Here is a 72,089-nt window from a genome sequence, read left to right on the forward strand (position 1 = left end):
GACAAAGCCCACTTATGGTGGGGGGGTAGACGGAGCCCACAAACACTTTCAACCATCAGACCGGTGTTCGACATTACGTGTCCCAACAATCGTGACGTTTTTCCTAAAGTGGTTTTGTTGCCTAAACCTTACTTTTGTTTTGTAATGTAATGTCATTCTGAAAAATAAGTTGTTTTCGTGGAATACGGAAAAAATGTGTGTGTCCGTACACAAAACCAATAGATTGCATTTCATAAACATTTGACAAACTGTCATGAGACTGTGTTGTATAATTTACTGAATAAAGGCATTGGTGTGAATGCATAATGTCAATTAGTGTGTGCACCTCGTGGAGTAATATTCAGGGGTGTTCCCTTAAATGATTTACAGCTGCTTGACTGGAACATTTCCTGCACTTTTTATTTCCTCGGTAATGAGGAAGCAATGATTTAATTCAGGGTCAACATAACATTTTTTAAGTCACTCTAGATAATCGTGCCTAATAAACTGTGTATGTGTGTGTATATTTTACATCACAGGTGTGTGGCTGAATGGAACTTCCCTTGTGTCACCCTTCAAATGATGTTCTTGACACTGTTTGTAAGCGAGGCTTGAAGTTGGTCGGACTTCTCTCTTTTTATTTTCATCTTTTGCAATCACTGCCATGAGCTGTGAATGTGATCATCTTCATTTCTGTTGTATCACAAAGTTACATGGTTATGGGACCAAAGGATAAACATTGAAGAAAACCAACCACAGTCGATACCGCCCAACAGTCCTCTTGTTTTTGTTTTGAGCTCTATGAGGACGACCGCTGCTATCTAATCACAGCTATTTTGTGACATGATAACTGCCTGACATCCACATAGCCATAATGCCAGTGCTGATAACACCACCTCACCCTCTACTTTATACCTGCCTACTCACCATGAGATAACCGAGGAACCGAGGAAGAACAAAAGAGGGGGAGGTGAAGAAGGAAGGGGAGGCTGATTCCGGTACACAGAAGTTGGTGGTGCCTAAAAATGTGTGCGTGCCAATAATATCTGACTACAACTACTGGCGTGGTAAGGGTTGAGACATTAATCACAACAATAACACCATAATTATGGCTCGAAGTCTGATAATTGTCACTGAAAATGCATACTAGCTTGACGGTGTCACAGTGATAACTGGATTTCTCCCTGATGTCATTTGCATTTTCTCAAAATCATTCTGTTTGTCTCTGCAGATAGAAAGAAAGAAAGAAAGAAAGACTGTGATATAACTAATAAATACAAATAAAAAATACATATGCATATTAATTTAAAAGAATCCCGTTTAATAATCTACTGCCATGCTAGAGTCTCTGTGAGGCTGCATTGGTCTTTGTAAAGAAAAAACAAATACGAAGTTGTGGTGAAATCGGCCCCAGCCCCCACGACCCTGAACAGGATATAAGGAGTTAATGATAATTGATGGATGGTGCAAGCAGCGCAAGCATTTGTGAGATTTTATGATAGCATCACCACCATGAATGTCAATAAAATGATAGTTTGTTCTCATAATTGTTGAAACAGCTCAGAGGATCTTCATCAGAATACATAATCTGGGAACCACGAATACCACAAAAATGTCATGGCAATATATCAAATAGTTGTTGACATATTTCCGTCTTATACGTATACAGAAACCGCTTTACGGGTTAAACAGGAGAGCCAGAGAGTTACTGTAATCTAGACTGAACAGAACATCCCTAGGACACACTAACACTAACAGTAAGAAACACACACACACACACACACACACAAACAATGCTCAGTAACTCCCACACACACTCAGGTAAACAGGTAGGGAACTAGAAGCATCTACTCTCTCAGGTGCAGGTGCACAGATACAAAATACAAGCATTGAGCATGTACTTTATTCCCCTTCTGTGGCAGACAGATGGCAAAAACATCAGATGATGACAGATAGTTTTTACAGCGGAGGGGGTGGGGGGGTCCTTATCTACAACGAGTATTCAAATGTTGTTTCTCTTCTAGTATGTCGTCAAACAAACCACTTACTGCACTCGACACTGGTTCAAAACACAAATGCAGTAACTGGAGATCTCAGATACAACTTGTATCTCAGATTTAGCCTCCAGAAAAAAAGGTCTATCTGAGGGCTCTCAGAACAAATCCCTGTATATATTTATCCCTGAGTGTGTTCGACAGGTAGGCAGATTAGAGGAGCACCCACCTCCTCCTGAGCCCTACAACAACAGTTCATTATGGATAAGCCCAGGCTTAGGCTGTCTACTGATAAATCTGAGCCAAATCCAACTCAGGTGTAGACTGATCCTGGGTAATAAAGGCAGCTCCCTGGGGGTTGGTGACATTGTACTAGAGCTACCAGTCACAGAAAAGACCTTGTTCATGAGAGCTGGTAATGACGATGACAGGACAGTATTTCAAATGCAGGCTATAGATGAATCTGAGGGCTCATTTACAGTTCAGTGCATTATAGGAGGTTGGACTCCTCTGATGGAGGTTCATGTACAAACACAATTTATTGCACTTTTGGCCATCCTGGGAGAGGGATCCCTCCTCCGTTGCTCTCCCTTAGGTTCCTTTTTTCCCAGTTGAAGGCTGGGAATGCTGGGAAGGTATGTTGTAAATATATTGGGCTATACAAATACAATTGAACTGTATTCAATTTAAATAAAGGTATATGAGTAATATGAATCAAGATGATACTGAAAAGATAATAAATGATGATGCTTGACCATTTTTTACTACAATATGTACATATACATATACACATGAAGCAAAATTAATACCATGAACAAGCGGTCAGCAACCTTTTTTATTTTCTTGTTACTCAGTATGCCATATCAACATTAAAGTTAAATTACATAAAAATGATACCTTCAACAAATCTGTAATTTTATTCCATCCATGTAAGCAAACGCGCTGCAACATTTAAGAAAATACATGTTGCACCCATAATGAGAATATTGCGATTATATATTTGAGCACTATACAAGAAAGCTGACATCCTTTTAAAATCATTTACATCTGGGTGGACAATATTAACCCTACCAAACATCCACCAATATTGTTGATCAGCAATAAACTTCAAAGTATCGGCGAAGGATGCAACAAGTACTAGCCAATCAAAGGCCGACTTTGGTGGGTCTCCGTGGAACAAACTACAGTATAACAAGCAGAGCAACTGGCACAAGCTGTAAGGGGTCATTTAATTGGCAATGTTATCATGCTAACTACTCACAACAACAACGCTGATGTTTAGCAGGTGTAACGTTCACCATCTGAAATGTCTTTGTTCGCTTGTTAATTCGCACTAAACACAAAGTGCAACTGAGGCTGACGGGAACGACGGGAATATGCTTTTAAACCAAATTACTGGATGAATTGAAAGTTGTGTGTGACGATGGCAAAAAAAGTCATGGAGTTATGAAAGTGATCACAATTCATCGTGATGAAAACAAATGTCATGACATCTATAGCGAGTAGAGACATCAATCATTTTACAGAAATAAATAGAATGATGAAAACCGATCACAGCAAGGCGTGTGAGTTATTTGAAGTTATTCAAATTATTTGGGTTATTGTATTGAGTTAAGATAAGATTGCACTTAAAACCCAAACTATCTGTGTAGTTGTAGACCACTCGAGGAAAGTGAGACATAGTTATAATTTGGGTGACTTTAAGGCTGCCAGTGTCAGAGACTGGTGGCCATAAGGGGCACAGGACGAGCAGGAAGGGGACATAAAACAATACAGTGGTTACGGTTATGCGGTTAATAATCCTTCACATCTCCTCTGGGAGAGCCAAACTGATCAGGGGATGTGAGGCGTTATGCCGGGTGTTTGCCTTGAGTCGCTGCTTTGCAACACCAACCTTTGCGCTTGCTGCAAGATCTCAGAGTAGCTGAATTTACTGGAGCATGTTAATAATCTGTGGGAAACATGGGGAGGCAGTGGCAGCAAAGCAGTGGGATGTTTCAGTACCGCGATGCTGAACATCGGTGTTTATGGAGCAGCGGTAACCACCACGTGTGCTGTGCACGCCGCCCTTCGAAGCCAAATAGCAGCAACTGTTTTGTAGTGACAGTGGAAACAGGAATAGATCAAAGTTCATCCTCGGCTCTGTCGGCGTGCAGGAGGATACCCTATACCGTTAAGCAACTTTAATCATGCCCTCTGACCTTTTCGAACACAAGAACTCCTTTTCTTGACCGTAGTTCTCCCGATGTTGCTCATGTGCACTACATGGCCGTGTGTGGTCTCAGCGACACAGCAGGCGCTCAGAGGGAAATCTAAATGAGAAGAGAGTCAAGAGGCTTTGAAGGATTATAGAGTTGTATTGTCTTCAAACTAAATGTAACGTGTATATTTGATCAGCAGACCTTAAAGAGAAGAACTGAGGGACAGTAGAGGTGACATGGTGGCTCCTATTACACAGACCTGCACCGTGGAACAAGTACACAGGAGGGAAACACACACAGTGTATAGATGCACACACTTGATCGAGATACATTTGGGTTTTGGTTGGAAGATATGAGATAATGATAGCATTTATGGAAAGATGACGTCAACTACATGTAGCTACTGTTGTGTTCTTGAACTGTCAAGATTTGTCTACATTTTTAACATTAATTCATGTTTTTCACATTCATATTCATGTGATCAAACGTTTGTCCCTAGCTGTCCCCAATTAACTGATCTGAACTAGTCTGGAATTTTACCCCGAGGAACGAATGAACACACACACACAAACACACGCACACACGCACACACGCGCACACACACACACACACACACACACCGCTCTACCCAGATGTATACAGTATATATTTAGAACGGGAATCAAAGGATATGTGTGTCGAGTAACTGATTCGTTGATTAATATAAAATGAGTCAACAACAATTTCGATAACCAATTTATGGTTTATGTTATTTATTAAGCTTCTCAATTTGCTTTTACATTCTTCTGTTTCATATTCATTTTCTTTGGTTTAAGACTGTTGGTCAAAAACAAACAAAACAAACAATTTGAAAATCATACAATTACCTTAATTTTGAACACACAGTTAACAAAAACAGATTCACACCTTGTGTGTGTTTGTGCAGGCATACATACGCTTTTATGTGTGTGTGTTTGTGAGAGTGTGGGTCAGACTCACTACCCCCTCTCCACTCTCCCTTTATGGTGGGGAGATTAGGTAGTTAATCCTGTAGATCTCAGAGAAAAGCCACTCCTGATGCCACAATGGATTTAACTCAGTCCACCAGAGAGAGGACAGACCTGCTGCCGATACGCATCTCAACCTCTGACGGAATCAGGGCCCACACACACACACACACACACGCACACGCTCACACACAAGGCGGAGCACTTCACCAAGGACAGGATATTATATTACATATGTATTAGATGCATGCTATAAATAATATCACAACCTTATTAAACTTAAGATAATGCCTACTGTATACTGTATACTGTATCTATTCCATGAAATACCTACTATATTGTATGAATAATATATCTATCCAGTAAAAACAGTTATTCACCTAAATAAAAGTCTCTCAGGCTGTTTAACAAAGGCCATTATTGCTCCGCTGGACATTCTTCACCCTCCATGACAGCACATGTAATCCTGGACACTGATTTGCTTATTTATTGATTAAGTCATTAAACAGGGGTGAACAGCCTTTTCCCCTTGTATTATCCTTCAAGCAACTGATCACATCCAATGGACCAACTGTCACCATGCATGACTGCAAATACTAGTGAAAACAGTCCCTTTTGCTTGCTACTAGCAGTGCTGTTCTGCTGAGCCTGATCTTTAACCTTTCCAGATGTGACAGGCAGTTTAGAGTTGTCTTAGTGGTCAATAAAGTATCATGTTGCTAATAGTTAGAAAAGTCTTGATTATGACTTTTCTACAGCCACAAAAAAAGACACTTGTGTTTGGATCAGCGTATAAACATTACCAACAGTCTGTCATGACTTTCTTATTTTCTCAGAAATGAATTGATTATCCCACCCTTTCACTTCTCTGAGCCTCTTTTTTACAAGAACAAAACACCCTCTCCGTGCTAGTTTTTGAGGGGTTTGTGTGCGTGTGTGTGCAGTCTTTCTTCCACCTAAGCTGCCCTCTCTCCCACTCATGCTCCCACTATTTACAGCACTCTCTTTCCTGTTCAACCACCCATCTGGGGACTGCCGCCATGTTCTTAAAGGGGCTGCATCAACCAGCACGTTGAGAAACACTAAACCCGGATATAAAGTAATTCTGACTTCAAAATAAAACGCCGTAACATCTAAATACACCTACAACACGGTGACATATATCAACATTGTTTTGTGAATTTTGCAATAAATAAAATGTTCATTTATAAATGTATTATGTCTCTATGTTATGGGTAGTTGTTAAGTCAACCTTGACCACCTATAACATTAAATACAGCTTACATTTTAATTCATCAATGATAATGATTAAATAATACGATAATGTAACACTGACAGGGCATCTATTCACGCTTAAACTTTTCATACTTTATTTCTGTACTTTTACTTATGTAATTACAATTTTAGATTAGGGCTTTTACTTGTAATGTTGTCACAACCTGGGCGCTTGAGCCATGACATACATGGGAGACCCGCATGTCAATGGTTTATCAAAAGTAATTTAGTATTTTGCACTTTGCTCGCTTTGTTGACAAAGAAAATGCTGATTTAAGATGATTTGATCATCTGAAGAATCTAACAGCTGATACATATTTTACTTTTGAGGATGCAGAGTTGGATGAATGAAACCCCATTTGACCCAACCTTACACCTCTTCTATGTATGTGTCCCTGCTTTTAGAACAGTGCTATGGAGTAAGAGTATCAATGATACAAAAACCTAGCTAGAGTCCCTACTTTTCTGGTATTTTTAACCATTATTGGAAGCATGCCAATTTCATCATATTTAGGCTGATATATTTCCATGTAAATACACATAAATGCAGGAAGTAACATTCTTTATATATATATATATATATATATATATATATATATATATATATATATATATATATATATTTGGATGAACACTGTATTGTATCATACCTCCAGCTATTTATTCTGTATATTGCTATTGCCATAACTTGTACCACAATATATTGTTGCCTACTGCAACAGCTGCACTTATTCACATTGTCCACACTATAAAGGTAATCTATTATGGCATATTCTATCTCACTGTTCATACTGTCCACACTGTACTTCTTAAGGTATTCATATCTCCCTGTTAATTTGTATTCCATATAAGCCCATTCTATTTATTCTTTGCTCTTTCTGGCTTTTTGCACTTGTAGTCAGTGGGCATACTTGTACTCTGTGCAGTTTGTGTAATGATCCTTGTAATAAAGTAACATAATCACCGACAAGTTAAAAAAAAGGGCATAAACTGCACATGAAGAATGGAAGCAGTTTTATTTTATAAATGAACATCCGGAAGTCACATGTCTGTTTCCATTGCTGCATTGACGGTAGTTTTGAAAGGCAGGCTGACAGCTGAACGGGTCGTAAAGGGACGCAGTCTGTAACATTTGGTCCACAACAATCACAACAAACTCAAGAGAAGCACCGACAGCTTTCGCCGCGTCTTCCGGACCAACCCGCGGAAGTGTTTAAGTTCACCAGAGGACGGTCACCGGTAACCTTGCGGATATTTCTTGCTCTTTTCCACCAAGAGAGAACAAGATCCGTGTCCGGATGTGCCAGCAGTGTTGGGTTTTTTCGCATGGCGTAGGCACCTTTTTCTAAAGCAGGATACTCTTGGTGTGCGGAGGGTCGGAGGAGGCCCCTCGGGTCGACGCTGTGTGTCCCGCTAACATTAACCTCACCTGCAAATGTCCCAATTAGTGTGGGGAATGATCAACGGAATGGTTGTGCAATAGAGAGGAAGAAGCGTCGCAGAACATCCCGGCTCCCTCACTTGTGCGCCTGTGGAGAGAGAGAGAGGGAGAGAGAGAGAGAGATAGAGAGAGCTAGAGAGAGAGAGAGCTAGAGAGAGTCACCAGGATTACGTTGCGTTTGTGTTTCCTGCTCGGAAGCACCGACAACGACGTTTGTTTGAGCTCTTTGCTCCTTGGTTCCTTGTCCTGTGTGTGTTTGTGAGTGTGAGAGTGTGTGTGTGTGTGTGTGTGTGTGAGAGAGAGAGAGAGGACACCTCCGAGGATCGGGAGAACCTTCACGATGACGGGAAGCACCCCGGCGGACATGGTGAGTGCATTTCCCCCTTCACCATTTACATCCATGCTTTTCCTCCAGGGGGTTGAGAGTGTTCTTCACGCGCTACTTCTGGGTTTATTTATCTGATTGGAGAACATCGCTGTCTCGACCCAGTGTGACTTATTGATTATGAAATATGACATCGTAGTGGGTTTTAAAGTGGGGTTTGTGGAGCTACAGTGCAACTTTATTATTATCAGAGTTTGCAAGTTCCTTAATTTCCTTAACTTAAACTTGTCCATCCCTTTATTCTTTGCTGCATGTTTGAACTGTATGTATGTGTATTGTATGAAGGATGTTCCTATAGTTCCAGGTAGCCATTGGCTCCCATTGATTTCCCTCCAGTATGAAACTCTAAGCACACTACCGCCACATCTTTATGTTCTGTAATCTATCGGTGAACACCAAGTCTGCATTAATATCTGAGTGTCGCGTCACTTTGATGCCAGACATTTAATTCCTGGTGACATTCCTGGAACGTTTTCTACCAGGAAGTTAGTTAATTAATGGAAGTCTGACTAAATAAATGCAGACTTGGTGTTCATTAGAGGTAAAACGGTGATATTATAAAATAATAAGTTAAATGGGTAGATGTACGGCTAGTTTTGATCACTGAGTGACATTAGCTGGTTCCAGCTTTTGAAATGTGAGGATTTGCTGATATCTCTGTTTTTATATGAACTATATATTTAACACATTTGTTTTCAGACACTTTAAGATGTCAACATGAGCTTTGGGAAATAGTCATGGGCTTCTGCCAGTATTTTCAAATAATTGATGGACTGAGCAATTGGAAAAGTAATGGACAATAATATCAGCAATAAGAAATAAAGTTAGTGCCCTGATGCTCACTGCGATGGATTACTAAACTCCCGTGAACCTCCAGCATCTCAGAAAGCCAGACAGGAAAGCCGTTGAGCAGAAGGCGAGCTGCTCTTCTGCTGGTCTGAAGTGCACGTACACAGTAATTGCATTGCTTACTACAACCCCATTATGTCACACCCACTGATGTAGTGGTGCTTTTAAAGGAGGCTCAACTATGACTGTCTGTGGTCACCGTCAGGTGACTTTATCAGCTTAATCCCACCCTGCCCTCTCAGGACACTATCCTTTTATAATGTATTTTAGCTCACTGACTGTGGTGCGTGTTGTGAACTCTCATCATAAAGATTTATGTCAGCAGCTCGTGGGCAAGCTATTCCACAAATTAAAAGGCGTCTAAAATGAATTTAATTTGGCTCAGCCAGTCTTAGGCGTGATATTTCCCCTCTGTCCGTCATCGTTGCTGCTAGTGCGCTCCAAGAATAATTCCAGGTCTATGTATAGAAAGGATAAACCACGTAATGTGCCCCTCCACGCAGAGATCAGCTAACCCAGCTGTGCCTGTACTCCTGCGTCCAAGTCTCTGATCCCCTGGACAGCAGGTCCATTATGTTGTTGGGATAATACTGTGTGGAAGGTAGAGGTGAGCCGGCCTCTACTTATACAATATGTGATCCAGTTCAGCACATCACAAAGAATTTCCGTGGACAAATTCATGAGTTGAATCTTTCATCCCCTGACCTCTCATGACTGGTAGCTAAATCTAAAAAAAAAAGGTTTACAGAAGGTCTCTTGTAACGTCAATATCTGTGAGGCTTTGTATTATGACCTTTAGTCACAGTGTTATGGGTCAGTTTATAGACCGTATGGTGTTTTTCTTGCATATTATAAAATGATAATTCAGATAACTTTGATAGACGCCTCCAGTCAGGCTGCTGAAGTGTCTTTAAGCAACACACGGATTCCCTGCCAGCTGCTTTATAGCTCAGCCTTTTGCTGTGAGAATTTCCCTGTGGGGGGAAGTATCACATTATTATCGCATCATTTATCGTCAGTGTCAGGCATAAAGTTCAATGAGAAAGTAATAATATTTCCAACTGCCAACTCCCAAGCATTGTTTTATATGGTTTAAAAAAAGATTCCTGCCAGATATGCTGTCTTCAGGCTCATGTTATTAACATGCATGCAGAAGAAACATAGAGGTCAAACTCTGCACACAAGGAAGACATTTCAGGATTACTGCCAGTGAAAATCTTCAGAGCATCGCTTCCTTTTGTGGTTTTGCTCAATCTATACATCGAACTAGCTCCTTCCCCAAGGAAATATGCATTTAACTCGTACTACGTTGTTGAAATCGGCAGCAGATGCACTCTTCGTTTTCCCCATCAACTCTCACTCAGTCTGGGGAATGAGCAAGTGTTCACACACACAGGCACACTTATAAAGGCTGTGTAGAGTGGCAGCGAGAGTAGGAGGAGAGGCGATTGCCAAACATTGTGGGTGAATGAATTTGAGAGAAAGGAGAAGGAACAGTCATGCCTCTTGAGAATGGAGGATGGGATTCTTTTTCTTCTCCTGTCCTGAAAAAGAGGAACGGTGGAGGGATAGAAAGAGTGAAGGATGGGGAGGGGGCTAATTGCCTCGCTCCGGGTGGACCTCAGGAGTGCTGACAGGGCTGAAACGGTTCCCATGGCAACAGTGGGACGCTTTGATCTGAAGTCTGGATGCCCGTGTGAGCGTGTGGAAGGGTTGGGCCACGGTGTACTGCAGCTATGTGTGCAACAACAAGCTGACAAGCTAGTAGTCCAGGAGCAGGAGAAGAATAACGCACCTCAGATAAGACCCGCTGAATGAATACACTCCAGAAAAAGACTTGAGAGAGTGAATTTCAAACATTACCGCTTTCGATATGTCCCGGCGCAGCAGACGAGACGGGGAGAGCTAGATGTAGACGCGCACACATAGAGAGGGAAGTACATGAGAGTTTATCCGGTGTACCTATCTCCTTTATTAATGTTTAATAAGTTGGTTACTAATACTTGTTATATGACATTAATAAGAAGAACGTTTGGGTGAGGCTGGTTTCAGATCTTGAAATCAAAGCCCAAATGTCCGATTTCAGAAAAATTGCTAATTTATGGCTGTTTCCCTTGGTGGAGAATCAATTGAAACTATTCAATTCTATTCAATTAATTTCAATTTATTTTGTACAGCCCAAAATCACAAATGACAAATTTGCCTCCATAGGGCTTTACAATCATTTGACATCCTCTGTCGTATGATTGACCTCACATCCAGCAAGTAATTTGAAAATCTCTCCTTGGACTTTGTTATATTTATTTTTTCTAGCTTCAGATATAAGAACTTGTCCGGACTTGTTCTAATAACTGACGTATAAAACATTAGGTAATAACTGAGCCATTAATGAAGCCAAAGCCCGAAGTGGTAACAACATGACGTTCCCTGTTCGGACGTGTTTACTTAAGTTGTACCGGCTCACATCTGATACTGATATGATATGAAGAAATAAACACTGTTTCCACACGTACACACTCATGCACACTCTGTGGGTAGTATTCAAACTCCCTTTCATGTGTGCAGTGGTGAGTATGTGTTAATCTGTGTTGGAGGGTAATACTCACCCAGACCATGAGGTTTGACATAATTAACCCTTCAGATGTCAGGTGAAATTATATATAATAATCCATTTAATTTATACAGTGCTTTTTAAGAGGCTCAAAGACACTTTACATGTTACATTATACACCGTAGACACAGCTACGGGGAGCAAAACAGGGTTAAGTGTCTTGCTCAAGGACACATCGACTAGGGCGGGGATTGAACTGCCAACCCCCTGATTGAAAGAATGTTCTTCCACACCATCGGGTCTTATTGACAAGTGTGTCGGATCATAAAATCTTTACTGAGAAGGAACCAAAGCATCCCAAACGATTGATCACTTGTACCCGCCTCATCATTTATTCATTTAGTCCAGCAGCACCACACGAGGTCTTCTTAAATAATGTTAGTATGACAAAAATAACCTGACTTTGTAGGTTGTTATTTAGGGCTGTGACTAATGATAAAAAAAAGAATGAAATCAAGATAATCATTTAGTCTATAACATGTCAGAAAATGGTAAAAACTAATTGTCTCTTGCAAATGTAAAGTAACGCTCAAGGCGATGTCTTTTTAAACGTCTTGTTTTGGGCGACAAATAGTGCAAAGCCCAAGATATTCAGTTTAGTAGGCGAAAAGAAACCAGCAATAATTCACATTAGAGAAGCTATAACCAACGATGCTACTATAAATGTATCAACATTTCTATTTATAAATGAAACATCTATACAGAAAGGTGTATTATCGTGTTATTTTACCAGTAGCTGGCTAAAAGCTAGTTACCTCTGCTACTCTGTGTGTGGCTAATTATAATGATGGTGCTTTGAAAGCAGTATATAGTTCATTCCCACATTGTCAGAGAGTCTCCTTGGGGACTCGCCCACAAACACACACACACACAAAGGAGTCAAAGGTTGGGGTTGGAGGTCAGCGGTGTGTTGGTTGCGTATGAAAGGACAATGGGGGGATCCTTGCTGCTGAAGACAGCGCTCCCTGTCCCTCTTCCCAACTCGAGCTTAGCTCAGCACTTATGACATCGGGTAGCCAGAGACGGAGAGAGGTCGGCAGGCGGGTCTTCAGCCTCGAGCAGGAGCTGCTGACGGGGCTTTGATTGACACAGTCAGTGGGAGAAAGATCACTATTAATTCCTGACTGTTGGATGAAGCATGTCAGGGAATATGTGCACAGTTGCAGACGCCATGTGTCGCAAGTCTGAGTCACAGATCAGGATTACATCACTCTGCCCGGTTGCAGGACGTGATGGATCGACTCTGACATTGTCACATGTAGGCCTCGGAGCGCAATGGAAAGTTCTGACAGCAGTTCTGAAGATGTGTGTGAATGTGCTGGATTTTGCATTAATTTCAAGCATATCCAGAAAATGATGACTCAGAGTTGAAATGCTGACGGATTGTGTAATGCTGCAGCTAAAATATCTATTCTGTTTAAAACCAATGACGTACATGCTCAGTTGTTAATGGTTTTACTTTCCACTGAGTCGGTGAATAATAATTCACATCTAATATTTGTATTGACAGTTGCTGGTATTATCAAGCATTAGCATTTCGTTGATGTGTATGTCCGGCAGCCTTCTGTGATTTTGTACCATCCATTCAATTGTATTGATGCATGTCTGCAACACCAACAGGAAGTCCTATTGAGAACCTCTCACCCATTGGTTGCTTACGTAACTTTTTATTTGCATTATGTTTGTCTGTGTATTCTTCAGCGTGGCATGTGTCGGTGCATGTGCATCCATGTGATGTCCTCTATGAATAATGACGACTACTGTACATACCTGTCAGCGCTCCTGCTGTGGGTTTTTCCATCTTTCATCCAGCAGATCACTTATTCATGATAATATGCTCTGTAGATGCATCTTCCCCCTATGGGGCTCCTATTACTTATGCTGGTACAGAATGTTATGTCAGAAATATAAAATGTACAGGAGGCAATAAATATACATTTCTGGAAACTTGACAGCTATGAATCTTTGATTTTCAGAACCTGCACAACGCATCAACATGCCGTGTATTTTCCTGTATTAGAGTTTTCATCATAGTAGAGCTAAGAGGCTACTGTGTGTGTGTGTGTGTGTGTGTGTGTCAAGCTTAACATGGTCTCTTTTACTGTTCTGCCCATAAACATGCAAAGTACTAATCGTGCTAGATTCTCATTAGTAAATAGATCACTACTCATCATCATTGCTGTGTTTCCTTCTGTCGCAGTAACGTTAATGCACATAGCTCACTACGTATTTTATTTGGTGGGTCTAAATGATAATAATAATAATAATAATAATGCATTTAATTTATATAGCGCTTTTCATACGAGATGCAAGAAGAACAGGCAGCCGGTGTTAGAGCTAGAATATATTCTAGATATATTACTATATTGCAAGGCCGTGATATAATATGCCTCATTTGCTCCACTTCAGGTTTTATTATTGTGAAGCATTTACTAATGGGAATCTTGCACGATTCGCACTTTTTGACATTCTCTTCACTTCGTGGCTTAGTGGTAGTTTAGAAGGCACCAAGGGTCAGATGTATTACTTTTTACGTCGCGAGACGACACATTTTATTTTTGTAATGAAGATGGATAATATTTTGTGGTAATTCTGTCGAGACCTAAAGGAATGCTCCAGCATTAATTAGCAGCTCCATCATAATTAACGATATAAGAAACACACACAAGACAGATAACAAGTTTTGTGTTTGGAACAGGCATCGACACCTACCACCAACTTGGTCATTCCCTCTTGTCCTCACTAAGTGTCCTCTGCATCTCAACCACGGCCTCCTGAATGTGGAGTGAATTTTCCATTCATATTCTTTCAAAAGATACTATTAAAGGAATGTGATAGAGAGGTTGAGCGACTGAAATGTTTATTTCCTGGTTAGTCGACATGGGTCCCGAATGGCCACGCCTAAGACCCATCTGCCGCCGCACGCACGCAACTATCACCAACTAATTAAAAACCAGTTAATCTCACACACCCTGGCGTAAAAGCCAAAGTATGGAGGCTTTTTGCTCCGAGAGGGCGAAGCAACTCACCATGCAGATTGCCAAGGAACTGCGTCATTGATATTTAGAGCTTTTGCCCAATGTTGCACACTTTGCAACTGAGATACAATATTCATCTCTATGTTTTTACGGACTCAACTCTACTTTTTTTACCTGTTCCAGAAAGCGTTGTTTTTGTATGAGACTTGAATGCTTATTGCCTACAACAGGAGGATTTGTTTGAAGAGAAGTATATATTATTAATTTGTGACTAAGGGCAGCTTGTTATATACCAAATGACTCAGAACCCGTGTTTACTTTGAGGATGCTGCTACAGGCCCAATTTAATTTCTTTACTTGTTGGTGTTCTTCTTTCTTTTAATAAAACATTTTGATGCATGAAGATGAGTCGATAATCGCATCACAACCCTCTGATCGTGCCATCGTGAGCTGCCCAGAGATTCCCACCCCGACTGGAGCAACATTTCACAAAGCAAACTATAATAACCACCAAGATTAAATCTTTAGGAGAAAGCTCGCTATTAGATTTCCCTCACAAGGTCTGTTAGTGCGACCCCATCTCCTTTTGATGTTGGTTTCTATTTCTGATCCGCCCAGCTAGAAGACTGAATAGTTCCGTGAGTAACTCTGAGGGTTTCCAAGAAAAAAAGTCAGTGTGTGTTGGGATAAGGGCTTATTCTGCTGGAAAACCCCCCCTCTTTTCAACAGTCAGTGTTGGCAGGTATGGCTTTGCTCAGGCTGAGGAATGTGTTGAACTACTTCACTGGTTTTGGGGCACCCGAGGTCCTGGTTCAAGAGAAGACTTCTGGTCTACACTATTGATTCTGGTCCTGATCTCTCTTGACGGTGAATAAGCACTTTTTGTACGCTACATGTCCTCATGCCCTTGAACATTAATATTCCAGAAGCAAAGGTGGCGATGTACTGAGCACCAAATTCACAGCGCTAATAACTAATTCCTGATCATTGGGTTCTTCTCCACTGTACATGCTGGACACCTCAGGACAGAAGTAAAGTGAGGACGCTCTCCAGATTGTATGCACGCTGTTACAGAGTCAGAGAGTGGGTGTGAGTGCGAGCACCAACATGACAAAGTCCTGACTAGATTCTCTACGCCACTTCTGAAGTGTATGTGTGTGCATACAGTATTTTGTTTATGCATGTGCACATTTGCATGCAGCAGAAACCAGCAGATTCACAACCGCTTGTTCCTGTTCAGTGTGACGTGTTTGCTGTTGGCTTTTCCAGTGGAGTAACACCCACGACACAAACTAGAGCGGCGCTTTTAAAGGTCATCGTTTTACACATGATGGCGTCGTGGCACCGTCCCACTTGGTCCCTTATATCTGTTATCTCTGTTAGTCTTACTAGTCACTAAAAAGGGAGGGAAATTCTCTGACGTTTTGTATATTTGTTTCAAGTTCTATTCATTGATCATATTTTCAAAAATGTATCTCCAATATGATGCTGCCAAAAGCCTTCTCCGGAATTGCAGGGATATCATTCTGGTAGACAAATGCAGTTGTATTTTTTTAAACAAAGTGTAGATGTAGAAAGTGAACTCTTCTGCCTCTTCTCCGCCTTTTTAAAACAAAACTAATAGTCAGAAACCGGACCAAAGACATGACCCACTGTCCTCTGTGTTAGCCATGTTTCCTATCTAAGTTAAACCAATTGAGCCAAGAACCTTTTTTGTCAAAGGAAAAAGAAGAAGATGAGTTACTGCTTCCTCATACTGAAGAAATGATAGTCGTCAGATGCTGTGTGTCGGCTGACTTGAGAAACAAAAATGAGGAAGAGAACAGACTGAGCAGCCAAACACAAGCTCATTTTACGGAAAGTTCATTTTATAGAGTTCTCAGACAGTGTGTTTAAAAACCTTTTGCTCATTTGCATTTCTCATAACAACTGAGGCAACTTCATTGTGTGAAGCGGCATGTTTGCCAATATTCTACTCACAGACATAGTTTGCCAATCAGTAATGGAAACTAGTGTGACTAATCAATGGAGACAGGGAGTTCCTAGGTTATGCGTTCTTATTTTGGAAACTACGTTTGGAATGGAACATCTGTGTTCTCAGTGCACACACACACTGTCATGATTTCAGTTGTTCACCAGCCAAACTCTTGTTTTCATGTCATTCAAGTGATGTTTCAGTATGGGGTCTTTCCACACGCTGCCATTTTCCTACATATCATTTAAATAGATGTAAAACAAAAGCTCTTAAGTGAAAACGCCACGTTTCCCTGTGAGTCTAAATGTTGAGTAGAAATAGAGTGCAAGTGTGTGAAGGAGAAATAATGGATGGGGGGGGGGGGGGGCTGGTGTTTGACTAGCTCAATAAAAGGAGCCTTTCAGCAGCACTGGAAACAATTTCCAGCTGTGTGTGTGTGTGTGTGTGTGTGTGTGTGTGTGTGTGTGTGTGTGTGTGTGTGTGTGTGTGTGTGTGTGTGTGTGTGTGTGTGTGTGTGTGTGTGTGTGTGTGTGTGTGTGTGTGTGTGTGTGTGTGTGTGTGTGTGTGTGTGTGTGTGTGTGTGTGTGTGTGTGTGTGTGTGTGTGTGTGTGTGGCTAACAAGAATAGACTGTTCCTCTTTCTGATACATTTAGGGACAGGCTGCCATTTCTAAATCAGCCCTCAAATCTTTCCCAATATTCTAATGTCCTGTGCCAGTGCAGTCAGACAGACAATGCATACTGGGGGAATTAGAGGGGGCAGTGTGGAGACTCTTTGGGTCCCAGACAGGGCGGACATTAGCCACGGAGCAGTCATCCAAAGGTCAGCCTCATGGACTGTTCCAACAGGATCAGCTGGCCTCTAGACCTCACATGTATGCTTTTAACCCAGACTTTTACTCTGTTGTGGGTGTTAGAGAATTACCTTTGTATGCGTTCATAATGTAAAAGGTTTGACAAGCTTTTGTAGTTGAACCCCAATCAGCAATGCGGAATATTTGACCGGCCTCATGTTATTATAGCTATAGGAGCAGCAACTTATCATTGTGTTCATAGTCAATTATTCTGGTTATTGTTGTGGTTAATTGAATAATAGTTTATTCTTTCAAATGTTAGTAAATGATCACAAATACCCACGATTTCCAGAGCTCAGGTCAACCTTCTCATGTCCAATCAACAGTTCAAATCATGACATTTGAGAAGCTGGAGCCAGAACATGTTTTGCATTTTGCTGGCGAAAAGGAATCTATTGTTAAATTTGATGGTGATTGTAGTGTTTTAAAGCCATCCACATGGCAACATATTGGATAAAACCTGATTCCACAGTAACACGGTTTGAATGATAAAACGTAAGACTATAACATAAACTTAGAGGATTGTTGCATCATCCAGGAGAGTCGTGTCGTGTCGTGTCATGTGTCGCGAGGACAAGATTTCCAAATCTGAATGTGGAAAAAACGCTTCATGAACGTCCTCGGGCCTCCCAACCCTCTAAACTAACTAGAGTTCATCCTCCAACTAAACTAGAGCCTTAATCGTCAGCTGATAATGTGAACCAGCTTTAGTATTTAAGCTTTCAGGGGTTTGAGAACAGACGGCAATAATCCTGCCAATTTTACATATGGTTATTATATTTAAAGTTATTGTTTGTGTCAACCACTTAAATCTTTTTCAGCAACTTCAGTAGAAATATACTACTTTTGGTGTCCTTGGATTAAGAAAAACTCCTGTTTATTTTCTGTACACTGTGATGTGTTTCTGATCCTAATGCTGAAAGATTGTCAAGTTTATGTTGGGCAAAATGTGACAGGCATTACATGTGTACCGTGACCATATTTTAACTAACTAAGCCGTAATAGCAAGTGAAACACAATTGGCAGGAAATGTTTTGGCTTGTTGCTGAAATGTCGTTATGTCGGAGGTAACAATAGAGAGACGTAAGATGTTTCTTTTTTGCATCTTTTTTAGATTTTATGATATAGTCACAGAAGAGTCAAAGATAGAGAAGACAGCCATATACAGGAGTGTGTGTTTGTGTGTGTGTGTGTGTGTGTGTGTGAATATGATAGAGAGAAAAGGCGAGCATAGAGAGAGGGTATATTTGGCTTTCATGCTGTCGTGCACAAATTTGTCATTGCATGTTGGATGCTATGGAGCACTCTGACTGAATATCTCTAATGATCCCAGCAGGGGTTTTGTTTGTTTTGTGTGTGTGTGATCTGAATGAACTAGCATTAATGACGCATTGGACCTTGGTCTAGAATGATTGAAGACGTTCTTAGTTACTTGTAATGAGGAAGCATTGATTTATCTTTAGGGAACCAGCAGAACTGTGATTCACAAAAGAGGACATCAGATATTGACCCTATTGTTTAGCTTAATTACACATTTCCGTGAAGCGGCTTCTCTGTGCCAGAGATCATTTGGCTAAACATACGGTTACCAACGCAACGGCAACGTTCACCGTCTCAAGCTTTTGTGTAGACTCGTGGGTTTGAACGCTCAGATGTTTGTTCACGAGTAAGTCTGTCACATTTTAGCTAAATTGGGCTGACTTCCATTTAGCGTGGCACAGAATAGCTCAGTCAGCTGATCTTGGTACAGTTACAGTTCGTAGTGCGGTGTTGTTTAAGGCTCACTAGTAGTCCCGTTTCATTTTTAATCTAAATGTCACAGTGTTGAATAAACAGGGCTTTATCTGTGAAGCCAAAGTGTGCTTCATTCTCAAAGTGGTCTTGACCTCTGCAAGCACTCTTTTGTGAACTCGGGTGGATATATGAGGAGTAATAATACAATCTAGCATGGCTGTAAACATCTTAATTATTGCTACTTTTACAGGCACCACAACATCTCTTAAACACCACCCCATGGCTGTTTATGTCATCTGTATTCATATTTGTTCTGCCTTAGAGTGGAACAATGTTAGTCAAAGATCTTGATTGGGTCCCCAGCCTCGTCCTCGCTGCCCCGCGCCTTCCTGTTGTTGCTTGTGTAAGCGGTTGCCTGCACTGCCTCCCCACTGAGGCTGCCTCTTCCTGTTGTGCACAAGGCAAACATAACAAGGGGCTCAGATCTCTAACAAGACAACAATGAAAACGGAAACGCAAAGGAAACCCCTACAGATGCATGTCTTACATTCTGCAAACAGTCACTGTGATCATTTATTAAATGAATTTCACATATTATTTATTGTGGGAGTGTTGCATTAGATCACACTATATGATGCAAGGCAGGAGTGCATTGTGCCCCCCCCCCTCCCTATATTATCATTAATATTATGATTTAATATTTATGATTATTATTTAGTGCTATCTACAATACATCTAATACATTTGATGCTTTAATGTTACTTACAACACTGCAAGATTGTATAAGAGGCTTTCATTGCATGTAAACCTGCATCTATTCCTGTCACTGCCTGCTTCTTCATTCCTGAATAGGCTTTGAACATGGTGCGTGCGCGTGTGCGTGTGCGTGTGGTAGTAATACCCCTGGTTGTTTCTGTCCAGTGCCATCTGGTGAATTCCAGCACAGAGGGCATTTTAGCTTGCCAGCAGTCTCTCTCTGTGTGCCTCTCTCTCACACAGACACACACACACAATCACATGTAGACACACATTTCCCCTGCTACACACACATGGCATCCCGTGAGTTGTGACTGTAGGGCAGTACTGTTTTCTCGGGGAGAAAAAAGAAAATGCAGCGTTGTGGATGTAACTGCTGTCTCCCGTTTCTCCTTTCTACTCTGATGTCAATGCTCTCTTTCCCTTTCTTTGCTTTATTGTATCTGAGGACAGGGACAACGATAGTAATAGAAAGGGAATGAGTTATGGAGCCGCAATGTACTTCGTCAATGGGGTGAAAATCATCTAGAAGAAAACAACAAGTTTTCAGGATTTGAGATTCAGAATTGCATTTACCGGCCAACCGTTCACTTTGAATAATGGATGTTGTCTGAAGATGTCTTCTCAACCCACAATCCTTCATGTCAGGCTGAAAACACACAAAGGTCACCTGGCACGAGCAGCATTACACACAGGATCATGGCGGTGGATGGAAATTATTTTACTGGACTGAGTTACATTTGTCCTTCTCCAGCAAAACCATTACCAGTAAATACTGGACGAACAGGAAAGCCAGCACATGTCTGTGGATTTTAGAGCTGCAACTAAAGATCTTTCTCTTAATTGATAACTCTGTTTATTTTTAATATATTCAATATTATATAATACAGAGTAAAGCAACACATTCTCACATTTTAGATGCTGGACCATGTGAGTGAGCTCAGTTTAGAAAATAGCTGAACTAATTAATCAACTATCAAAATTGTTCTCTGGAAAAACGATTTTGAGCATTTCAGCATTACAGCACTTTTTCACAAGATGTATTTCTAAATTGTATGGGGGGTAGCTGCGAATGTAAGATTGCATAACGTCAATTATTGTGTACAAATATATTTCAATAATATAAGCCCTAGTGCTTAATGTTGGATGCACCCTTGAACAACATGGAGAAGTGCCAAGAAAGCACAACCTGAAAGGTTACAAATGAAGTTAATCCTAACTGCAGGGCATCATACACACACTGGGGAGACCACCTAGGAAAGAGTATTGGGCAGGGAGGGGGATGTAGAAACAGAATAGGGGGAGGGGGGACAGAGGTCACCACATAGTATGTTGTTCTCTTGGGAGGGAGAGAACAGCATTGGGATGCTTTACTTGACTCTAGGGCTTTCGCATACTGGGGGGTCGGGGGAGGAAGCGACATTGGTGAGGCACACTGACGGAAGTGAGTGAGTGAGGGAGAGTGAGGGGGGGGGAGCAGACAGGGCTGCTGCAGAGCAAATGGAAGGAGGTAGAGGACAGGAGGTCCTTTCATCACAGCCATCATCAGGGATCATCAACCCTCTGTGTGGTCCCTTCACACCAGCAGCATGGCGACACGTGGCTCGATGGCCTTTGGGTTGGTGTCTCTGCTGGAAGCGGGTTTCTTCCCCAGGAACAGACATCATTTAGAAGAGCAGGCTGGACAATTAATGTTTAATTTGTAAAACAGAACTGCACGGAAATTATGACAAAACATAATAACGTTTAATACAGCTTTCCTGCTCAACAGTATTTTATTGTACTTTTTAATATTTTACTTGAAACAAAGAACAAGAATTAAGGTGGCATGCAAAGCTGAATACCCCAATGCTGAAGAAAGACAAAATGAAAGTCAGATTTACTCCTAAAAGCTTTGTTAAATTAAGCCCTTGTAATTTTTATGATAATGTTCTTCCCCTTGGAAATTAATTATCTTATCAACCTTTTTGTAGTTCAGTCTTTCTCTCTGCTTCCCAGCCAGCAATCAGCTCCATTTGCCACACAGAATGTAACTATGAATTGTGCTCATAGATTAGAGTAAGGCACATTTTGGAGACCGAGGACATCATGTAACTCTGCATTGTGCTGTTTAAAGAGAGTGTTGCAGTCAGTTTTATATGCACAGAAGTGACCAAAATAATTGTGTCAAGAATATGGACCCAACTGTCTCAAGAAAAGTTTGAAAATAGCTGTTTCTTAACTTTACTTTGACACAGTTTGTATATGGAGAAGCAGGGTGTCAGTCATTATCGGCTGATATAGATTTGAGTTGAGATTTACCAATTGTGTTAACCATGAAAAATTGTATTATATATATTATCCTTTTATCTATAGTAATTTTCAGTGGTTATTTGCATAAAACACACAATTCAATCCATCCATCCATTTTCAATACCGCTTATCCTCATTAGGGTCGCGGGGGCGCTGGAGCCTATCCCAGCTGACATAGGGCGAAGGCAGGGGATACCCTGGACAGGCCGCCAGACCATCGAGGGCACATGTAGGGACATACAACCATTCACTCTCACATTCACACCTATGGGACATTTAGAGATCAATTAACAATTCAAATGGTTCGGGGTTAAAAGATTGTATTTTTTCAAATAAAAAATAAATAATCATGTTTCATGTGATACATAATTATATATTAGAGAGCTTGATTGAGGAAGTTAGCCAGGTCATAATTCTCTCTCTAACATCTATTTTATATTGCTGTGAAAATATTTCCTTCAAATACCTGCATCTATTTGATAAACCTCATGCCTAAAACAGAATTTTACGAGATTACATTTGTACACATCACGATGGCGTTAAAATGCATTGTCCCAACGACAATAACCGGATGGTATATTTGAACAATCTGCAGTAAAGCATTATTTCACACTATGATGGTTAAATTACGGCTCACATGAGTGTCAAACCGTGAGGGATCGCGGATCGACTCCAGTCCGTTATACCTGTGCTTCTTTACATCACTTCTATACCATTCTCTATCTTTTGTCTTGCCTTGTGTTTGGGAGAAGGGGACAAACAGTCTAGACGCTGACCGAGGGATCAGAGGAGAATCGATTGAAGCATACAAGAGCAATTTTGCGTCTCATCCTGCAGCTTCCAAAGCAGAGCCTCAGCAGGCTTTTTGAGTGTGCATGTGTGTTTGTGTTTATTGCTCATGTATAAGCAAAAAAGCAAAATGCAAAACGCAAAATAGTTAGTGGATGACCAAAGGAACAAAGTAGATTCACATTCACGCTTCCTCTTCTCGCCGCGTCCCTCTGACCTTCGTTGTTCCCTCTTTGAATCCTCGTTGAGTTCCCTCTCTCATTTCCTCCATCAGTCCCACGGGCACGCCTCCAAAAGATGTCAGCGTTTCCTCTGCCCTCCTAAAGCCTCAGACCTCGTCATCACTATACTGTCTGTACAGCATCAGCACTTTGGAGGTGATGCTCGGGACTCTGTGGATCTATGTTGTCTTTCTCTCTCTTCTGTTACATCTCCCGCTGTTTGTCTTTTTCATTTGTTCCTTTCATTTGTTTCACGTCACTCTGTGTTTTGTATTTTCTTTCTCTAAAACTATTTGAGAGTTTTGTTCTCCCTGATGAGATGAAGACAGCGGAGCGGGAGCCTAGTTAAGGTCTGCTGTGGGGATGGGGCTGTCAGTGGAATTTAGTCACGTATAACCTTTTTTTTTTATTATCTTCTGCTAAGTGACATTCTGTCTCACTTCACTACATTTCCATCCTCTTCGCGTTATGTTGTCTTTACTCTCCGTGTTGGCTCTGTAAAGATGAGGAAAAGCTCAATACGTTCACCTTACAGACAAGAGTCAAGATTGTGTGTGTGTTTGTGTGTGTGTTTGTGTTTGTGTGTGTCTTGAAGAATGGTGGCTAGTGGTGTGCGGCTTCATACCTGTGGATATGTTTTAGACCCCCCCATTCTGTACAATCTACCTGCAGTAACAAAGGTGATATGTTTTCAAATCTCACACTCAATGCTGTCGCTGTAAAGAAGAGCAGCAGGCAAGTGTCTGTGGTGGAGGTGGGCTGTACCTTTGTCTCACAACTTATTAGGCTGTGGGTTCTTCTATTAGTCTCAGTAATTTTCATCGATGAGGTTTGCAGATGTTAAGGATGTCAAAGAGAAACATCTTGAACCTGCGATCGGAGCTACGGGGATTCTTGGCCAGCTGAAACAAGTTGTGAACACAACATTTACATTTTTGAGATGATATGACAGAAAACATCAACAGCTTTATTGTCAACTGCACAGAAGAACAAGTTGCACGGTACAATGAAATCCCAAGTTTGCTGTCCTTTCTGATTGACATTCATAAATATCTGATTAAAGAATGCTTAAGAGTGCCAAACGGAAACAATTTGAACAAGTTTAAATACATATATAATACTGTACTGTAAAGTGGGATCACTAATGGCTTGTTAAGGGCTTAATAGTAAAAATACTCAAGTGGAAGAGATTGTATCATAAACTATTTGTGTTGTTTATTTCTTCAGATGCCAATATGAAAGCATTACAATGTGTGTTTAGCAGAACAGCAATATGAGGAACTTGCGGCGTAGATGACTGGTGTGACCTCAGATGATCACCTCTTCCAACAGTCTGGCCTAAAACAGGATTACCTTTTTTAATGATTCATTAATGAATTTCAGATGCTAAAACCACATGCGTTTTATGTTCAAGGAATCATTTGTCATTTTGGAAACACATTTTCTGTTTATTCACTTTCTTGCCGTGTGTGTGTGTGTGTGTCACTGTACAGTCATTAACTTCAGTTTCGGCTCACATTTGGCATGTTAATTCTTTTGTCCCTGAGGTGTTGAATAGCCATTTTGAAAAGTGTAGAATCAAGACAAAGAGTAGAGGGAGAGGCAAGAGGCAGCCATGTGAGGTAAACTTGCGTCAACCTCTTTGTGAACGCTCTGATCACAGAGAGGAAGCGATAGGAAGAACGTGTGATCAAAGGCGCCTCCCTGGCGTCTGTCAGGAGGGAGGAATGCAGTCCTGGGTGTGTGCGTGAGTTAAGCCAGTTTTCAGAGGAGAAACCAGGAGGGGAGATGACAGCATGAAAGGGAGCTCTACCTGTCTCGTGAACGAGGAGAAGCAGCTGATGGATTAAAGGGTTATCGGTTTGTAAACGGGGAGAAGGGAATGATGAAGAGAGAGGACAGAGAGCAGGAAGCTGTCAGGTACAGTACCGGCTGGAGTGCAGGAAACTGCCTATCAGGCTGGTGACAGGAAGGAGAGGGAGGGAAACGAGGAGCAGAGTGGTTTCATAGTTGTGATGAGGACGTCAGCTTTTCAAAGAATGGGTCTTTTTGAATGACAGTACAAAAGGAAGAGGGCTCGGAGAGAGAGATGAGGTATGATGGGGCAACTGTGTAATGAGACGTATGACTGATAGTTGTGAGAGCAACTCAAGGGGGTTTTGGTAAACCTAATTTTATTCCTGGATCCAAAACTCAGAGCTTTAACTGCAGCGGTAGGATAATGATGTTCACGGCTGCACGCCCAACACTTTGAGGGTCAGAGTTCAAGTCTGACAAAAAAAAAAAGACCCGAAGACACAAAAATCCTCAATGTCCAATAAGTTTTTCCCAAATAATTACAGCATAGATATGTGTTTATGGTTTTTGCAGCGGAGCCGAAAGTGGAGAGTTTCTTTGCATTGGGCAATTAAACGGCCACAGGATGTTTGATGATGTACTGAAGGAAAAAAAGCTGTAATTTAACAAGATTAATAAAGCTGTAATGTAGCTATTAGCCTCCTCTGCCACAGGAAGTTAGCATGATGCACCAGAAAGTGCATCGGATATAGGTATGTGGTGTCGGCCTTTATGATCCCTTTACAGTATATCCTCTCTTTAATGTTTAATGGCCTGAGCAGAGTCCAACAGGAGGAAGGTCTGTGTGTTATGTCCAGTGAACAGGCTTCTCACTCCATACATAAAAGAAAAGGAAACGCTACTGGGAACGGATCCTAGAAAATGTGTGTTACCACCTAAATTAAGTTCATTATTATGTTTCTGCTGGACAGGCATTAAACTTGTTATGGTAGATATTCTTGGGCCACTAAAACAAGTTGTGAACACACCATTGACACCATAGGCATAGCAGGCATAGGCCTGATTTGGAGTTGTGTGTATTCCACCTTATGAAATTAAGTCCAGTCCACTTTATCTCTGTTGTTGGTCTCCAACAACTCATGAGACTATATATCTGTTAAATGCTCCACAATACTTCAATATGATCTCAGAGATGAGGCCACTGTATGGTCCTGTAGTATTCCTTCAGACATGGCTAATATGCCTGAAGGAATGCAGCAGAAACATCAGCCGAAGGTTATTTACATTTTGCAACAGACACTGCATCATATTTCTTTGAAGAAAAGCCCAGTTGTTTGCTTGTTAGACACATGATGAATCTTAATATCTCAAATTACAGCTAACATTTCATGCTTCAGCCATGTAGAGGCAAAAGCAGAAGCTACCGCTTGATGATTTGTATGAATGCTCTACGATCAAGACATCGATAATATGTGAAATCTTAATGGGCCTTTTTTGTCCATTTCATGCTGATTCGTCTTATCTGTTGCAAAATCTGGACCGTGAATGCTTTGCTGAATGTATTGTAGTGTGAACCCTGCTTGCCTTTCAGCAAACACTGTTCATTTTGTGCAACAATCAGAGCAATGATAGATTAAAAATGCACACATGGTTTGAGCGAGAGTGAGCAAATCTCTGAAAATCACAAACTTTTCCTGAAATTGCATCATATGATGTCAAGCTGTCCAAGTACTTTTAAAAAAACATTTTTTTTGGTGATTTTTGCCTTTGATATCCATCAAATCTGTTCCATTCACTGCCACGGAGCAAGATAAGAAGGCCAATTGGCTTTGGCTGATAGAAGAGCAGAAAGCTCCCCGAGCCCTCTGCGAGGACTTTAGAGTAACGTGCATTTTTCTTCCTGTCAAATGGTTTTTGAGGAAACTATTGACCGCTGATCGTGTTTTCCTGATATATTATTGACCCTGGGCTGTAGGTATAATCAGCATTGCTGGAATAAATCGTGACCGTGATCGTATCAGATTCCCTAACTAGAGCTTTCTTTTTTATCATCTTACAGCAAAAACAAATTCTCTCAAGAAAAGGAGCTTTTCTTACACTCTGTATTTGGTTTCTTTAGGTAAACATTACATACATACAGGACTACCTCACTTATTGTCTTACTTTATTTCATAGTGTATTTGTTTAATGTTCTTTGTTTAACCTTTTTTTCCCCATGGAAACAACAGATACCTAATGTTTTGCATATGCTGCATGTTGTGTAATACAAGCGGTTCGTTAAGCAGGTAAAAACAAACTATGACACACGAGCCATCGTAGATAAGTGCCCTATAAAGATGGTAAAGTTAATAATAAACAAACTTCAGCTGGGTCAAGGTCCTACTGTTTATTTCTAGATCATTACTTCAGTGAAACGGTCTGTTGCATCCCTTCGCTGACTTCAGTGACGCAGATGTTTGTGCCAGGCACATATAGTCATGTGCCTCGATATTGAAGCTATATTTGGATAGCCGAAATGCATGAAAAGTGTTTAGTATGACATGATGGCACATAAATAAATTACAATTGGCAAAAAGCATGGCTATATCCTCGCTCCCATGTTTCTAAAGTGAAGATTTAAAGTATCGGTATCTTTTGAAGTAAGGCAAATATCTGTTGTGGGCTCTCTGAAGGTCTCTCAGTTGTTTGATAACAATATTCACACCGTCACTGCTTTTTAAGCAGAACTACGTCCCATTTAATCCAAACTACAGCACCCTCTGCAGATAATGTGACATATTTCTGCTCCTTCTCCTCAGGATGAAAATAGCCAGTTGGTTGTCTCAACTGTGTTTGTTTATCTCCAGTTAGTAATAGATTTTTAAGAAAACCCATTTTGAGGAAGAAAAAAAAAAAAGACCACCAATTTAAGTTTGAGTGAGAAAACACTGATTGCAGTACTGCACTACCCTCAGCACGGTGAGACTCACAACCACACCGAGATTAGGAGCCCTCGCCTTTGGCTTTTTTTCTCGTATCACACTCATCAGTCAGCCGCAGTTACGGAACTTGTGTGTCTGTGTGTGTGTGCAAAGGCAGGAACTCACACAAAGAAAAATACTATTTATAATACTGTATTAAATATGTCAACCTCAAAATGAGGCTATTTGACAAATCCAAAGAGTTTATTTTCCTGTGAGCTCCTTCAGCGTACTGTGACATCTGAAGAAGTGGAGCTGCATTCAGCAACGCTGTTCCATCACTGCACTGATTTCTTTTCAGGGTATTTTTTAATTAAAAGATAGAATGTGTGTGTGCTAATGTGGGTTAATATTGCAATAACTCTTCATGCGTTTGCCAAATTACTAAGAGCTTGCGAAGCGGTTTTGTTTACTCAGTTTTGTGCTAATTAATAAAATCAGAGGAGAGTCTCTCTGGCTGCTCATCTTGCTCTATTCTTCTTTTGTTTCAGGTTTGTTCAACAAGCGCGCAACATAGCAATGTCTCCTATTTTATAGCTGTTAATATTCATTCAGATATATAGACAGACGTGCCAGAAAGAAAAGCACCTACGAGTAATAATCAATAAAATCATTCACGTGGGATTTGTATTCTCAAAGCTCCATTCTTGAGTTTACAGTTGACTTTTCACCCGATTTAATTAGCGAGTTAAAGCAGGCTGGCTGCTGGATCCAGCTCGCTTGTTTTAAACAGACCCCAGTCGGGCTAATCTTAAACTCATTCATACAGTTAGGCATCCACACTGACAGCAGTAGCTAACCTTACGCAGACTACACATAAAGCTGGTCTAATATATTCCCACAGGAAGGCTTCCCGCTCTGTAATTTGTTGACTGCTGCAGAGGGTCTAAAGGGCAGTAATACTCTTTACCACACTTATAAACACAGCACATATAAAAACACACACACACATACACACTCTATTGCCTTGAGTAAGAGTTGAGAGTGGTACTCGGAGAGGAATAATTATAGATAGCGTTGCATTTCCTGCTCTCCACCGTGTGCAAACAGTGTTTAGCCAAGAGGGTTTGGATCACATGTTTACACCATGGCACGACTTGGTAGCAGGGTCCCATTATTGTAGCCTCATAACATGAGGCTACATCCCCACTAAAGCGAGTGTGTTCAGAGATTGTTTTTGTTTTAAAACAAAAATAAGGGTTTTGTCAACGTATTTAGAAATAATATGTCCAATATGACACGCCCGGAAACACATAACCTATGATAGCTTATGTCCAAGAGGCATGTGTGAGCCACCATAAACAGGAAAGCAGATTATTTTCTGTTTGTTGCTTAGTTACAGAAAATGTTGAGTATGAAATGTACTAAATCAAAGTTTTACTACATTATGGGTCAATACATTTGTTTTTTTCGCTGTTGTCTTACTGGAAAGCAGCATTTACACTTTTTTTGGTTAATAATTGTGCAGAACAAAATAAGAATAGATAACAAGAGACAAATCTGTTTTATGTCCATCACACTACTCAAACGTCCACATTGTGCCTTCATACTTCCGCTCTGTAGGGCTGATAACGCCACTGCACACGCCGCTCGTAAAACGCTCAAATAAAAGCTGGCCTCCTGTAATAGCGTTATAACATACACACTGTATGAAAACATATTGTGTGGATGCAGCCGGAAGTGGACAGAAATGAGAAGCTGCTGCTGCACCAGGAAGTTTCCGCATTACAAATACTTTCACATGCTCACATTGGGGAAGTGATACCCACACTATCTTCTAGTTCTCCACAAGCTTTACAAACTAGAAAAGCCTTCATAGAGCAGATTTCTGACATGAGTTGAGAGAGGGACGAGTCGGACATGAACTTTGTATGCATGAGTGTTTGCCTGCAGATATGGATACTGTATATTAATGTTTATGCGTGAACGCATGATATGCTGCTCTGCCCAATGCCGGGAGCTATTGCATTCGTTCCAGAGGATAGATCATATTTCAATAATCTCACCTGAGCTGGCTGTGAAACCTCAATATCAGCCTCTGCAGAAGAGAGTCCAGGGAGGAGGGAGGAGGGAGGAGGGAGGAGGAAGGAGGGAGGAGGGAGAGACCTTGATTAAGTTAAAATCGGAATAAAAGTATGAGTGTGATGCGAGGAAAAAGATGGATGTCAATGGAAAGAAAAAGCAACCTAAAGTGTCCTCGTAAGGTGTTGCTCAAGGATATTAAACCTTTGTTTCTTTATAATGTATGTAATACAGGGCTTGTACAAAGGCAATAAAGTAGTCAATGAGTATGAGATACGAGTTTACAGATTATTATAATCCCTCCTCGGCATTGTTGAGGTTGTATTTTTGCTCTTTTTTTTTTTACACTTACCGTCTATGGGCATATGTTTGCGTTGCAATCGTTTTCTTTTTGAATCTTCACAGTTCATTTTGTTTGTACACCCGTTTCTGAGAATATTTCATCGCTCTTCCCATTTAGTATAAAACGCCTCCGTTCGTGCTCGGAGCTCTCGTGCCATCTGCGGAGGCCGGCGCTACGGCGCCAAGCACGAGTATAAACAATGCTTTACTTGGCATTGATCCTGCATGTCCCTGAACTCTACTAGAGCTTCTGGTGCTGGTAGAGAGCAATAGCAAGCACTTTAATTCAAAATCACCTGTAGGTGGTAAATCTGTTGGCATCACCGTATTGTTTGAATACTCAATGACCTTTGTACCATGTATGGAAGCATCTGCATCGGTTATGTAGCTTCCTATTTAGGTTAATCTTCTATTCTGTCACCTGTCTGGGAAGAAAATAGAAAGTCACGAGCTAGAATGCAGAAAGGAGGGGAGAGAGGCAAAAGTTGTGTGGGTTGATGATATGAGGAGAATGTTTTAACGTTGTTCAAGTGACGCTAGTGAATGCCTTGTACATTCCTCCACTGTACGCCGGGCACAGCGAGAGATGGACGGAGAGAGAGAGAGAGAGAAAGAGAGGGCGAGAGAGCGAGGGAGGGAGGGCGGATGCAGAGATTGCTGCATGGAGAGGAAGACAATATGATGTGACACTGTAGGAAATGCTTCAGGAGGGGGAAGGGAGGAGGGGTAGAGCTATCTTGTAGGTGTTATCAGGTTAAGCCACCCACCAGTGACTGTCGCCATGGTGACACCATGGTAACGACCAGGTGATCAACCAGGATGGAGTAAGACCTCGCTCACTTAAAGGGGCTTCCTCTCTGAATGAGACATGAAGACAGGAATGATGAGGAAGACAGTCTATTTGTGAAGAACTGTCAGCAGCAGATGGAATACATTTCATTTCCCAATCACTCACCAGCATTCTGCACATTCCTGCTTTATGATCTGTATCTCATCAGTATAGTTGCAACTGTCCATTGTGAACCACAGCAGGAAACTGCTGTCAATTACCATTCATTTCAATTTCTTTATGCAGTCAAAGAAAGTACACAGACACACACATGTGTAGGATCGTTTGTGTGTCTCTGCCCTGCCGCGAGCGTTTGCATGAAGTGTGCTTTTTATGGCTCAGAATATTCTGCATATACATAAAAAGCTCAAAGCTATCAAGTTCATCTGATCTCTTTGAAGCGGCTTTTCTCGTGTAAATGAACGTTTGTGGCATCTTTTCCTTCGCTGTATGTGTTGATATGAGCTTCTCTGTATTGCTCCTCCATTTTTAACCCTATAAGCTGATTCGCTAACATGCTTACAGAGATGTCAGTTTCAATCCATTGGTGTTAGCTCTGTTACATCACTGCAGCCGCCTCTGTATTGCGAGTATGCACACGTGTGTGTATACGTATACACGTGTGTGTGTGTGTGTGTGTGTGTGTGTGTGTGTGTGTGTTTGGTGGGGCAGCGGCTGGGTATAGAGGGCTAACAGATGGATGAAAACATGCTAGAAACAATGACACATGCAGGCTAGACACACAAACATAGAAAGCAAAGTCAGACTCACACCACAGACCTCTGCTCTGGCTCTTCACAGTAAAATCACATGTCAAATGTAAACAAGGAATCCGTTTTTTTCTGTCTACATCAGGCTATTGGTTGACATGTTTAAGATGACAAAAAAACAGCGAGGAATCTGTAAAATAGTGCAGTGCACTCTGAGAGTAATCCAGTTTTCTGTGTCCATTTTTGTTTTGGTACAGAAATTTGGGGTACCCAAAAGTTGTCCTCAATATTTTCTCAGTCATTCAATACGGGCTGTTTTCTGACTGTTATATGTCTCAGATAATAATGATCATAAAGTCCTTCCACACCTAAATCATGTGGTAGACCCTATAATGACAATCCCCTACCTTTTCTATTGATTCTGTTCAGTGGCTCACAGTCGAGAGGACTTGCACTGTGAACAAGAGTCTCACTCTCATTAGTCGTTTATTGTTTTACTTGGCGGTCTCCACTGACTACTGGGATACGCAATCTGAGGCAGGTTGCACATTTTAACAGCCGGTTGTGGTCCAGCTAATTGTTTGGGTTTGTTGGCGGATTTACACAGTAAAAGGTTTGGTTGTGTTGAAATTACAAAGATACCCACAATTTCTTTCATAAATGATAGTGATCAAAGTTATCTGTATGCCCACAAACCAGAAGGTTTTAATAGTGTACTAATTTTCCTAAATACTCAAATTGACCTTTAAAATGCAATACAAAATAAAACATTCTCCATTTTCCAAATACATTTTCATTGTCAATCTATGCATGGTGCCTCTAAATTGGACTCAAATAGATGTGTGATAGAAGATACCTCAACTTCTTTCTAAAATATAGTATATGTTCAAACTATTTTACCTGGGGTTTCAACAGGGCAAAACAAATCATCCGGACCCTGAGTGGGGAAGGTGAGAAGGTGACAACTGTGACAGAAGTGTGAACCAAAGACAAAGAAACAGAGAGCAAGAGGGATGAGAGAAAAGTCAGGAGGAAGTTGGCGAGACAGATGGGAGTTAATCCTGCGGAAGGACTCCTCAGGGTCCTCATATCCTTCTCCTGTTTCCTATTAAATTACTTCACTTGAACCTGTGTGCTTCCTGAGTATTACTGTGTTTAATGTGACACACGACGGTTGCTTGTGTTGCGTTTCATTTGACGTTTCTCATATAAAGCTCTGACAGACATATCTTGTTTTTTGTTGCAGATAAACTTGCGGCTTATTTTAGTCAGCGGGAAGACGAAAGAATTCCTCTTCTCTCCCAACGACTCGGCAGCGGACATTGCCAAACACGTCTATGACAACTGGCCAATGGGTGAGTAGCTCCATTTACCTCAACGATTGTTACTGGCAATGGCAGATGATGAATGATGGAGCAAAAGTTACATATTGAAGCCAATTAAATCATCCTGAGGTGATCCAGACATTGTTTTTACTTTGATATGTTTGTAACTCTTCACTATGAATTACTTTTGGGCACCATTGATCTAAATACCATAACACATCTACAAACTCATGTTCACATCATTTGGATTGTCCAATGCTGATTCAACTGACTTCTGATCAGATGTTGGTATGTGGGGTTTAGTCAAACATATTGAGACATTTGCTAGTTTTACCACATTCTGCACATAAATAAAATATACCCATGTTGTGTTATCTGTTATAGATCTAATTATTGCATAGGCACAGCTGCAGTGTGTTTGCATAAGCTATAATTGCAAACAATTTAGAAGCTAATGCACTTATCGTGGCTGTTTCTTTAACTGAAGATGAAGGGAGCTGAGGGGCTCCAGAGAGCTGACATCCCATTTAAACCGGCTGCTAATTACTTACGTGTAGGTCTATATAGCAGTGTGGGAACGTGCCCATTCTTTGGTATAGGGCAATTAGAGTGTGCTCCTCCTTTTAGCCTGATTATCATTGCATACAGGAATGTGGGATCGCAGTAGAGCCACCTCCTTTTTGTAATACACCCACTTCCTAACTGCTGCTACACCAGTGCTATAATTGACCTTCCAACACCTTCAAATCTGCTTTTCCCACGGGGCTGGGAATCTAATCCAATTTTGGAGGAGCCCACAGCCATGAAAAACTATAAACTATACTGATGGACTCATGAGTGAAAAAAAAACTCAAGGAGAATTGTTTGGTTTTGGAAGCGTGCAGTGTTCCCCTGCGACAACAGATCTGAACCCTGTGAGACCCGGAGCAGGCGCACTCCGTCAGCACCAACACCCTCCGCTTAGCTGGAGACCAAAAACATCTGGTGGCCAGACGCTGCTGCTGCTGCTGCTGCTGTGCAACTCCCCCCACTGTTTCCTCTCTCATTTAATGCCTTCACTTTTGTCTAGCTCTTCCCAAGCCACACCTCATGTTCTTCTTTCTCACATTCATCCCACAGAGCCCACATGTCATACGTTCTGTATACAATGATCATAAATACAGGCCCTAAATGTCCTAAAATAGCTTGAGTGCGGTTGTTGATGGTCTCTCTTTCCATCGCCATGCAATGACTGTGTTCAATGATTTGGTTTCACTACACTGTTTATGGTATTTTATATTGACGAGCACAGTAGTTCAGAATTCTTAAGCTTTTCTTCAGCATAATTTAGTCTCTTAACAATGAAATTGTATAATTTCTAAATTACTGGGAAAGCTTCTTTATCAATGCTCAAAAATAAACTGATCTTGTGTTTTGTGTTTTTTGAAGAATACTCAACACAGTGTATAGATAAAAGATTAGATAACGGTAATATACTTTATGGGGAAGGAGGTTAAATAAGAAGAGATAAGCAGGAAGGAGAAAATAAAGGAGGCTTGTCTTCCAGATTTCTTCATGCCGATGTTTCTATTTAACTCTTGTTTCTTTCAGACTGGGAGGAAGAGCAGGTCAGCAGTCCTAACATCCTGAGGCTGATCTACCAGGGCCGGTTTCTACATGGCAACGTAACACTAGGAGGTGAGAAAACACAGACAGTACACCTCCCAAAAAGAAAAAAACCCTCATGTGCTCATAGACATGCACACAAAATCCCACAAGTGTGTTGCTGGAAAGTTCTTTGCCGTTCTCATCTTTTTCCCGAGACAGAACAGAGGTACCTCAGTGCTCCGGACAAGTCTGCTTTGACGGAGAGGGAGGAGAGAGGAAATACAAAAAAAGGGGAGAGAGATTGGTCAGGATGAGGGCAGAACGGGCCTCAGTTTAGACCTGAAGCAGCACAAAGAAGAGACAAGGAGGAAGGGGGTGTGAAGCGGAAAAAGGGGACAGCAGCCCACTTCACTTCTCCCTGCCCTTTAGGCTTTTTGAGTCTACTTAACCCAATTTAGATTTGACGAGTGTTTTTATTTGGTTAATAGGGTTAAGGCCGTCCCTAACCCTTTTACACTCATCCCATTACTGCAAACTATCTGATAACTCTATTATCTTTGGTTCAATGTGTTTGCACGATGACACAGAATCCTCTTAAAGTCGAGCCAGAACTCCCTGTGGTTTTGAAATGCAAATATAGACACGGCACACGTGTGAAGGCACGCAACACGTGATTCACAAGTAATTTTGGGGAGTTACAGGTATGAACTACAAAGTGTACTTTTTACATTACAAAGCATAAACATAATATATGAAATGCCAATTGAGCCATTAATTTACATTAATTTGGGGATAAAAATCAACTGCTAAAAAGCTTTAGAGAGGTGATCTATCACAGTCAACATTGGGCTCGATTATGTTTTTGTCAAAGTAACATTATTTTTTGCGTTGTAACAGTTTAAAGAAAGATATGGATGAAATAGTATATTTCTGAAATTGATATACAGTAGTTTGCGATAAGGAAAATACGTAACAAATATGTGATGTTCAAAGCAATTGCTGTGTTCCAATTTTAGCTCAAACTCTTCCTGTTGACAAAGGGATCTGTCAATAATTGATTCTGACAAGCATTGATTTGGACAACATAAATAACATATGATCACGTCATCGAAACACATATTGATTTATCTCCCAGTCCTGCTGAAAGTGAATGTATTTGAAACGTTTCCTTTCTCTGAAGAGCTTGCTGAGTTATTTCAGGCTCTTTCCTGACCTGCAAATATATTATTATTCTGCAACAAAAGGACCTGAGCCATAGTTTATTAGTTGGTAAATGACTTTGTGAAGACAGATATGCTGTAACTCACTGAATAACCTTTGCATCCTCTCTCTCTCTCTCTCTTCTCGCCCACTAGCTCTCAAACTGCCCTTGGGGAAGACCACAGTGATGCATTTAGTTGCCAGAGAGACTTTGCCTGAGCCAAATTCCCAAGGTAACCAGGCTGTTCACACGCTGAGCAACTTTAAATGTTCTTCTACCAGACATTATACATCTTTACACATTGCTTCTGTTTTAGGAACAGCTACTGGTGCAAATAATTGTCCCCTTTAAGTGTATCCCCAATATACAGCACATTGTGTAGAATATACAGCTGATATCAATCATATTAGGTGACAGGTCTCCTGTTTGTGAATGTGTGGTGGAAGGTCTATTTTCGTAGAGACGGGGACTTCAACCTAACAAAAAGTCATTTAAAGGGACATCTAAGGTTGCACAGAGTGCTCTAGTTATTGACTATAATCAATTTGCTTTTTCGTTGTTTGTAACAAGCCCCAAAGTAAGATAAGGTACAATGAAGAATTACCTCCTTTTACTCCAGAAAGTGTATGTGTCTGTGTGTTTTTTAAAATTATTATTGTGTTCTGGAAAAACACATTACCCGTATTTTCCGCACTATAAGGCGCACTTAAAAGCCTTTAATTTTCTCAAAAAACGTCAGTGCGCTTTATAATCCGGAGCGCCTTTATATATGGATTAATTCTGGCTGTGCTTACTGACCTTGAAGCGATTTTGTGTGGTACACGGCGCTCTGTCAAAATGTTTTAGTACGACTTTGGTAAACTACAAAGCCGCGCCGCTTGCAGCATTATGGTGCGTTCACACCAAACGGCTTTATAACTCGCGTCAGTTTATTCGCCAGTCAAGTTGTGTTCATTTGTGTCTTTCGCAACCAGTTGCGAAAAGGGGGCGTGGCTTATCTCCGTGGCTTGTGTCGGTAAAAACAGTTATAATTTTCTCCATCCACCACGGTCGAAATAACCACTAGTTCTGCTTTATACTTGTTGAGGACATCCCATAAACGTCGGAACATCTAACGCCCTCGTGTTTGGGTTCATAACATCACCCGTAGGCTCACACCGCTCGGGGAGTTTCACCGACTCCGTCTTGATAACTTCCGCTACCAGAGCAGCAAAAGCCCAACAGGTGGAGCATCTCAACGCTGATTGGCTGGAAGTTGAAATATTTCAACTCTGGCGAAATTTCGCAATGCGCAAAACGCGTCTATCGCAACGCCTGGCGAATTTCAACCAAACGCGTCTGTGCGTTGACTTCACATGGGATCCAGACGTGCGAAAGATTCGCAACGTGTTTGGTGTGTATGTAGTCTGGAGCGTCGCGGAGTAATACATACTGTGCTTCGCCATAATATTACAGTGTGTGTGTGTATAAGGACCCCAAAATGGCACCTGTCAAGAGACACGCTTACGACGCGGACTTCAAACTCAAGGCTATCAGTCACGCAGTAGAACATGGGAATAGAGCCGCTGCGAGAGAATTCAACATTAATGAATCAATGGTACGGAAATGGAGGAAGCAAGAAGATGACCTGCGCCAAGTAAAGAAGACCACACAGAGTTACGCTAACGTTTGATTTAGCGGTATTTTTAAAAATACGGTATTAGCATGCCACAAATAGAGCCTTGTTTTCACTGGCTTGACAGCTGCACTTTAAGTAACCATGTTTGTTGGCTTCCCTGACTGTTAAAACAAAGCTCTTAATTCTGAGATTACCTGGAAGTTTGGTGGTAGTGTTTTAAGCATTCAGTCTGTTTTTATGAAACCGTCTTAACAGAATAACTAAGTGAGCGTGTTGCTTCAGGTATCGGCGACACATCAAATTAATTCCAGAAAGACCAGTTTGAGTCTCATATCCACGAGGGCTCATCAGATACCAAAATGTGGCATTAGACAGGATTTTACAGCTATATTATCTTTAATTGCTACAGTTGCGAGGTAAATGTTAGAAGTACAGCGCTCACATTATAAAGGCCAACAAAGCATCTTGTCAGACGATGACGCTGTCTGTGTATGTTTGTCTTGATGTGTGTGTGTGTGTGTGTGTGTGTGTGTGTGTGCGTGTGTTTTTTAGGTCAGAGGAACAGAGAGAAGACCGGGGAGAGTAACTGCTGTGTCATTCTGTGAATACACACCGCCGCCGCCGGCCCTCCATCCTTCTCCTCTGTTCTCGTCCTCAACATCCTGGACCTACTGAGTTTGTTTCCGGTCCTGAAACTCGTCCACAATGCGGATATGCAAACGGACAAACACATACACTTTGCTTCTTTTGTTTTCCTTCTCTCACACACTTATAGAAAGACAGCAGGCTGAGGCTGATTCAAGACACAAGAGTTGATTCAAGAGTTGGGAGCAGGAAATTGATTAACATTAGAGTTGATTCCTTTGTCGCACTTGTTTTCTTTTGTCATAACAGAAAATTTGTGGAATTAACTGGATTTGCATGTGGGTTTTTTTGTTCTTAATGCACACCTTTTTAAGCCTTCTGCCACACAGACACACAAACATACACACACACATACATACATACATACATACATACATACATACATACATACATACATACATACATACATACAATACACATAAACAACGTGTCTAACCATCCTCAGCCATTCTGTTAAAAGCTCCTCATTCTAGTTGGTTGTCATAGTAATGCAGTGCCCAAGTTTGTGTGTGTGGCCTTGTTTTCTCATACAGACCGCTGAGAATTTTAACCACTAACAACACTCCAACACACACACGCACACACACACACACACACACACACTCTATGACATCCTGTCTACAGATCCAACCATATGTGCTTGTGTGACCTCCCTCGGTGCAGCAGACGAAACTCAGACGTGCCTGATCAGAACTCAAACCAGGACACACACACATATATAAACACACCTGTGTCCTTTTTACTGCCCTCCTCTGCATGTGCCCTTAAAGGTCACAGGAGAGAAATTATTCCTTTTTGTCTGCAGAGCGATGTAGAGGCCGAACACGTCCTGCGTCTTTTAGTCGTCATATTCTTAGCCAAACAAAGCCTATCAAACAAACAAATAGAAAAACAACCAATGTTGGTGGTCTTGTTTTGGTTATTTGTTTGTCCATGACATGTGTGACTGTGTTTTGACAGTCCATGCATATTACTGACCGACCAGTGTTGTGATTAATAAAACGTCATGTCAGTTTTCGTCCCTCCCTGATGCACCATCCCTCCATCTCTTTCTTCGAGGAAAGATTTATTGTGCTCCTTTGTTTGAACAGTGTTGTGAAGGAAAAGGTTCCTTGTTTGTCTTAATTTGCTTCTTGCTCTCTAATTCTCTCTCTCAGCATTAATAAATCCAGTTTGCACAATCGAAGCATGTGCTCCATCATCAGATTATTAAAAATGTATAAAAGGTTTTTCTGGTTTTATTTTATATTTTTCCAATGGAAGTAATGTTCCAAACTATGGTAACGTGTAGAGTATATTTAATATGAATCTTATATAGAACATGATCACTCTAATCTTGTTGATATACAGTATATTGGTGTTTAGTCTATGATTGTGTATACGGTTAGCTTCTAGCCAGTTCAGTGCTCAACAACAGCAACAACTCCCTAATCATCAACTTTCTTCTGTGCTCTTTTATTCTTATTTTTTCATTTGTTTATAATTTAATGTAATCCTTTTTTTTCTGTGTATTTTTTTTTTTGCTTTAAAGATACGCTTTATAACAGCACTAGGTCTTAAAAATATATATTGTTTATATTGATCAGGGTTCAAATCTGTACAGAGCTAAATGTTTTCAAACCAATTGTAAATAGCACTAATGCTCTCTCTCCCTCCAAACTCCAAAATGGAATACATCTGTAAACTAAATAAAGGTTATTCAAATGCGTTGCCTTTTGTCATGACTGAATTTGTAAATCTTTCGAGTATCACCTGACTTCGACAACCTTCTGTGAACAAGAGCACGAAATCAGATCGCCATTTTTAGCTGACGACGACATAAAAGTGGATTGGGAAGTATTTCTGCGTCATTTCTGAAAAGACAGTGAAAGACAGTCCAAAGTTAGGATTAGGGCTTTACACACATAATACACAGTTAGAGTTATTCTCCAGTGATGTGTAGTTGAGTAAGTTATGAAAAGTACTTGAATTATTTTCTTTAAAAAGAGTGTTATGTTATATACTGTATATGTTTTATATATATTATATTTATTATAATTTCTGCACTTTCTGACAACATGTAAACATTGTTCTCAACCTTTTTGAATATGACCCCTCAAAAATTATAGAAAATATTGCAAATCTGTTTAGCAGAACATTTTTCTTTTTCCTTCGTTCCTGCACCATTCATCATCTCACAAAAGTAAAAAGATCTGAATACGTTTTCCACCACAAGATTATTGTGTGCTGTGTGTAAAGTAACTCGCTGTAAAATGTACAGAGACACTCAAGCAAAGTACAAGCAACTCAAAAGTGTGAGTAGAACTTAAGTAATTTGACTGGGCTGTGCAGCACTGCGTAGGACTCTTGTGGGTTGGCTGTCAACTGATTCTGAAGGTGCTTGTGACACCACCTTGAAGGCAACAATTGTTGCCTGTCAGTTAAGAGTTGTTGACTTGTCAATTTACATGAAAGTGGGCAAACAAAGATGACAAACTTATGAGGTCTTAAATGCAAGAAAGAATACAATTTAATTGCACCATTTTTCTGTGACAACCATGTGATGCTGTCAAGTCATTTATCCAGTTTGCACGACAGTCAGTTGGCCAAAGTACAGCAGGAGGAACAGAGTGGAACATGGAGTACGGACTGCCTGCCATCCCGACGGCCCTTTTTCACATGTGTTTTGCCTAAATAGTTTGCTAATGACACACTGAACAAACAAGAGATGCTACATTGCCGCTGAGATGGTTTTCAAGTAAAGAAATAAAGTCTTTGAATGCCAACTACGTTTGTGGCATGGCAGCATACGTATGAGGGGAGTTCTGAGCTGTGAAGTGATGTATTTTATTAAAAGATGACAGCTCTAGTTGCTTTGACTGGACTTCTGTTGCCTTCAGTGAACTCCTGTGTAGTTTCTTCCTCTCCTCCTCCCTGTTTTCATCCCTCCTTGCAACCATGCTGTGTCCACACTGTGACATGAATGCAGCTATTCTCCTGGTATTCACACACACACACACACACACACACACACACACACACACACACACACACACACACACACACACACACACACACACACATACTGTTTAAAGAGTCTAAATGCAGACAGAGAGGATTGTGGTTACAGTAGTTAGTACCACTCAGATTCTGTTTGCGTGACATTGAACCACTCAGTATTGCTGCTGCCTGGCCTCTGAACAATACACCAGTGTCTTTATACAGGCACATTATTGTTTCAAAGTTAGTGTGTGAAACTGCATGAGTAAACATTTTGCAGAAGTGATATTATTAACAACAGTGTCATTTAAGTGTACAGCTAGACTGTTAACATGAATGACAGATTACATGATCACAACAGGGTGTAACATGAGGCCTCATTTGAGGAAGCTCATACAAAGCTACACTCACACATTCATTACTCTATTTGTATGGGTCATATTGGCATATCATTATGGGATAACATCCACCAAAGATAAACCAAACAGCATGGCAAGATATAATTTTCTGTTATCTGTGTTTGACCCTTATGTCAGATTTGAGGATGTCGCCATCTTCTGGCTAAATATCTGCATAGCAACATTAACCACCAGCGCTGTAAATGGACAACAGAGGGTGCTTTGGATGAAATATTACATTGAGTGGCATATGGTATATTTTTAAATATTCTTTACACAGGAGTCAATATCATTAGAGAATAACGTGGATGGGCGAGTGAGAGAAGTCTCCATCCCGCTGCCAAATACCAAATATTTCTGTTGAACATGACAAAGATGATATCTAGATGAACTGAATATGAGTATTGTTAATGTTTAGCTAAAAATGTAATAATATTGCTTCTGAAAGTTGGAAAGTTGGGTGCAGCATTACTGGGTCCATCAAAAAAGCCAACTAATAATTCACAGCAGATCAAAAATCTGCAAAATTCCACCAAACTGTTGAAACTCTGAGAGCAGGTCAAAATAACAATAAATACTATTTTAGAATCATTATATAGTTCACATAAGCCATTAGCATGTTTGTGCCACTGACAGGAAGCTGTACGATACAGTTTTGCCACTTTGCCATTAATCCAATAATCAGTCTATCGAAACATACCTTCAACTTGATTGACAAGCCCCAGGAGAGCTCTAAGTCCTCTCATTGGCAGACGGGACGCTGCAGTGATCCACTATCGCCTCTCGAGGAGGTCGTTTAACAGACAGGAGAGGCGTGCTCTTTTCAGAAGATATCTGACGTCTTTGATTATGTCAACACCAAACTCTCCACATTCTGTTGATAATGTTCATATTTTTGGCCATATTTTACACGTGGCACCTTTAAATCCTTAAATAAACACAGCTTTCCTGAGGTTCTGGCAAATTTCTGAAAAGTCATTTTGTTTCTTTTTTTGTGCAACATTTATAAATCTACATTCGGTTTTGTTTTTGACAGGCCATATGTGATATAGATAGATAGATAGATAGATAGATAGATACTTTATTAATCCCCAAGGGGAAATTTGTTGTCATAGTAGCGCCCAACACTTTACAGACACCAAATGGAATAGCCTAAATAAACTAAACACACAAAATAAAATATAAGAACAGAGATGACAGATATATAAAAAATAAAAAATAATATATATATATAAAATATATATGCACAATAGAATACAAATAACTGTGCAGTGTGTATTAAGGAAATTAAATTAAATGAAATGTAAACAGAGTGTGCAAAATGTGCAAAATATGTAAAATATATATACACAATAAAATACAAATAACTGTGCAGTGTGTATTTAAGGACATTCATTTAAGTTTAAACAGAGTGTGCAAAATGCAAAGTATGTGTAGTGTATATGACATGTAAATCAACATAAATGTAAATGTGAATGTGTACAGTGAAAATTAAAATTAGTCCACAGAGGGTCTGCAGCTTCTCTCTCTCTCTCTCTCTCTCTCTCTGTGTGACTTTTAAGGGGATGGAAATATTGTCAATGTCTGACAACATCCACAACGTCCAACCACAGCAGCCATATTTGGCTGCAAAGAATTATGACTCAGGAAATATGGTGCCTCAAGCCATCTAAATGTCATCTGTGACTGTGAGTCCAAAACTCTAGACTTACCCTCTCTTAACAGTTTAGTTTGCAATAACATAACTTACTGATAATGACATTTCTTTTACATTTTAAACACAAGAAACTGTCACTGAATGCGTAATGTCTTTTATTCAGGAAATAAAGCAGCATTGGTACAAATACGGATCGAGCCAAAGTAGGACAAAAAGAGAGTGGACACACTATACCTTGATTTTCCAACCCTAACACGAACCCACATTCCTTTGTATAATCAAAATCACGGATCACTTGTCTGTTTGATTTGGTGACATTGAGAGTTTGGCCACATTTCGTAGAGGCGTTGTCATCTTTTCACTCAGTGTGTCAATATTTGCTTTATCTCCCTTGTTCTCAGACAGTAGAGAATCAGGTTGATCAGCAGGAGGGAGAAGACTGTAGAAGAGGGTGGTGACGCTACACTTGTCAGGGGTCATCGTCAGGTTAGAGTAGACGAAGAATGTAGTGTATAGAAATGATACAGCCCTAGGTGGCACATGTAGAGAACAGACGGACAGCTATCTGTACAGGGCCATAGTCCGTCAAATCAGAGAGTTCAAGGATCCCAAAAAATGGATCTTTTGCAAGAGGCAAGTGTGAAAGCCAAGGCTCCTGTCATTCCACCAGTAGAGAGCGGTTAGTTTAGGTAAAGCCACTGTGGTAAAGCGGAAAAAGAGAGAAAGATTGAGACAAGCAGATCACGACAAATCTATGGTGCCATGTCACTCTTGAATGCACTGATTTAAACTAAAGGGCAGACGGGTTCATACTGTTCAGTACAACCTGAGATCCTTCACACCAGATCCTGCATAACACCCATTCTCCACTCACTCCACTGGCTCCCTGTCTCAACCCGGATTGACTACAAAGTCCTACTACTCACCCATAAATGCATAAATGGACATGCACCTCCCTACCTACAAGAACTCATTACTCCCCAAACCTCCACCCGCACCCTCAGATTTACAAACAGCTCGCTCCTTCGGGTCCCCAACACCAAGCTCCGCCCCATGGTCTGCTCAGCAGCGCCCCGCTTATGGAACAGTCTCCCTGACCACCTGAGGGCAACACAGACACTGGACTCTTTTAAGACTGGCCTAAAAACCTTTTTATTCAGGAAGGCGTTTTTGACTTTGAGTTGAGTTTTATGACTTGTCAACTATTCCTTTTTTATTATAGTTGATTTTAACTATGTACTAGCTCTGTGGCACTCTGAGATTCTTGAATGAAGAGTGCCTTACAAATATAATGCATTATTATTATTATCCTGGAGACAAAACTGGGCTCTACATTGATTTTTACCCCAATATTTGGTTAATTCCTTTTCTACTTCTTTCAACTTATTTCATCAGAAACTTGGATTGCACTTCAATTACTGAGATGTTGATTATTTCTCTCATATGCCCAGTTGCCTCTATCGTGTTCAAGGTCCACCAGTCATTTGTAATTTGTACAATCAATGGGACCATCAATGTTTGTTTGACTGTTTTAAATATGACTGTTAGGAGTAAAACGATCAGTCCATTAAACCAGAAGTCAGTGATTACAAAAATGATTCTGGTAATTAACAATTAATTGACATCTTATTCAAGCAAGTATGCCCAATTGTGTTTTGCTGCTTAGTTGTGAAGATGTCAAGATGTTGGCTTGATATTTAACAATATAAAAGGTCTGCAGTGTGATGAATGAATGGTTGGAACTAATCACATTAATTATGGTTATGTTCAACTTAAGTGTCAGAGTCTGCAATACCAGTGCCCTGATACTTATAATAACGTATGTTATTAATTACGCTTGGGCTTTTAATGTAATAAGTCAAGATGTCATGGAAGATATATAACTACGGTACATACAGTATACCATGAAGGGGTTTCTTTTTATAACCTCTCATATTGCAAAGAGTCATCAATCTATCTATATAATTCATATGAATCTGTTCATTTGCTCTGTGTCTCCTTGATGTGAAACGGTTTGCTTCAGCCAACAGCTTGTAATATAAATGTACTATTTGTCAGCTTTTTCTGATATATGTCTGTCCCCTAATGGACAAAACATAGTTCACCTTGATGATTTGGGGCAATTTTTAACATCAGATTCCGTCAAGATGAGTTGTTTTTTACTTTTTAGTGTCACTTGAAGGATATCTTGTAACTTATAGTGTGCAATGGTCACAAAACATAGTCAGTAATTTCATCCTTAAAACTGTAACCGTGAATAATCACTTTGTATTTTGCAGAACTAGAATTCATGGATGGATGTAAAATGTTTGTTTTTTACTTTCAGAAAGCGATCACGCTCAATGTTAACATGGAAATAAGCTAAGGTTCGCTTGCCTAAATTAAAAAGGAAATCACCAAATTAAGTAATAGCAGTTGCTCCATATTCAACAGTCCCAAGAATACATCGGGGCCTTTACGCAATGCTGGGCAGAGGCCATGCTGATTTACGCAATCTGCCAGGCAGATCAGTTGTCATGTGATGTTCATTTTGAGAGGTTGATGTGTGATCGTGTGATGTTCATTTTCCAATAATCTGGATAATTGGATGAATTTCTGGGGTTACAGAAATGTTCATTTGTGGTTTGAGATTTACAGATGTACATGCCACAAGCCGCATTTGATGAATACCAACTTTCTTTTCATAGTAACGTTTTCTTTTAGAAGGTAATGGTTGTCACACAGTGGCGAGGGCTCTGTACCAAGGGGGGCAGGGTTGTTATGTGCCAGTCCTCCCCTTATTCACATGTTGGCTTTCCACTTAGTCCTTTTTATTTATGTATTCTTCCTTTAAGCATATTATAACCTCGTACTGTGTCAGTCATAATCAGTTGTGATTTCATTGTTATATTATAATGCTTGGGCTATGCATCTTCTATAGTAGATCTAAAATACTCCACTCTATAATATATTTTTGGTTGCCCACGACCTGAAATCAACATGTGTGAGAGATTCATTCAGGTTTTAGGAGCAGTGTTCCAGTCAGGATGCTCGTACATATTACACAACATGATCAAGAGTCACAATCTGAATTTCTACGTAAAAAATAGTTATTCTGAAAAATTCAAGCAGATTCAAATTCAAGGCCAGAAATGTGAAAGTCAGAAAACATATGGTGGCAACAATAAGCTGCATCGTTTGTGTGATACATATTTGTGTCTTTGTCACAACACTCTCAGGATCAATTAGTCAGTTTGGTCATAACATGTTGAAGCAAGACTGTTGTCCTCTGGGAAACAGGAGGAGAAAAAACGTTCTCTCATGGGGGCCAATGAGGAGGTGCAGTGACATTGTGGTGTCACCTCGCTAGAGAGTTGACAGTTTGTAGAAAAGTCTAAAGTATTTCATACAAGTGCTGAAATGAATACAAAATATATCTATTGTTTTAAGTAATTGATTAAATAAAAATGGTAAGATTTTGTTAGGAGGGTGCTTTTGCAACTTATCTTATCCGGACATCTTGTCGAAGAAATATTTCTTTGACATTTCATTGACAAATTGATATTTTTATTTATTTTTTGCAGAATTGGAAATAGTGTAATACTAATAATAATAATGCATTTTATTTGTAAAGCACTTTTCCTTCACTGGTAATGAACTGTTCCCTCCAGGCCTCAGGCAGAGGATGCATTCTGTCATTTCGCCATCTTTGTTATGTATTTTCAGAGGATATTTCTCTCTGTGGGACATTCTAAACACCTGTAATATACCCAAGGAGCTAATTTCATTTATTTGGCAACAATACCTTAATAGTAAATCCCTACGGAGAATACTCTATGTAATAGTTTGAGTTCAAATCTCTCATGGCCCTGGAGCTTCAATAGTCTCTGGAGTATAGTCTAATATTATTTTAGAAGCAGCACACTGAGCCAGATAAAATTAATGAGAATTATGAATGTAAGTATCCCGGGAATTTAGAAAGGTCTTTCTCCCAGGCAGGAGTTAGTGTTTAGTCCATCTCCAAATTGCTTTAACCTTACCGAACACTTACAAGAGTGCAGTTCTATTGATTATGAAAATCTTATGTCTTTATATGATGCTAGTTTTCAGTTTATATGGTAACGTATCATTTGTGCATACAGACAGAGGGAATTACTTATTTTGGAATTGAATAAAACACATTTTAGGGATGAACAGCTTTACATTTATGTATTTTTGACACTTGGCCTTTGATTTTTGTTATCCTTCTATATAAATATACAACTTAAAATGAATTTTCATAGAATATAACAATTGATACAGAACATTTTCCCACTAATTAATTGGGTCTCTTGTGAGGCCTGTTACTGTTCATCTTGAAATTTAGTTGGAAAACAAAGTCCAAGTAATGATGCAATAGTGTATGACCACTAACAAGGCCATACAGTAAGATGAACATGGTATTTCATGTATGCATGTGCACTAAATTCAAAGGAATAGTTCAACATTTTGAGAAATACACACACGTCTGTGCAATATATGTGAAGCGAGAGTCAACAGGTAAATAGCTCGCTCATTAACATAGTGATAGTTATATCTCGCTTGTTTACAAAAATGGATTAAGAAATAAAGAAAATGAAATTCATGGTTTTACAGGATGTTTCGTGCTGGAACTGTTTCTTGTTCAGGAAGTCATATGAAGTATATTTCTCAAAATCCTAAACCATTGTTTCAGGTGCCGATGCACTTAATTACTATAATCAATTTTTTGTCTTTGTAGAAGAAGAAAATGTGGTTTCTTATGTCAATCCAATGTTGTACTAAACACTTGTAAATGTGAATCCCTCATATGTAGCACCCCAGTTTATGGACACAATTCAGTTGTGACACCTGGGGAATAAAATAAGTGTACATCTTTTTACTTCTGCCTTATAAGCGTTTACTCCATTTTTTAAGATTTAACGCAGAGCTGTTCTCTTATGATTCAGATTTGATCACAACCAAGTAATACAATAGTTGAACCAAACATTAATTAATTATGTGCTTGGTCTTAAATGATCCATGCCACAGAAAGTTTATGAGTCAATGCAGTTCTTGCTCTCGACCAACTTACATTACGCAACCCCTCCCTTGATGTGTTTACCTTACTGTTCTGGATATGTCATCATCCTGCAAGAGTAGTGTCAACTAACAACTCATTACAGCCTCATTAGACTGAGTGGTTCCAGCTTTCAGCAAGGGAGTAAAACAGTTCAGTTGTGAACTTCTTACTCAGGAGACCTGCCAGAATTAAACAATCAGAAATCAAAGTATGACAGTATGAAACGACAAAACAAAGTTTTTTCATTCTGGTTTCATGGACATTATTATTGTTATGGAATAAACAGCCTGCTGAACAGTCTGCTTCCCTCTTTCATTGAGCGTATTCTGAATACACGTGCACATCAAAAGTAGGTTTTGAGCAGGAACTTATCTTATTGGTTCGTACCCAAATGTCATGACTACAACTGAGGTAAGTGTAGTTTTATGATGATGGTCCGGTACCACATCCTCATGGCTTTAGACAACACCAAGTTGCCTGTGAACCCCATGCTCCCTATGGAGCTCATGCATGAACAAGATCTTGGGATAATCTGTCATTTTGGGCAGGGACATTTCATATGATACTTTTCTCTGAGTATCATGACTTACACCGGACTGCTGCACATTGTGTGCCGGAGGTAGGGACTGGGCAATGTGACTTATAATTAATATCTCAATACTGTTAGGCTAGGCTGCAATATACAAATATATATATATATATATATACACACACACATCTCAATATATATTTAATATTTACTTTAAATACAGTGGCGGCTGGTGGAATTTTGTTTTGGTAGGGCCATCCAATCAATTTCAGCAAACATCCCAGTATGATTCAATGCAAAAAAAAGTATCAAACACGCATTTCTACTCTGTAGTTAAATATTTAACATTTATTCCAACACTGTCATAAGGACATCTTATTCATATATATTCATACATATATATATATATACATACATATAACCTATCCAGATGGTAGTGACGTTCACTTTGCCCAATATGGCTCCTTGACAGTTATCATGTGTTTCCTGGTGTTCTCATGTTTTCTTAATGTTTCAGCGCTTCATGTCCCTTACTCCAGTATCTGTCCATGCTGGATCTGTCCCCGTTGATTTATAAAGCAAAATACGGCATTAGCACGACAGCATCCAGCTAGCCAAACCTTCCGGCTCTACAGAAGCTTCATGTACTGCTTCCCTTTCAGCCAGTCTGTTGTCTTCTTGTGAGGTTGATCTGGGCTCAGTTGTTTTACATGTAGTTTCTTCCCCAAAGTTCTTCTCTCAAACGGGTCTTGGAGGAGAGATTTTACCGGGTCGGGTCTTCTTGGAAGAGAAGTGCTCGCGCTGGCCGTTGTCATGTCGTTAAAAAAGCGCCTGACGAGAACACGCAGCTTTTGGGCCAGATGATTTTGTCCCAAAGCTGAATCTATTTTAGGATGCTGATTGGCTAAATTGTATGTCACTCAATTATATCTTTAATCAGTAATTGGCTAAGCTGCTTCTTAGACCCGTCTCTTGTGGGCCAAATCGATTTGGCCCCAGCGCAGCTGACACATGCAGACAGACGGAGAGGACGTGCAGGAAAAGCATATATTTTTTTCGCAGATATCCTATTTTTACAAATATTACTCGGTATATTTCCATAACACATATTGACAGTTTGTATAATTTATTAATATTATTATTAGATATATTTTATTTTTTTGTGGCTCAAGGTGGGGCCAGGCCCCGTGGCCTTCTATTGGCCAGCCACCACTGTTTGAATATTTGTTTAATTTAAATCTGAGCCCCTGTACCACAAAGGACATACCCAGGCTATCTGGCTTAACTAACCCATACAACCGCAGTTACCAGCTCCGTAAATCAACCCAGGGTTTCTCAATTTGGTTATGAGTGCATTCACTTATATGGGTGGCATTCCCAGCAATGACCAATCACAAACATGGATAAGTGTGCTGTCAGCAGAGCGGCGCATTGTACAAATAATGAGAAAACTATAATATCGGCAGACAGCTGGTAAGAAATTGCTGAGAAAATCAACTTCTTGGAATTTGTCTGTTACCATCTTGTTTTTGTTTTTTTTGCAACCAGTCAACAGAAGTGACCATATTTGGCTGAGGAGTGACGCTGTGGAAGAGGCGCTGTGGTACAATCTGTCAATCACAATGTAACCACATCCCTCAAGCATTCCCTGCTTATCGACTGTTTTACTAATTGTGACCATAATTGATTCACAATATTGGAATGATACCATGCTGGTAAAAATACAGATACAAAATACAGATTGTGTATACAGTTTAGGCTATTGCTCAATTAAATAATGCTATAACTCCTATGGCTTGCTTGCAAACTGCTGCTGATTGAAGTGAAGTGGGTTAGCCATAAAGTTACAAATTCGGCTCAGGCTCTTAAGGTGGACTGACGTTTAAGGTGGACAAGTTCTTCTCCTTTTGGTTTTCCTTACATACAATCGACTCAAGGGGTTTTAGGCATTGTCCCACAGAGAGCGAGAGGGAAAACATTTAAAGTTGTTCAGAGCTTCAATGTCAGAAAGGGAGAGAGAGGCAAGAGCTCACCTCTTTAACTGAACACATTGTTGATCTGTAGTACTGTTCTCTACATTAAACACTGCTTCCGACTGTTAAAGTTACGTTTTTACAATGAATTTATTCAACTCGGCTCTTGGGAAAAACATCACTTTTGTGCTTCCTGCGTATTTTGTAATAAGTGGTTTTTCTGGCATCCTCAATATCAAATATTACTATGTCTTCCTCTGTTTTGTTTATATTGTTACAGTGCTTGGGAACACGGTTGTGATGGCAGTAATATACTTCGATCATAATCTGAGAACACCTAAATATATTGCAGTCTTTAATCTTGCATTAGTGGACCTGTTTGGTAGCTCTGCTCTGATGCCGAAGCTTCTTGACATCTTTCTGTTTAACCATCGATACATCCCCTACAACGACTGCTTGACATTCTTTTTTTTCTGCTACAGCTCTCTTTCCATGCAGTCATTTAATCTGGTTGCACTTTCCTATGACCGACTAATTGCCATCATCTTCCCTCTGCACTATCAGGTGAAGGTGACCCACAGGTTCATGCTGTCGTTGATTGCCTCTTTCTGGGTCTTTGTTATTACTGTTGTTCTTATTGCAGTTGGTCTTCTTACGAGGCTTTCTTTCTGTGAGTCTGTGGTTATTAACAGCTATTTCTGTGACCATGGCCAGCTATACAGGCTGGCTTGCAATGACTACACACCCAACGTTGTCATTGCTTTTTTGTTAATGGCTCTAATCCTTTGGCTTCCACTGGCATTTATTGTGTTAAGTTACGTGTGTATTTGTTATGCTTTGTCTAAAGTGGCCACAGTTCAGGAAAGATACAAGGCCTTTAAAACCTGCACAGCTCATCTTGCATTAGTGGCAATCTATTTCCTCCCAATATTAATCACATTTACTATAGGTTCAAAAATACATCAAAATGCCAGGATCTTAAACCTGTCTCTGACCTCTATTTTTCCTCCTATGCTGAACCCAATCATTTATGTTCTGCAGACACAAGAAATCAAAGTATCAGTGAAAAGATTATTAAAAATCAGAAAGGAAACCAAAATTAAAGTGAAGAAAGTTATCATAAAATGACCACTTGCGTTTATATTTTGGGCATCATGCTGAAGATTGATATTTTGTATTGATATTTTTGTAGTATTACATTAAAGTAATACTTGTTGATTCAAATCAATTAAGCTGGGGCTATTGTAATTATTTAAACATTAATTTCAACTTGAATTAATTCTGAATTAATTATATTCTTATGCTGATCTTTTATTTTATTATACATGGTTTAAGTTACTTTGTAGGGAATTTAACAGTTGCATGTATTGACTATTTACAATATTTGTGTTGTCTGTTTTGGTTTTGTCTGTAGGTTTAACTTTTTAATTGTTTGTTGTATTGTCTGTCGACACTTTAATGTTTTCACTTTGTGTAATGTGTAGAACCCCTCAAAAACATAATGACCAACATCAAGGCGCTTATCCTAAATAACAACATTTAAATTTTTCATTTGTGCTGACAAGCTTTTGTAATGGAAAAAAAACAAGTTATTGTCATCAAAGTATGTGTAGCTGCACATGCTCACTGTACATTAGAAAATGTGTATATAGTTTTCAGTGAAATGTTGGGATATTTTTTGCTTCTTTATGGACATGGATATCTCATTTATAAACCACCGAGACCCATCTTGTTTTCTTGCCTGATTCTTTTTTTCTGAACCACTGTACCTTCACATTAAAGCCGTCCAACCATTCAGGGACATACCGACTGTTATTAAATAACTTTCTTGTGCAGCTCCTACAGAAAGCACAAATTAGTTGGCGTTGAATGCCTGAATTTCAAAATATTAAAAGATGAACAATACAAATTTGCCCAAATGTTTTGACAGATTATCATAAAGGACAATGTCCAATTCAGGCAACTGAGAACTATAAGAACAAGTAAAATTATTGATAATGTGCTTCTTACTTTTTCTAAAAAGTGCTTACTCTTTACAACTCCAATATGCCAAATATACAAATGTATCTTCCTATTTTATTACAATGAAAATATGAATCTATTTTTTCCCTTTTATTGGTAAACTAACGTGACAAAGTAAAGGAGTGACATACAGTGTGTACATATTGACAGACACAATCCAAAGAGATGTAGACAATAATATGAAGCAGTTACAATGATGTATGTTTGTGATGAAATGATATGTATCCGCAAATAGAAATTTGATAAGATTAAGTAGGGTAGATGTGGGTAATGTGTGTGTGTGCATGTTTGGATGTTTTTTTTTAATGAAAAGCGGTGACATGCATCCTTGTTAAGTGAACCTGGACAGGTTGGTGTGGGGGTACAGCCAGCTCTTTCAACAACAAGTGTAGTTGTTGTCGTAGTCTTCGAGTTATCCTCAATCCACCTGGTTCACTTCACTGTCTGCCCTGCTGTTTGCTGACTTAGGCCGTGTGTTTGTTAACGAGCACAGCCCCAACACAGAACAGAAGAGATGCTGCTGAGTGATAATACATTTAACTTTAAAGTGTTAAAATGTACAGAAAAAGGAACAGATAATGTTGGAGCTTATAAATAAAACAGTCTTTAATAATTTAGCACCCATCCCTGTTTAACACCCGGTTTCGGTTCCCATCCCGACTATTCGCTAACTGTGTTCGTCTGCTTTTTGCAGGGCCCTATTTCTCGTACGTGGCTCAACTAAGTCGATCAAATGTCCTATTAGCCAGCTTAAATTAACACGATGATTGACATCAGGCTAGCCCGGTTTCTGAAAGGCTGATCTGCGGTCAAACCATCTTGTTAAATCGAGCCAGATGTCAGTTCACAGGATAGTTGCGTGTGCCCGTCCCACTTCAAAAGGGGGAAGCGTCAATCACAGAAACCATGATTTACTAACAGCACAAAGGCAAATAAACTCAAAGGAAGAGACTCTTTTATCTCCGCTGAGGAGCAGGAGATGATCATGAACGTATATGAGGAATTCCAGACCATAATCATTGCAAAATCTAATCAATTCATTCACTTCACTCGCGCTTGAGAGCGGGCGTGGATTATCTCCATGGAAACATTTATAACTTCCGCCATCCACCATGGAACAAATAATCACTATTTCTGCTTTATACTTGTTATGGAAATCCCACAAACGTCGGAACATCTAATGCCCTCGTGTTTGGGTTCATAACATTAATATCATATATATCATCACCCGTAGGCTCACACAGCTCCTTTCACCGACTACGTCTAGATAAGTGGATGAAGTGCCTCATTCTTTTAATGTAGGCATGCATCATCCAATGAGATCTAAAATAACTATCAACTCTTTCAGAACAAGTAGATAATATGTATGTGTATATTCATGTATGTGGAGATGACCATATATAACTTTTATTGCATTTACACGGCCAGGGAACGTAATGAACACATCCATGAGTTTCACCAAAACCACAACATACAGCGGCTTTCCCGATGTTCTGCATCGCCGACACTGCAAGAAATGTACCTCAAGGCTCTGCAAACAGTCTGTGAGACAGGCAATGCTGTGGCGTGTAGTGTTCAATGTACGGTTCGAGAAAGTCTTTAATAAATGATTCCTTGTAGGCAGAATCAATAGCACTCTTATAGGAAGTCATTATGACGTGATAACGGATCTTGGGGTTCTCGAAGAACTCTCTCCCGATAAAACGTTAATCTAACTAATATCGCTCCTTTATCAATGAGGAAGTGAGCTGCCATTTTCTTCAGGGGGAGTGGCCAGATTATCCAGCTAGACTGAATGAGCCTGCGCTGGAGCGAGCAGGTTCACATTTTTTGATGTGTTGCTATGGTGATTTTGCCAAACTTGCTTCGAGGAACGGAAAACCCTGACTTGTGTAATCTCATCCGGAAAATTATCCCGCTAAACACGTTAGCCACGTACGAGAAATAGGGCCCAGGTGGTGTTCAGTGGGTTTTTTAATGTTTTGAACGAAAACAACTGCCTGTTGCGGTAAATATGAGCTAGGAGGTTGGTGAGAGTGAATTAAAACAGTAAAGTTGAGGCCGGATAGCTAATCAAATATAAAATAAAGTATGTCGTACAGTAGATGCTCGCTAGATTTGTGAAAGTAAATTAGAGTCAGTAAGATGGATTTAAATTGGAGTGATGTCTGATAATGAGTGGCTTACATAAAAAAGACACAGGGGAAAAGACATGCCGAGGAGGACAGCTTCTCTTAGTAGCCACTCCTGTCAACACAGTTAAAGCTTGTCACAAGAAAAAGAGACGCAACACAGTGCTAATACTGAAGCACAGAAGAGGACCCTGTACTTCATAAACCACTGCAGTGTGGATAGTTTTACAATGAATTTATTCAACTCGGCTCTTGGGAAAAACATCACTTTTGTGCATCCTGCATACTTCATAATAAGTGGTTTTTCTGGCATCCTCAATATCAAGTATTACTATGTCTTCCTCTGTTTTGTTTATATTGTTACAGTGCTTGGGAACACAGTTGTGATGGCAGTAATATACTTCGATCATAATCTGAGAACACCTAAATATATTGCAGTCTTTAATCTTGCATTTGTGGACCTGTTTGGTAGCTCTGCTCTGATGCCGAAGCTTCTGGACATCTTTCTGTTTAACCATCGATACATCCCCTACAACGACTGCTTGACATTCCTTTTTTTCTGCTACAGCTGCCTTTGCATGCAGTCATTTAATCTGGTTGCACTTTCCTATGACCGACTAATTGCCATCATCTTCCCTCTGCACTATCAGGTGAAGGTGACCCACAGGTTCATGCTGTCGTTGATTGCCTCTTTCTGGGTCTTTGTTATTACTGTTGTTCTTATTGCAGTTGGTCTTCTTACGAGGCTTTCTTTCTGTGAGTCTGTGGTTATTAACAGCTATTTCTGTGACCATGGCCAGCTATACAGGCTTTCATGTAATGACCATTCCCCCAGTTCTATCATTAGTTTTCTGTACCCTGTTCTTATTTTTTGGCTTCCATTAATTTTCATCTTGTTAAGTTATTTATATATTGGCTGCACTTTAGTTAAAGTGGCGACAGTTCAAGAAGGTCTCAAAGCCTTTAAAACATGCATAAGTCACCTCTCATTGGTGGCAATATATTTTATTCCAGTGTTAATCACATTTACTCTGATGGAAAAAATACATCCAAATTTCAGGATCATGAACCTGTCCTTGACCTCAATTTTTCCTCCCATGCTGAACCCAATCATTTATGTTTTGCAGACACAAGAAATCAAAGTATCAGTGAAAAGGTTATTGAAAATCAAAGGGAAATCCAAAATCATAAAGAAATGAACCATTACGTGACAATTTTCTTTGTTATACATTATCTCTTGTTTCATTTGCTGTACATTTGACATTGTAAATGATAGAATTATCATGCACATTTTTGGAAATTGATAATAAATGAATTCACTAATAATCAAGGTAATCAACACAAAGTAATACACTCTGTCTTCAAAGTTTTCAAAAGTAATAGTAATATGTAAATACCTGAAGAATCAAAGTTAATTAAATAATGTTTTACTGATCTTTGTCATATATATATATATATATATATATATATATATATATATATATATATATATATATATATATATATATATATATGCTTGTAGTTATACTAAAAGAACATTTTTGAACAAACAAGTTATTGTCATAATGTGTGTCGCTACGCATGCCACCTTGTTGGAGTATGCAGTCTCCTTTGTATCTGGTTTACTTGTGTTTTAATTTTAACACCGTTTGATATATATATAGTAGTATAGGATATATATTTTTTAAATCATTGAAAACTCTGTGATTTATTGTTACAAATGTTTTGTTGTTAACACTTGCATCACGAAGAGTGTTCTTTCTAAAATGTAAATATCTTTTACTGACCTGTATTAAAACAAAATAGTCTACAGACATGCCTCCGGTTCAGTGAGATTGTACATGATGTTTTGAGCTTTAAGCTAACATAAAACTATATTCTTTTTTAATTGAAAATATAAAAACACATTTTTTTTTACAAAAACGTAATCAGCTACAAGTATCCCCTTTTTCACATCAGCATGTTTGCATTGTAATTGTGAGTGTGTTAGGATCATGTCGGCTATATGGTTAGCATGCTGATGTTAGCATTTAGCTCAAAGTAACATTGTGAAGCCTCACAGAGCTGCTAGCGTGGGGCTAGTTTAGCCTTATATCAACTGGTTACATTACATTACATTACATGTCATTTAGCTGACGCTTTTATCCAAAGCGACTTACAATAAGTGCATTAAACCATGAGTCCAAACTCAGAACAACAAGAATCAAGCAAGTACAATTTCTTCAATAAAGTTAAACTACAAAGTACTATCCGTAAGTGCCATTTAAGTGCTACTAAAGTGCTAAACAACAAAGTGCTATTGGTAAGGGACATTTAAGTGCTCCTACGGCATTTAAGTGCTACCTATTCAAGGTATAGTCGAAAAAGATGTGTTTTTAGTTTGCGACGGAAGATGTAGAGACTTTCTGCTGTCCTGATGTCAATGGGGAGCTCGTTCCACCAATGAGGAGCCAGCACAGCAAACAGTCGTGATTTTGTTGAGTGTTTAGCTCGAAGTGAAGGAGCTACAAGCCGATTGGCAGAAGCCGAGCGAAGTGAACGGGCTGGGGTGTACGGTTTGACCATGTCCTGGATGTAGACTGGACCCGATCTGTTCGCAGCACGGTACGCAAGTACCAATGTTTTGAAGCGGATGCGGGCGGCCACCGGTAACCAGTGAAGGTCGCGGAGGAGCGGAGTAGTGTGGGTAAATTTCGGTCGGTTGAAGACCAGTCGAGCAGCTGCATTCTGGATGAGCTGTAGAGGTCGAATGGCATTAGCAGGAAGACCTGCCAAGAGGGAGTTGCAATAGTCCAGCCGTGAGATGACCAGAGCCTGGACCAGAACCTGTGCCGCCTTCTGAGTGAGAAGGGGTCGGATTCTCCTGATGTTGTACAGCATGTACCTACAGGAGCGTGTTGTTGTGGTAATGTTGGCAGTCAGGGAGAGTTGACTGTCGAGCGTCACTCCGAGGTTCCTGGCAGTCGGAGTCGGAACCAGCACTGAGTTGTTGAAGTTAATAGATAGGTCGTGGGTGGGAGAGCCTTTTCCTGGAAGGAGGAGAAGTTCAGTCTTGTCCGGGTTAATTTTCAGGTGGTGTGCGGACATCCACTGAGAGATGTCGGTCAGACAGGCAGAGATTTGTGCTGCTACCCGTGCTTCAGTTTGGGGAAACGAGAGGATCAGTTGGGTGTCGTCAGCATAGCTGTGGTAGGTGAAGCCATGCGAGCGAATGACAGAGCCAAGAGAGTTGGTGTACAGAGAGAAGAGAAGAGGACCAAGGACTGAACCTTGAGGGACCCCGGTAGTCAGAGGACAAGGCTCAGACACAGATCCTCTCCAGGTTACCCGGTAAGAGCGGTCGGTGAGATAGGATGAGAAGAGTGAGAGCGCGGTGCCTGAGATACCCAGGTTCTGGAGGGAGGACAAGAGGATCTGGTGGTTCACTGTGTCAAAGGCAGCGGAAAGGTCTAGAAGGATGAGGACAGAGGAGAGAGAGGCTGCTCTAGCAGTGTGAAGCTGCTCAGAGACAGCAAGGAGGGCAGTCTCTGTTGAGTGGCCTGTCTTGAATCCAGACTGGTGGGGGTCTAGAAGGTTGTTACAGTGAAGAAAGGAGGAGACTTGGTTAAAGATAGCTCGCTCTAGAGTTTTGGAGAGGAAGGGAAGGAGAGAGACAGGTCTGTAGTTGTTGACTTCAGATGGGTCGAGAGTGGGTTTCTTCAGGAGAGGGTTGACTCTTGCCTCCTTCAGAGAGTTGGGGAAACAGCCGGTTGAGAGGGAGGTGTTAATGAGATGGGTGAGAAAGGGAAGAAGGTCCGGAGCAATGGACTGGAGAAGGTGAGAAGGGATGGGGTCAAGGGGGCAGGTGGTTGGGCGGGCAGAGGTTACTAAGGTAAGAACTTGATTGGGAGACAGGGGGATAAAAGAGGAAAACAAGGGGGAAGAAGGTGAAGTTACTGGAGGTGTAGTTGAGGAAGATGGATTAGTAAATGAAGAGCGTATGTCGTCTATCTTTTTTGTAAAGTAGTCAACAAAGTGGCTTGGTAGAAGGGTGGAGGGAGGGGGGGGGGAACAGGGGGGTCAAGGAGGTTGGAAAAAATTGAGAAGAGCTTTTTAGGGTTAGATAAAGAGGATTCGATTCTGGATTGATAGAACAAACTTTTGGCTGCAGTGATGGACGCAGAGAAGGAGGAGAGAAGAGATTGATAGGCAAGCAGGTCACTGTCGTGTTTGGATTTTCGCCATTTCCTTTCCGCTGCTCGCATTGTGGCTCTCTCGGCGCGCACCGGTTCGGACAGCCACGGAGCCGGAGAGGACTTGCGGACCTTTCGAGTCGTAAGAGGACAGAGAGAATCAAGAGAGGACGACAGCATAGAGAGAAGAGTGTCAGTGGCGAAGTTAGGCTGCATAAGTGCGAAGGAATCGGTTGAGGGGAGGGCTGACAGAACAGAGGAGGCCAGAGAGGAGGGTGAGAGGGTACGGATGTTGCGACGGACAGGTGCAGAGTCCGTTGTGGGAGGGTTGTCAGTTCCAAAGAGTGGGAGAGAGTAAGAGATGAAGAAATGGTCAGAAACATGAAGTGGAGTTACAGTGAGGTTTGCTGTAGAGCAGTTTCTGGTGAAAATATAGTCAAGGTGGTTGCCAGCTTTGTGAGTAGGAGGGGAAGGACTGAGAGAGAGAGCAAAGGAAGACAGTAAGAATAGCAGGTCACATGATTTCTCAGTCTGGATGTTAAAGTCACCCAGAAGGATGAGCGGGGGTCCATTTTCTGGGAAGTTTGAAAGGAGGACGTCTAGTTCTTCCAAGAAGTATCCAAAGGAACCAGGAGGACGGTAGAGAACGACAATGGTTAGATGAACCGGATGAGTAACCGTCACTGCATGAAACTCAAAAGACAGTGGGGTAAATGGAAGCGGGTAGAGAGCAACACTCCATTTGGGTGAGATGAGTAGACCTGTGCCACCACCCCGACCGGAGGGTCTGGGTGTGTGGCTGAAGGAGAAGGCCGAGGAGAGAGCAGCAGGGGTTGATGTGTTGTCTGGTGTAATCCAGGTCTCAGTGAGAGCAAGGAAGTCCAGCGATTGCTTGATAGCGAAACCAGAGATGAAGTCCGCCTTGCGGTTAGCTGACTGGCAGTTCCAGAGGCCCCCTGTGACGAGGCGCTGGGTCTGTGTAGAGCGGGTGGGATAAATAAGAGAGGAAGGATTTTGGTGCATGTGTGACCGAGTCCGCGGTCTATAATATCTACGAGTAGATGTGCACACAGGTATGAGGAGAAAACACATTATCACAGGGAAATGTTTATACTCAGCCACCACCGAAGACTCCAACGAAAGACTCCAACGAAAGACTCCTAGGTCTTTATCCTCCGAGTCTTCATGCGAGGAGTCTTCCTTGACGCTTCAGCTGACGCTACAAGCCCCAACCTGGTTATACACCCGAGTTGGCGGTAATTGGTTACAGCTGTGTCGAGCCCGCCCACAGGTCGTTGAAGGAATTGCCCACTCAGTGATCGATAGTGGTAAGCAGGTGATCCTTGCTAACAGTGAAGTCTCAGTTTGCTAGAATGTGAAATTCTTGCCAAACTGATTAAGGACAAAGATCAGTTTACCTCAAGGTAAAAAGTAGAATAAAGTTTAGACAATTCCAGAGCATCTGGACTACTCCAAGAGCGACTACTTCACTCAGAGCTTTAAATCACAGTTTCAATCATGACGTCTCACCCCCTTTTACTTCAATTCAATTCAATTCAGTTTATTTTGTATAGCCCAATATAACAAATAAAAAATTCTTTACAATCTGTACACATACGACATCCCTGTCCCAGGACCTCACATCGGATCAGGAAAAACTCCCCAAAAATAACCTTTCACAGGTAAAAAAGGGAAGAAACCTTCAGGAGAGCAACAGAGGAGGATCCCTCTCCCCGGATGGATAGATGCAATAGATGTCATGTGTACAGAATGAACAGCGTTATAGAGTTACATAAACACATTACATGAATATGACAATGTAGACTCCGGGGAGGAAGCAGAGTTAGTAAGGTGCAATGGAGAGATATAAATTCATCCATAAGGAGAGGGAGAATAGGAGATATGTGCTCAGTGTATCCTAAAACATCCCCCAGTAGCCTATAAGCCTATAGCAGCATATCAAGGGGCTGGACCAGGGCAAACCTGATTCAGCCCTAACTATAAGCACTATTAAAGAGGAAAGTCTTAAGTCTATTCTTGAATGAGGCGACTGTGTCTGCCTCCCGGACTGAAAGTGGAAGCTGGTTCCATAAAAGAGGAGCTTGATAACTGAAGGCTCTTGCTCCCATCCTACTTTTTAGGACTCTAGGAACCACAAGTAGCCCCGCATTTAGTGAGCACAGCTCTCTAGTGGGGCAATATGGTACTACAAGCTCCTTAAGATATGATGGTGCATCACCAATCAAGGCTATCTGGTGAGGAGGAACATTTTAAATGTGATTCTTGATTTTACAGGGAGCCAGTGCAGAGCAGCTAATACAGGAGTAATGTGTTCTCTTTTCTTAGTTTTTGTGAGTACACGAGCTGCAGCATTCTGGATCAACTGGAGGGATTTAAGAGACTTATTATAGCAGCCTGATAATAAGGAGTTGCAGTAATCTAGTCTAGAAGTAACAAACGTGTGAAACAGCTTTTCTGCATCTTTTTGAGACAAGATGTGCCTCATTTTTTAAATGTTACATAGATGAAAAAATCAACAACCAGGGCATTTGTGATGTTCACCAGTGCTGTCTCTGTGCTGTGGTGTTTTCTAAATCCTGACTGAAACGCCTCAAATAAACTATTATGATGTAGAAAGTCACACAACTGATTTGCGACTACTTTCTCAAGGAACTTAGAGAGGAAGGGAAGGCTAAAGATTGGTCTGTAGTTAGCCAACACCTCTGGATCAAGAGTGGGCTTCTTGAGGAGAGGTTTAATTACAGCTACTTTGAAGGAATGTGGTACATGGCCTGTTAGCAAAGACACATTAACAATATCCAACAGAGAGGTGCCAATTAAAGGCAACACGTCTTTAAGCAGCCTCGTTGGGATGGGGTCTAAGAGACAGGTAGACGGTTTAGAAGTAGAAACCGTTGAGGACAATTGGTCTAGGATGATGGGAGAAAAGCCATCTAAATATACACCAGGGCATACAGCCGTTTCCAAGGCCACTCCACTTAAGGACAGATCGGCACTGGTTGAGGGCAAGATATCATCAATCTTGCCTCTAATAGTTAGAATCTTTTCATTGAAGAAGTTCATGAAGTCATTATTACTGAGGTCTATAGGAATACACGGCTCCACAGAGCTGTGACTCTGTCAGCCTGGCTACAGTGCTAAAGAGAACCCTGGGGTTGTTCTTATTTTTCTCTATTACTGATGGCTGCTCTGGCATTACGGAGAGCCTTTTTATATGTTTTAAGACTATTTCGCCAAACTAAGCGTGATTCTTCCAGATTGGTGGAACGCCATATGCTTTCAAGCTTCCGTGATGTTTGCTTTAGTTTGCGGGTCTGAGGGTTATACCAGGGAGCAAACCTCCTTTGCCTCACCGTCTTCTTCTTCAAAGGGGCTATCGAGTCTAGTGTCATTCTCAGTGAGCCTGTAGCACTATCGACAAGATGATCCATCTGGGACGGACTAAAGTTCGCACAGGAGTCCTCCGTCACATTGAGACGTGGTATTGAATCAAATGCAGAAGGAATCGCTTCTTTAAATTTAGCTACAGCACTGTCAGTTAGACATCTGGTGTAGAAACTTTTTTGACTAACGGTGTACACTCCGGGAGTATAAACTCAAAAGTTATGAGGTAATGGTCTGACAGAAGAGGGTTCTGTGGGAAGACCTCCAAATGCTCAATGTCAATGCCACATGCAAGAACAAGGTTGAGGGTGTAGCCAAAGCAGAGTGGGTTTCTGTACTCTGACAGAAGCCAACCGAGTCCAACAATGAGATAAATGCAGCAACTAAGGCAATCATTGTCAATATCCACATGAATATTAAAATCTCCTACAATAATAACCTTATCAGTTTTAAGGACTAAACTTGATAAAAACTCTGAAAATTCAGATAAATTCAGATATAAATTCTGAATATGGACCTGGTGGCCGGTACAGTATAACAAATAGGATTGGCTGTAATGTTTATGAAAGACTAAGAACAAGGCTTTCAAATGATTTGTAGTTTAATTTAGGTTTAGGATTTATTAATAAGCTTGAGTCAAAGATGGCTGCTACTCCACCTTCTCGGGCCGGTGCCTTGAGGAATGTGAGTATTAATATGACTTGGAGGAGTTGATTCATTTAGGCTGACATATTCTTCATGGTTCAGCCAGGTTTCAGTAAGACACAATAAATCAATGTGATTGTCTAATATTAAATATTTTACTAATACAGCTTTAGATGACAGAGATCTAATATTTAGGATTCCACATTTAATTCTCCTGTTTTGTTGCACTGTTGCAATAGTGTTGTTAACCTTTATGAGGTTATTTGTATAACTCCTCTTCTGGTTACTTTTGATTTAATTAATTGTGGGACACAGTCTCTAAAGAGTTATGGTTAAGGGTGGGTAACTGCTCGAATGGAAGTGTCATTACCGCCGGCGTGTATTATAATAAGAAAATGTGTGTTAACGCATTTGTACCATAGTTAATGTACATTTTTTATATAGTTTTGACAACATGTGTGTGCGTGTGTGTGTGTCTCAGTGTATAGCTTTGTGAGACAATGTAGCTGCACAGTTACCGGTCCAGTGAGAGTATATTGGAATACGGTCAGCAGCACCAGGTCCCTCCGGAAGCAGTCACACTCTCACTTGGTCACTTGTTGAACCTTTATACTGAGAGTTAATATGCTACAACTCAGGTAATACTCAAACTCAAGAACAAATAAAATGTTCTGTGTAATCAATTTCTCCATATTTGATCAAACTGATTGCTTGTAATTTTTTACGCTGTTAACTACACATATAAGATGATGTAAACTATAACTTTTCCTTCTGTCATACTATAATCACCCTCCTATTATTACATTACAGTACAATCCCACACTGAATTTTTTACAGTGCATCTTGTTTGATCATATTCCTGCTGTAGCATTCGTTAGTTTTTGTTTCGAAGGTTTTACTGTAGAAATGTTGCTAAAATGCTAAACTCTGTGTAGTCAGCAACAGTGAATATGCGGATAACCTGGACAAATTTGAAGTGTAAATAAACGCTTCAGGTCACGGATACGCCTGTGAAACAGCTCACAGCTGCATAGATTAAAATGAGAATGTATTAGTTGCCTGCAAGTGGAAAAAATGTCTGATACGCTTACAGTGCAGACGGCTGGCTTCACGATTGTGGGTTGTATTCATTCAATCAAACATTACAGCAGTGATTATTGCAGACACACGTGGCGGATATCAGCACTCTACTGAGTGCACTTTTCTAGATGTATCCTGTTTCTATGAATCATGGATTGTGCCATAAGCATATTCTTTATCCTGGTAACTTAAGTTAACTGAGTTGACTGGATCAGCCCCTAGATGAGACAGTATGAGACAGCCCCTATGAGACAGTTACTCATTGACTGAACAAGGGGGAAGGATATAAATGGCCAGTCTCTCAAAGTACTACTCCGGTGAACTGCACACTCAATGTTGTCTGAGGTGAGTTCGGTGACAATGATTCCCACCAATCAACTGTTTTATCCTTTATTATATATTACTCTTAATCTTGTTTTCTCTTTGTACATCTAGGGAAACAGATATTCATAATGACATCAGAAGAGAAAGCTGTAACCAATTTTAATGCCACATTTGTTCGCCCTGCCAAATTCTATCTCAGTGGGTTTTCCAACGTCCCTCATATGAAGTATTACTATGTCTTCCTGTGTTTTGCTTATATCATGACTGTTCTTGGGAATAGCTTCCTCCTCTCAATTATTTACTTCACCAAGACTCTTCATACTTCCAAATACATGATTGTCTTTCACCTGGCTTTCACAGATTTGTTAGGGAGCACTGCTCTCATCCCAAAACTCCTAGACACACTTGTGTTCGACAGGAGATACATTGTCTATGAGGCTTGCGTAAGTCATATGTTCTTTATTCTTTTCTTCGTATGTATTCAGTCATGGACACTTTTCACACTGGCATATGACAGATTTGTAGCAATTTGTTTCCCTTTAAGATACCACAGTTTTGTGACTAATCAAGTTATTGCTGCAATGCTGCTGTTTGTGTGGGCTTTATCTTTGAGTCTATTAGCATTTATGGTTGGGGCTATTGACCGCCTCTCCTTCTGCAATTCTCTGGTGGTAAAGAGCATTTACTGTGATCATGCACCAGTATATCTTCTGGCCTGTAATGACACATCTTTAAATAACATATTGGCATATGTTGTTTTTGTTATATTCCTCTGTATTCCTTTAGTAATGATAGCATTGTCATATGTTTGCATTTCCATAGCACTGAGCAGGATTGCAAAAGGAGAGGAACGACTCAAAGCATTTAAAACTTGTACTTCTCATCTGATTCTTGTGGCTATTTTTTTCCTACCAATTTTGGGCACCAACATAGCGGCAGTAACCTCCTACATCCATCCTAATTCCAGGATCATAAACTCATCTATGACACACATCATACCAGCTTTGCTCAATCCTATTATATACTCTTTAAAAACAGAGGAAGTGCTGATCTCTCTCAAGAACCTTTGCAAAAGAAATAGGATCAACAACACAACCAGAAAATGGTGAACTCTTTAATACTGCTATAATGAAACATGTAGGGTGTTACAATAGCACCGTTTTATTTATTACCTTTTACTACTCACTTCTCACTTGGTTATTATCACTTATATCAATATTATTTTACTTTTAGAAATGGAGTCATGGACTGGTAATATATAATTTACTGTACTTTGCAATGTCACTAGACCAAATCTATTTTATATTACGTCAGTAGCAATACTTTATAACAGTCCCCCATACAAAATGTAATTAGGGTTTTTAGAATGTTATGAAATGCTGTTGTGATTCTACACTGCTTATTAGAATAAATATGTGTGACAAGTTATGCAGTAAATCATTTTGTTTACATCTGTTGGAACTATGTTACAGTGATAAGTCGATTAATCAACTATCGATCAAATGCAATTAATCGGCAACGGTAACTATTTTCATAATCAATTAATTGTTTCATTTGTTGCTATTTTTCAAGCAAAAATGCCAAATATTTACTGGTCCCTGCAGCTTCTCAATTGTGGGGATTTGACAGGACATTGACGCATTACTTTGGACATTGTTTACTTATTAGAAGAGTGCATTTAAAAGATTCTCCAAAGCCTTTGAGGACTGGGTTGCTCAAATGATGTACTGAGTGTATTCTATTTAAAATCAAGGTTTTAAAAAAGGTTTTGAAAGGTCAAGCTTGGTAAAATAATGAGTGTTAAATTGATATTATGTAAACGCCTTGATAAAACGAGGCAATCAAGACAGGCTGAAAATTAAACATGTAGGACTCGACTCTTATGGCTTTCACCATCTAGTGGTTTGTACTTTGATTGTACAGGATTAGTTCAAGCTACTCATACTGTTATTTTTAATTACTTTATCTGTTATTTATACCGTTAATTATCTAGCACATTGCACTGCACTTTTACTGATTCTTTTTGCACTAACTAAAGCTAACGAGTTAAACGTAAGTAGAGTGTAGTGTTAAAAGGGCTGGAGAATGGCTGCTAAAATCAATATGATTTTGGTTGTATGCACTTTCAGATAGATACAAATCAACCCAGGAGAAATTATCTTAAAGTGCTTGTGATCGGTGTCATTTGAGTAAAGATTACTATCAAAGGCTGAATACATGTTATGTCAAAGGAAGAAATTAATTAGTAAAATCTACTTGAACATTTTGGATAAAAAACAATTTTCACTAGTAAGTAAACACAACTTACAACTACAATTTCTGTGTGGAAATTGTTACGTAGTTTTTTAAAATTTAATTTTTATTAAATGGCACTCCACGTTTTTTTCAATGTAGGAATTAGGAGATCATGTTTTCTCTCATCCCATTATCGATCTACCTGGCTTCTTCTCTTTTAGAAAACAAAAGTTGATCCCAAATCAGTGGAATCTCAAAGGTTTGCAGAAAACGGCAGCAGGGTGATGCCAGCATGTGAGGTTTACTGACGCAGGACAGGATCTCATAACTCTCAAAAATAAAGCCAGAGATTCCATTTTCATGCATTAGTATTGATGTTTATAAACTTGCACACCTCCCCTGAGGTGCAGTCGTTGGTGTAGAGCAGTGGTTCTTAACCTTATTGGAGGTACTGAACCCTGCAAGCTGCATCAGTGCATTCACCGAACCCTTCGTAATTGGAAAAAATAAAATATGATTCATTCAAAACGTAGGTATATATTTTATTAGTGCACGAAATTAACCATGCATCAGTTCCACACAAAATCACTGTGTTCAAAGAACAAAACAATAATTTATTGCACATCAATGTGACTTTTGCTGTTGCCTTTCAGATACAAGTTCAGAAAGTGCCACTCTCATATCATTTTCGCAACAAAGTCTGTTCCTTTTCTTAGTTTTCATGTCTACCATCCTCGAAAAGGATTGCTCGCAAAGATACGTTGTAACAACAAGAGGTGGAAACGAGACAAACAAACAAAAACAAAAAAAGTACCAGAGAGTGCAGAGAGAGCGCAGTACCGAGGCAGCCATCTGCAGTGCCATCTTGAGTATACATGGTGGCAAGTATTAAGTATTAAGTTCAACATCCCTTTACTGACTATATACAGTATATATAACCATAACCCTATGTAGGCAGGTGACATTTGATAAGACACCAGACACAACACTATCTTCAGGGATCTTTATTTCTTTATTATCTTTATAGGAAATAGAATGTTTGGAATAATTTTGAATGTTCAATTTGTATTGGATTCAACAAAGATTGTCCAGTATATTGACAGTTACACTGTGAACACAGAATCTCACTTAAACACGTTTCACAAATCTGGGTCACTAACCTATATAGCTCAAATGCACATTTCGCGGCTACAGACACTCATCCCAAACCGCACCACACGGAAAACAACCAACACATCACCAGTTTGACACTTGACACAGCTGAGTTTACTTCCTGTTTTGCTCTTTTATGTCTTGCTGGCTTTCTCTGAAGTACAGTGCCCTCTAGTGGCTTTGGTGGTGACAACATCTTTCCACTAGGTTACATACTCCCCTGCTAAAAAGTCCATGTCCTCTGGGACTTAACTCATAGTTCTGACTTCTTTCACTGCTTCCCTGAAGAATGCCGCACCCATGCTGGTCAGCAACTGGGACAACACATCAGGACTAAGTGAAATGGCATTACATGCTTATTTTGGGACATGGTGAGGGTTTGAGTGTACTCCTGCATTTGCTCTCAGAGAGAGGTGCTGGAACAGGAGCAGTTGTCTCTGCATCCCTGCTAGAACAGAATCCGGTAGTAGGAACAAGTGTTTGCACCTCACTTTCACTCTCAGAAGATTTCATGTTCACTGGTTCAATGCCACCTCCAGACTCTGTGTCCCCTTGATCATAATCACCAGGGACATCAACTCTTGCTACCCCCAAGCACAGGTTTGGACAAGGAACTTCCTCCAGCACTCCATACTCAGGATCTAAATAGGCTGGGACAGACTCAGAAGGGGCATGAACATGTGTGAAGGTAAGGGCACTTGCTCTCTCTCTCTGCTAAGAGCAGGGACAGGACCTACACAAGGTCTAAGATTTGTTCTATGGACCCTTTTTACCGGACCGCCCTCCACAGGCTCTACAGTATGAGTGGTACCTTGTACCTCTACTACCCTATGAACAGTAGGCCCCCACGCGTCTTGGATCTTATTCCTGCCCTGAGGCTGGTGGCAAAGGTACACCAACTGACCCACATCCACTGGTGGACAGTACACTTTGCGTTTGTCCAACTCAACTCTTTCCGCTGCTTTCTGCTCAGCATATTCTTTAGCTCTAGCATGGGCTTCATTAAGACACTCCTGATGCACTATTAGCCAATCAAGTTTATTGTCTTGCACTTGCTCCTGCCCTAGCAGAGCATCCACAGGGAGGTGTGGATGCACTCCGAAAAGTAGGTAGTACGGTGTGTAACCAGTAGTAGCATGAGGCGTCACGTTGTAGGCATGGATTAACTCTGCTAAGTGCTCAGGCTAATGACACTTCTTCTCAGGGGGAAGGGTACGCAAGAGATCGTGTCCTATTGTATCTCTCACATTGTGCATTTCCCTGGGGATGATGAGGTGTTGTTCGGGTTTTCTTTACACCATATAGTTTGCATATCTCTGCAACTATTTTGCTTTCAAAGGTACTTGACCTCAAAGTCAAACACTGCTAACTGAGCTACCCGGCGCTGTTCGATGGCGCTCAACCTAGCTGTATTAAGGTGGCACAAGGGGTTGTTATCAGTGATGGCAGGGAATTTAGAGCCTAGGACGTAACCTCTAAATTTCTCTGAAACCGCCCATTTAAGGGTAAACACTGCAAGTTTCATACTGCTGTAGTTACAATAATTTTTCTATGCATTACGCAGCTTCTGACTGGTATAAGCAATCACTTTTTTCCTCTTACCCTGATGCTGATACAGGACAGCACCTAATCCAAAACTACTGACATCTGTCTCAACAGTGAAGGGAAGAGAAAGATCAGCATAACCTAACAAAGGAGCAATGGTGAGTTTCTCCTTCAACAGCTCAAACGCTTCCTGACACTGCAGTCTATAAACTTCCAAACAGCTGTTTAGACCTGGATGGAATGTTGTTTCTGATGCACTTATTAACCACATCATTTAGTGGGCCTGCCAGATGAGAGAACCTCTCTATGAACTTCCTATAATAACTACAGAAACCTAAAAATGATCTTAAGTCCTTGGCAGTATTAGGAGTTTTCCACTGCTCCACTGCTATCTTATCCGGGTCGGTCCCAATGCCCTCAGCCCTCTGGTGGCCAAGGAAACGTACCTCAGACTGCAGAAAATGACACTTCTCTACCTTGACTTTGAGCCCTGTCTCCTTCAGCCTCTGAAGAACCTTCTTCAGCCTCACTAGGTGGTCTTCAAAAGACTGAGTACACCAAAATGTCATCCAGATACACAAGCATGATTTGCAACACCAAGTCACTCATTGTTACTTGCATCAGTAGCTGAAAAGTTGCTGATCCATTACACACTCCGAAAGGCAACCGAGAATACTTGTACAACCCAAATAGTGTTGTAAAGGCTGTTTTATGCCTGTCATCCTCACGTGATGCAACCTGATGCTAGCAAGGTCAATGGTCGACAAGAACTTTGCACCATGCAGGGCATCAAAACACTCATCAATGCGAGGCAAAGAAAAAGCGTCTCGTCGGGTTTTTGAGTTTGATTTCCTGAAGTCTATGCATAGCTGTAGACTACCGTCTGATTTTCTGACTAGGACCCGGTGAAGCATATGCGCTTGTGCATTCATGGACACCCGAAGCTGAGTGATGTGCTCCCTGACCTCGCTATACTGTGTAGGTGGTATACGGCGGTAGGGTTGGGCTACGGGTATGTCATCTACCAGATCGATCTCATGTTTAACCCGGTCTGTGTAACCTAGGTCCTCATCCTGAGAAACAAACACATCTGCATATTGAGCTAGAAGCACAGTTAGCTTAGCCTGCTCCTCCTCTATACCACCTATGTGTGACGTTCGCCAACGTTTCTGAGGGCAGTGACAAAGACTCAGGAGCAGAGGAACACACGGGAGTCGAGGTGAGGTGAAAAAACTACAAAAGGTCATACGAGGATCACACAGGGAGTACAAAAACGATCAGGCACAGAACAAGGAGAACACCGAGACTAAATATACAGTGGAACAAGACACAGGTGTAGGGCACTAACAATCAGGGAGGCAGAGGAGTGGCTAAGGGCAGGTGAAGGGAATGAACAATCAGGGCCATAAAGTGCAGGGAAACGGAGGACACAAGAGACAGGACTTCAAAACAAAACAGCAAGCACACAGGATATGACTACCCCCTCCTCAAGTGACGGTTTCCAGACTTCCCATCAGAATAAGTTCACCAAGGGTGGGTGGAGGGGAGCCAGAGGAGGGACCTATGGCACAGCAGAAGCAGTCTAGGGGGGTGGGCCGGAGGACAACCAGACGGATGGACGTTATCCGGGGGGCGGGCTGGAGGACGGGAATGGGGCTCTGGGTGACCGAGCTCCGGAGAGCGGGGATCTGGAGCCGTAAGCGTTGTTATCAGTGATGGCAGGGAATTTAGAGCCTAGGAGGTAACCTCTAAATTTCAAGCACACAGGATATGACAGTACCCCCTCCTCAAGTGACGGTTTCCAGACATCCCATCATAATAAGTTCACCAAGGGTGGGTGGAGGGGAGCCAGAGGAGGCACAGCAGAAGCAGTCTGGGGGGGCGGGCCGGAGGTCAACCAGACGGATGGACGTGCTCTGGGGGGCGGGCCGGAGGACGGGAACGGGGCTCTGGGTGACCGAGCTCCGGAGAGCGGGGATCTGAAGCCGTAAGCGGCAGGGCACGGGTAGCTGTAGTCGACCACACTCTGGTATGTTTAACCCCATAGCTCCTATATCCAGTTCAACATAACCCATGTAAGGAATCAGCAAAGAGTTTGCTGCAGTTAACCTGGGCCACTTGGCTGCAGGGAACACATCTTCTTCTTTCCCTAGTAGGTGCTGCCTGAAGAAAGACTCATAGTGCTAACCTGACTCCCTGTATCCAACAGGCACTTCAATGGAACACCACTAATCTGGACTGCAACTTCCCGACACTCACCAACCGCATGTTCAAGAAATTGTTCACGGCTAAAAGTCTTAGAGCCTTTAGTCTCACCTCGGATTGCCTGGCTCTCTGCGTATGAGGTGACTAGTTTTCCTGAACAGAAGCATTGTTGGTGGTGGGATGGTTTTCTGGTCTGCGCCGTGTACACTCCCTTGCGATGTG

The 72,089-nt window shown here is 40.7% G+C and overlaps 4 protein-coding genes across 4 annotated transcripts; all 4 read left to right on the forward strand.

Annotated features, from left to right (window-relative positions):
* Positions 1 to 7,492: 7,492 nt before the first annotated feature.
* On the forward strand, positions 7,493 to 40,064 carry ubl3a (ubiquitin-like 3a). Its single transcript, XM_034549564.1, has 5 exons — positions 7,493 to 8,243; positions 33,226 to 33,334; positions 34,895 to 34,981; positions 36,247 to 36,324; positions 38,263 to 40,064. The coding sequence occupies exons 1-5, from the start codon at positions 8,217 to 8,219 to the stop codon at positions 38,313 to 38,315; spliced, it is 354 nt and encodes a 117-aa protein (XP_034405455.1). The 5' UTR covers positions 7,493 to 8,216; the 3' UTR covers positions 38,316 to 40,064.
* An 11,024-nt stretch (positions 40,065 to 51,088) lies between these two features.
* Positions 51,089 to 52,078, forward strand: LOC117742859 (olfactory receptor 1-like). The gene has a single exon (XM_034550507.1). It carries the CDS (start codon positions 51,095 to 51,097, stop codon positions 52,076 to 52,078), a length of 984 nt encoding a protein of 327 aa, XP_034406398.1. The 5' UTR covers positions 51,089 to 51,094.
* A 3,256-nt stretch (positions 52,079 to 55,334) lies between these two features.
* On the forward strand, positions 55,335 to 56,303 carry LOC117742963 (olfactory receptor 1-like). The gene has a single exon (XM_034550658.1). The coding sequence runs from the start codon at positions 55,335 to 55,337 to the stop codon at positions 56,301 to 56,303; it is 969 nt and encodes a 322-aa protein (XP_034406549.1).
* Positions 56,304 to 64,729: 8,426 nt separating this feature from the next.
* Positions 64,730 to 65,839, forward strand: LOC117742838 (olfactory receptor 146-like). Its single transcript, XM_034550488.1, has 2 exons — positions 64,730 to 64,751; positions 64,842 to 65,839. The coding sequence occupies exon 2, from the start codon at positions 64,859 to 64,861 to the stop codon at positions 65,837 to 65,839; it is 981 nt and encodes a 326-aa protein (XP_034406379.1). The 5' UTR covers positions 64,730 to 64,751; positions 64,842 to 64,858.
* Positions 65,840 to 72,089: the final 6,250 nt, after the last annotated feature.

Source organism: Cyclopterus lumpus, chromosome 14, assembly GCF_009769545.1.
Source record: "Cyclopterus lumpus isolate fCycLum1 chromosome 14, fCycLum1.pri, whole genome shotgun sequence".
In the NCBI taxonomy this organism is placed as follows: Eukaryota; Metazoa; Chordata; class Actinopteri; order Perciformes; family Cyclopteridae; genus Cyclopterus; species Cyclopterus lumpus.

Excerpts from the sequence above, each read along its gene's own strand:
- LOC117742838 (XM_034550488.1), top strand. The coding sequence starts at position 64,859 with ATGACATCAGAAGAGAAAGCTGTAACCAATTTTAATGCCACATTTGTT.
- LOC117742963 (XM_034550658.1), top strand. The coding sequence starts at position 55,335 with ATGAATTTATTCAACTCGGCTCTTGGGAAAAACATCACTTTTGTGCAT.
- ubl3a (XM_034549564.1), top strand. The coding sequence starts at position 8,217 with ATGACGGGAAGCACCCCGGCGGACATG. Across the intron at positions 33,335-34,894 it reads CTATGACAACTGGCCAATGG|ACTGGGAGGAAGAGCAGGTC; the intron begins GTGAGTAGCTCC and ends TGTTTCTTTCAG. Across the intron at positions 34,982-36,246 it reads TGGCAACGTAACACTAGGAG|CTCTCAAACTGCCCTTGGGG; the intron begins GTGAGAAAACAC and ends CTCGCCCACTAG.
- LOC117742859 (XM_034550507.1), top strand. The coding sequence starts at position 51,095 with ATGAATTTATTCAACTCGGCTCTTGGGAAAAACATCACTTTTGTGCTT.